Source organism: Crinia signifera, chromosome 11 (assembly GCF_055691185.1).
Source record: "Crinia signifera chromosome 11, ASM5569118v1, whole genome shotgun sequence".
NCBI classification, from domain to species: domain Eukaryota; kingdom Metazoa; phylum Chordata; class Amphibia; order Anura; family Myobatrachidae; genus Crinia; species Crinia signifera.
In genome coordinates, this window is record NC_139227.1 from 48,143,545 (window position 1) to 48,215,633 (window position 72,089).

The 72,089-nt window shown below is 47.2% G+C and overlaps 1 protein-coding gene across 4 annotated transcripts; it reads right to left on the reverse strand.

Moving 5' to 3' along the window:
- Positions 1-5,428: 5,428 nt before the first annotated feature.
- Positions 5,429-43,409, reverse strand: LRP3 (LDL receptor related protein 3). Of its 4 annotated transcripts, none has more exons than XM_083164770.1 (7): positions 42,822-43,409; positions 25,016-25,063; positions 22,240-22,375; positions 21,685-21,893; positions 10,536-11,622; positions 7,644-7,776; positions 5,429-6,267 (listed from the first exon to the last, which is right to left on the reverse strand). In XM_083164770.1, exons 1-7 carry the CDS (start codon positions 42,874-42,876, stop codon positions 5,458-5,460), a joined length of 2,478 nt encoding a protein of 825 aa, XP_083020896.1. In that variant the 5' UTR covers positions 42,877-43,409; the 3' UTR covers positions 5,429-5,457. The 4 variants fall into 4 exon arrangements, with proteins under 4 accessions (XP_083020896.1, XP_083020897.1, XP_083020899.1 ...); XM_083164771.1 differs by lacking the exon at positions 42,822-43,409 and adding an exon at positions 25,310-25,745; XM_083164773.1 differs by lacking the exons at positions 22,240-22,375; positions 25,016-25,063; positions 42,822-43,409 and adding an exon at positions 15,007-15,165 and having other exon boundaries at positions 21,685-21,814.
- Between the last annotated feature and the right edge of the window lie 28,680 nt (positions 43,410-72,089).

A 72,089-nucleotide genomic window follows, 5' to 3' on the forward strand; every position in this document is an offset into this window, starting at 1 on the left:
CCTGCACTTAGTTTAGCATCTGCCAAATCCATTTACATACAGTACATTCATATCTGTACCTATGCATGTCCTACATTATTAGGGCAGCCATAAACAAGTATATATGAATACTAAGCGTCAAAAATCCATTGAGATCCTGCTGTAGAGTTATGTAAAAAACTGTAGTACATGAAACTAATTTATGATGCAATAGCTAACCATCTGCAGATACACAACATATGTACCAGCCCCCTCCCCCCAATCAGTACCGGTGGGGTGCATGGGGGGAGGCACCAAATAAATGACGCACCAGTGAGCGATACTAAAATTCAGCGAGGGGCGGGCTATACCATGCACTACATAACAGAAACGTGACGTGCGGTGGGTGGGGGGACCTACAGATCACCTATCTGAAATAGGGGAGATTCCTCTTTGTGGGGTCATTGTCACCAGCAGACAATACTCCCCACTCTGAATAGTCTATGTACTAAGGGCCTGATTCTGGTTGACTCACCCGTCCCAATGAAACACCGCCCCCCCCCCCCCCCCCCCCCCCCCTGCTGCCGTATACCCTCGAGAGGATGTGTTATGAAAACACATCCCCCGGCATGTGCCCGCAGCAGGAGAAATCATTCGATGGTCGGCGACCATCGAGTGATTTCTCCTAGGTTGGCAAATAGTCAGTGGAGACCAACTTGTATTTGCAGGCGCCAGGACAAAGACACGCCCAGTGTTATCATGGGGACACCCATAAAACGCTGGGCATTCCCATGTCCCATTGCTGCCACCAACCCCCCCCCCCCGCCCTTTCCGATGCGAATGGCCCGTAAACAGTGTAAATCGCCATGGCCGTTCACAGTTGTGTTTGCACATGTAAACAAATGTGCACGGGCACACCCCTATGCGATTTCGGTTCATTGGGAATGAACCAGGATCGGCCCCTAAGTTTGGGAGAGAGACAAAGTTTCAGCAAATCAGCTCCTGTCATCTTACAGGTTGCGTTTGAAAGATGGTAGTCAGGAGCTGGTTGGATGGTACTTTATCTCTCTCTGCCTTCCACCACGGCTTAGTACATAGACCCCTATATCAAATAAAAAAGGGGTTCACGGTGTTGGATGAGATATTATTTCTGCTACATGTATTTCATTCAATATGGGGAAAATGATCTGAAAAGATATATAATGTATTGTAATTTGTGAGCGCAGATTTTATCATGACAATCTATGGGTAGAATCCTGCGGTTTTCTGTAGGTGGAATGATACCAATGCGAGAACCTCAAAGTATTTCATTTTCGGGTAGAACTGAATGGCCAGCTCAGGAGGAATAAGCGGTACTTATGTAGTATCTGGGCGCCCGATTTAGAAATCGGGTCGGATCGGGCACATCGCATCGCATGCGACCAAATCGGATGCGATGCGATGGACTTGATTTTTCCATAGGATTCAATGTTAAAATGGTCTGAGTCCATTTTAACATATAATTCAATGGGAAAAAGGGGTCCTTTTCATACCCCTACTATCCAAGTGGGCATGGAGTTGGATATAAACCTGTGGCGAGCGTAGCGAGCCACCGAGCCCGAAGCGTGGCGAGCGAAGCGACGGTATTCTATGTCCCCTTGTGGGGCTCGCTACGCTCGCCACAGGTTTATATCCAACTCCATGCCCACTTGGATAGTAGGGGTATGAAAAGGACCCCTTTTTCCCATTGAATTCCATGTTAAAATGGACTCAGTCCATTTTAACATTGAATCCTATGGAAAAATCGGGTCATCGCATCGCATCGCATGCGATATGGTCGTATGCGATGCGATATCGCATCGCATCTGATTGTATGCCTTAACTTAAGGCATACAATCAAAAAATCGGGCGCCGAGATACTACATAAGTACCGAATAAGCAAACTAATAGTATTAACTGAAACTTCAATGTCTCCAGAAAACATTGAGGCCGATTCAGACCCGTTTGTACGATGGTGCCCCCTGTGCGAACGTCTATAGGGTGTATCACACTCCATGAGGCGTTCACACAGGCAGGAGAGGGAGGGGTACGTACAGGGGAACACCTAGCATTGTATGGCAATCCCTATGAAAACGCTGGGCACTCCTGGGAATGCAGGCTGGTCGATGCCTGCCGGGGGCGGTGCTGACGTCCCGTCTTCGGCGATCAGTGGTGGAAATTAATGTCAGTTTAGACGGTCTTATTACAGAAGTGGAGTGAAAACATTCTATGGTCGGCGACCACCAAATGATTTCTATCCCCGTATGTCTTCTCGTACACATCCCCTTGCCTGCTAGCGAGGGGATACAGGTGGCTAGGGCAGGCGTTCGGTGGGGCTGTGCTGATTGGCTAGGCTGCGAGTATATGCAGCCTAGCGAACAGGTCTGAATCAGGCACATCGAGAAGCACTGCATAAGTAACTAACAATGCAATAGTCTGACAGTGATCTTATCATTAGTGATTACTAAGGCAGCACAGGGCTCTGCAGTGCAGCACGGGGCTCTGCAGTGCAGCACGGGGCTCTGCAGTGCAGCACGGGGCTCTGCAGTGCTGGACAGGAAGGAGAAGAGGCTTACATATAGCAATGTGCATAGATAGGTGATTCCAATAGTCACGGTGGGAGATGATGTGGGTAAGAGATTTGGTTTGCATCTTGGGTAAGAAAAGGGCGTATTCTGTATAGGTGGCAGGACCGGAGAATTAATATTTCCTTAAATGAAAAGTATCAACGTGAGGGGACATTTTACATGACACAAATAGATGCGAATACCTCACACAAACAAAGTAACCGTGCACCGTGTGATCCTATATAATAAAGGGCTAACTCTGCTTCTCACCTCTATGGGGGGGGGATTCAAGTATTGTGCACACCGGCGGCCACTAGATGTGCCCAACGGAGCACTTTGTGTTGCTGCATTCTGGCATGCACAACCGCCAGCGCTGAGATTACGGACACACAGGCTGGGAACTACTAACATAATAAGATACATTCATACAGTATAGGTGGTGTGTGCAATCATTGTTACCTGTCAGTGCATGCTGGGAGTAGTAGTTCAACAGCAACTCTACAGCCAGACACTGTTCTGGGATGGTTAAAAACGTCACTTTGCAAAATATGAACTTCATATTAAACAACCCCCCCCCCCCCCATTTGTAATTATAGCCCGACATCTGGTTACATGGAGATTACTTATTGCAGATGTAGCAGGGACTACTAAGCTCTTCAGGGGTGATTCGGCATGGCTCGGGAGGCAGCATACTTTCGCTGCTTACCGAGTGGTTAAACGCTGCCCGTCCCCCTGAGCCATGCAGATGGTGGCATCTGCATGCGAATGAATGTGTTCACTGGATGCGGCGGTACCATCAAATGATTATTTTGCCCCCTCTCAGATAACAGTCAGTCTGATTTGACTTTTATCTGTGCCGGAGCTGGCCAAACAGGGGGCGGGCCCTGATGTCATGTGATGTCAGCCACCCGCCCCAAGCAGACATTGTCCCTGCCCCAGCCAGCTCTCTGTCTCCTTCCATCCCCTGCCCGTGCGAACACACGGCAAGGGGTGTGGATCGTATTGTCGACACCACTTGGGTCAACAGTCCTTAGGTCGACAGGTGGCAAGGTCGACATGTGGCAAAGTCGACATGGGACATTGTTGACAACTGTTTAAGTCAACACATCGTTAGGTCGACACGGGTTTGGTCGACATGGACACAGTTGGAAGTCAACCGCAGCCCCTTGCATCGCTCGCTATGCTTCGGCATGGTGCCACGCTGCGCTCGGTGGACTATTTTATTCTCCCACCATGCCTCAGTGGATGGTAGGGCATAAAATACCGCCTGCCAGCACATGTCGGCTTAAAAAAAAAACAGTAAAAAAATACCATATCGACCTTTCGACATAACCCGTGTCGACATATTGCTGTGTCGACCTAAAACCATGTCGACCTTCATCCATGTCAACCTAGACACCTGTCCACCTGTCGACCCAACGGTGTCGACCTAAGTGGTGTCGACAATACCGCTGTATCCCACGGCAAGTGTAATATGGTGATCGCACATCGGGTCTGCACATGCGTATTTTCCCCCATACACATGCACAGACCCGCAACATCAGTCCCCGGACAGAATTTGGCTTTTAGCGAGCCTTGCTGAATCACTACCTTTATGTGCAGTCACTGGTCATAACTTCCTTTGTACAACACCCCGGTCTCAGTGGCCACCATTCTGCCCAGCAGACACTCCGGTGCCCGGTAAGTCTGGATTGTGAGCGATGATTTATGAACGTCATGTACCCCGACTCCCGGTCACTGACTATAGCACAGAAGGGTGTACAGAGCCAACGAAGAGATGCTCCAGGTGTAAGAAAGACGGAAGCTTAAATGTATAGTAATGAGGAAATGCATCAGCATCATAAATAAAGGATCACAGCGAGGACTGGATGCGTTTTACACTTAATGCCACAGAAAGTAAATGTGCAAGAAAACCCCCAGGGTAAGCTAGTAAACCAATTATTCACTTCTAACGAGGTATTCAAGGCTCATATACTGTAGACATGTGCGGAGAGTCTCAATTCTCCACGGCCTACTAGTTTCTTTCATCACCTCCAGTAGAACCAGCTCTTATTAAGGGAGGTGTATCAAGTCTTGGAGACAGATAAAGGACCTTATTCACGTCCGTTCGTACAGGGCCGATGGTTTCTCTTTGCGCATATACATTTCTGCACAAGTGCATGTGCTGGGTGTGTGGGGCCACGACGAACAAGCCGTGCGAACAGGGGGCAGCCGACTAGCATATGGGAATGCCCAGTATTTCACGGGCGTTCTCATACTAATGGGCCGATGGTGTAGGGGGGGTGGGCAGCTCACATCACCGGATGTGCACGCAGATGTAAGGTTGCTCTGGGCAATCTTAAATACACGTTCCACATTATTCGATGGTTGAGACCATCGAGTGATGAGGAGGAACACCCACAGTCTTCAAATGGATGTTTATGTAAAAACGCTGTGTACCACCATTCACAAGACGGGCTTAGGTAAACTGGCAAGAATGCAAATTTGCATCCGAGCGAATCAACCAGCATAACCCCCAAAGTGGAGTTACCCAGAACAAGCAATCAGCTTCTAGGGCAGATGTACTTGTCCTTTGGAGAGCCGTCAATTGAAGGGAAATAAACTACCAATCAGCTTCTGTCATTTTACAAGCACAGCCTGTTACATGGCAGTTAGCAGCTGATTGGCTGCTAGAACATCCACCCCATCATCATGTACGTGTCATAGTCTTTGAAATGACAGATGATTGCTTCAGGAAACTTTATCTCTCCAAGGCCTGACACACCAACTCTTTTGGCCTGACACCCCGCACTCTACATGGAGTGTGGACATGATCATGTCATATAAAAATAGAAGTTGCGTGCCGAGATATGGACTCTTTACAAAAGAATACAAAAAAAAAATGGTACAGTAGTAGTAGTAGTAGGCATCTTCATTAGCAAATCAATAATGAGTCATCATCACTAGTGCTACTCTCTGAGAGGGGGTGAGAGGTCTGTGGCATTGGCCTTACTGATGGGTGGTGATAATTGTCATGTACCCCCAAGGGCTCCTCCTGACAGGAAGATACGCAGCTATGAGGCTGCTCGGTCACCTGAATTTGGACATTCGCTGAGCTGTCTGAGTGGTCAGTGTTTTTCAAAGGCAATCTTAAGGGTTCCTTGTTGAGTCGATGGCTATGGGTTGACCTGCTAGATCCAGCAGCAGTCCTTTCCGATAGAGGCACCATGTAAAATGTGTCCGAGAGATCACCCGGCTTGGGAACTTCCCAAGTCGCTCCTGGATCTTCTCTTATGGCTGGGTTATAAAAACTGCGGCAGGGGCTTTCAGAGTCTGAGTGCGCAGCCGACTGTTCCATCTCTGGCTGCACGTGCAGCTCCGAGCAAGCTTGCCGCACAACGTTTAAAGGGAGCTGCTCCACAGCTTCCAGTTCATGGCGGGCATTGTCAGCGGGCAGGTCAGAGCGGTCTCCTGCTTGGCTGCTGGTTTGCGTGTGCGTGTTGCATCTTTCTGGAGGCGTGGACGGGCTACGCCAGTTCTCTTCGCTCCTGCCGACGTCCGTTTCGCCGCATCGCGTCTGTGACAGCAGGGAAGATGTCAGCAAAGGAATCTGTCCTCTGGCACGTGGGTGGTGAAATAAACGATTCCACAGGCGCCCCAAACGCCTTCTGGAAGAGTTCCTCCGGGAAGAATGCCGTCTCATCTGTCGTCGCATTGCTGTGCGAATGTTCTGTAGCATGGAAACCTGGGGGGGGTGAAGCAGAAATCTCTTGTTTATAAAACATAGGAAATGAGATCAGTAGCACAGTTTAAAACAATTTGTATCATTCTAATTTAGGTGTTAGCCTCACATGACTATAGTACTGCTGGGGGATCCTGATCCTTTTATTATATAACTCCCAGTCTGTGGCTGTTCAATTATACGTACATGCCAATCAGTTTTTTCCTTACATGCTACAGGCTGTGTTTGAAAAAAATGATAGAAGCAGATTAATTGGTACATTATCACTCACATGTTATCTCTTTCCAAGCTTTGCTCCCCCCCCCCCCCCCCCCAAAAAAAAAGTTATATTATAATTAGTGTCATCCCTTAAAAAAAAACTTCTGCTCTCCTTTCTTTAGACCTACATGACCCAGCAGCAGAGCTGTAGGTCACTATATAAACACCATGATCTGTTATCTCACATTCTGAGACTTCAGCCCAAGGGGGTTGCAAAAGGGGTTTGAGTCAGCAGGGACTGCAGTAGATCTCTATGAAATGAGTGGAGAGATCTGTTCTAGTTCAGCAGAAACCCTCTGTATTTCTTTCTTGGTTCCCCTCTGACAGCTGGAGCCCAGCAGCCACTACCTCCAATGTCTCTGGGGCTGGTACACAGCCCCACTCTTAGAAGGCATTTGGGGCATTGTCAGCAAAATTGCAGTGTGCGTTCTGCGCATGAAGAAATCAAACAACATTGAGGATTTGTGTAAATCAGAGAATCATGCCTCATATCAACATTTATCACTTTCCATTTAAGTATTGCTATATACAGGTTAAGTATCCCTTATCCAAAATGCTCGGGACCAGGAGAATTTTGGATAACGGATTATTCCGTATTTCGGAATATTTTAATATTTCAATGATGTATTTTGAAGTATCTTGCATTTATGCTGTATAAACACATAATATACACACAAATATATTTTATTACCACATAAAATACACACAAATATATTTTATTTGTTCAAAAAACAAGGTTTCAAAACGTGAAACAAAATGTGTGTACTATCTCAGCACTGAATTTGAATGCCAAGCAATCATTGTCTTGCACATATATAGTGCCAGTTACATATCATGTCCTCAGTAATGCTGTTACAAATGTCCCCAGTGAGTTTTTTAGCAAAAAAAATAATTTTTTTTCACTTTCTGGAATGTCTGGTTTTCGGAATAATTCGGATAACGGATATTCGGATACGGGATACTCGACCTGTACTAGATAAGTGACAATAAATCCCAGCCTCAGTGCTATCGCCTGTGATAACCCATGCATAATTACCAAGTAAACCTGTTATGTTAATTACTTTTTTAAATTAATTGAACTATTGGGGGAAAACAGGTGAATAAAATGAAAATTTCTTTACCTGTGAGTCACTGACAGCCGGAAAATCCTCCACTGGTGGAATGAGTCCCTGCGCAATGAGCTGCCCATAGGAAGGAGGAGCCTCTCGTCTCACAAACTCCGCCTCCAGGCGTGTCATCTGGGTTTCAAACGCCCTGAACAAGAGAGATGCAAGTGTAACATTACCGGAGGAAGTATGGAAACTTCAGGGGGAGGGGGGATAGAAATACACCCGAGCTCTGATGTCATGCGTATTATCAGCTCCGCTCCCCCTGTAGTGTATTAAAGGGTTGTTCAGACCTGATTGTGAAGTTGCAGAGCCCTGCCAATCAGATTCCCTCGATCATTTTCTACGATCAATTGATAGACAGCATCTGATTAGATGCTAAGAGGATCATCACCTCTTTTCATAGGTGCATAGACCCCAGTAACGCAGTGCAAAGGCCCCCATACATTGGCCCAATTTGTCCTAAGGGCAGCCCCCGGGAGGCTCACATGCGATCTGGCACTCAATGTGCAATTTTTACATGCAATAAATCGCATGTTATTTATTGCATGTAGTTCTCCTGTGGAGCTGTTTCAGTGGCGGGGGAGGGCAACGGGTTCCGGTCAGCTGGTGGCGGGCAGCAGGGTCTGTCCGAGTGTCTGCGGCTGGGAGGCTGGAGCTTGTAGTGGCATTTTGCTAGGGCGACAGGATGCGGCTGCTGAATATTTTGAAGTGACTGGCCGGCCATTGATTGGCGTGTCTGCCTGCCACTACTATGAGCTGCCTGACCCCGCCACCACCACCAGCTGGCCGGACCCCCCTGCCCGCTGCATGAGAAGGAGGTCCCAGGTCGGGTGTTCGGACGGCCAGCAGGTCCGACCACCTGCTCGGGACCGATGTGCACGGGACCGCGCATTGGACCTGAGAGAACATCAAACTGAGCCGATTTGGGCAAATTTGACGGCCTGATTCGTCGCAATGACCCAAAATCGGCTCGTCTATGGGCACCTTAAGAGAAAGGGGCTAGCAGATCTCTCTCCTTCTAAGCCTGGCCGGATGCAGCAGATCTGTAGGGATTGGATGTGCTCTAAGTCCGAGGGATAATATTTAAAGCTTTTTCCCAGAAACCACATGTAACAGATAATACAGCACGGTACAAAAGAGAAACAATCAAAGCACAAATAAAGAGAATCTAGTAACCTAGAAAACTGCATAGTAATAAACAACACAGGGGGTTATTCAGACCTGCTCGCGAGGCTGCATATATTCGCTGCCTAGGGAGCAGGTAAACGCCATTTCGCTGAATGCACGCGCCACCGCCCGAATCCCCACGCTACGATGCAAGCGGATGTATACACTTACACATCGCATGTGTCCATACAGAGGAGAAATCATTCGATGGTTACTCACCATCAAATGATTTATCCTCTCTTCGCACATAAAAGCCTGAACTTACTTTTATGATGGCCGCTCTTGTACAAATTTGGGGCGACAGCTGACGTCATGTGATGTCATCCACACGTCCCAAACAGGCAGGACCAGGACTTCATTCGCAGGTGTCCGGTCAGCATTTCCATCGGCACGACCACTCCAGCCCTCTGCCTGTCAATCATTTTGAGAACACCCCCGCGAGTGTGAAACTCATAGGGTGTGCACAGGCACATGAGCGACTATGAGCATGCGCACTCCCGCACCAGCGGAGACAGGGCCAACTTCACTGCTTAACAAGCAGGTCTGAATCAATCCATTATGTATCACAAGAGGCAGCACAAACTCTCTAAGCAGCACTTGTGTGAGGTTTATTTTAATTATAAATGTGGCGGTTACTCAGATAGCCACCGCCCTGTGCAAGGCTGCGATGTCATCCGCAACTCACTCAACTCACCGAATTTAAAATCAAATGATTTTCTCACTGTTCGCTGTCTGTGCGTAACCCAGAACCTACTCAGCCTGCGCGATAGACTTTCACACGACTTTCCCTAAAAATGCGTCTGCGTTTTCCCCGGCACTCCCAGAAAATGGCGGGGTGTTACCTGTCAATCTACTTGCAAATAATGTGTTGTGATCAGAAAAGTGTCTGAAGGTTTTTGCAGAATGGTCTCTCACACATGTACTATGAGCTGTATGCATGCGTATACATCAATTATTGCCCACCTTCCAATATCGTAGGTCTGAATCGCTGCAGATTTACATTCACTGGCATAATGTGTGTACGCTCCTCCCTCGCACAGGATGTACGGTGTGGATTAGCGGTCAGACAGTCGGGATTCCGGCGGTTAGTATACAGATATCAGAATGGGGTGGTGAGTACATCGAAGCTCCTTTTTGGGCTCGCTGTGCTCCCCAAGCTGGGGGCGCAATGGCTTGGTGGCTGGCCACAGGTTCTATTCTCCCTCTATGGGGGTCGTGAACTCCCACAATTGAAAATGGCCCCTGAAAATCGGATTTTGAGGTCTGTGTACTGACCGTCGGAATCCCGACTGTCAGGAGGTCACCCGGCAACCAGATGTCAAACCTGATCTCTCCCTCTCAGCCCTTCCCCTCCATGTCTCCCGATAGATGCCTCCTCCCTGTCTGTACCGGCTCCTCTACTATGTCCCTACCATGTCCCATTCCAGTTCAGTGGATACAGGGCCTGATTCAGTGGTGGACGCTATTGCTACAGCTGTCGTGTCTTTGGGAGCTATTCTGGTTGATTCGCAAGGATGCCAATTCACAACATTGCGAGTCCACCAAACCATGCCAGGGGGGGGAGAGATAGAGGACCCCAGGTTTATATTGCGCATACTACATATACTACGTATTACACTTTGCAGATAATGGTTAGATTCCTTCGCCCATAGTTACATCTGCCCTTATTGTCTAACGCCCATTAATCTTCCATATTTTACCACCCAGTGTCCATATAAGACGAAGGCCGCATCTCACCTGTACTCTCTGCTGCGTAGCGAATATAGTTTGAATGCGCAGCCCAGAGCGATAACCAGGAGCAGGCCGCACACCAGACTGCCAATAAGAGCTGCCGTGATGACTTTCCGCGGCACAATCACCAGGCAATTCTGCTCATCGCTACCATCCTGGCAATCTTCTTGCCCGTCGCACCGCCACGTCTCAAAGATGCACAGGTTGGTACCGCAGTGGAAGTTCCCAGGCTGGCACGTGAAGCAGTTCTTCTCATCAGAGCCATCCGGGCAATTCTTCTGGTTGTTGCAGCGGTCAAGGTAGGAATAGCAAAGACCGCTCCCTCCCTCACAGGGATACTCGTTGCTTTGGCACGCCGGACAGCTCTCTTCATCTTTGCCATTGGGGCAGTGCCACCAGCCGTCACAACTCTGACTGTCAGAGAAACAAATCTCATCCACTCCGCAGGGATGTTCCCAGGGGAGGCAGTAACCTTTCACCTGATACGTAGCATTGAAACCGTGTCCTATGCTCTTCGGCCGCGCGTGGTAGGACAACGTGAGCTGGCCATTGGCTGACTCCGCACTGACCGTGTGGCGGTTGTTGCGGAACGAGAGGCTCTGCAGGAGTCTGTGGCTCTGCTCGCCGATGCCTTCGTACACTTTGACGTAGTCACTGTAACCCAGCTGCAAATCGAGCTGCAGAATCACGTGGCGATTATCTTGAGTGTCGACGTACCACGTGCACTGGAGATCCGAGCGGGCGCTGTCAATGCGGAAAAAGTCCGGAGAGGCGAAGGAGCCGTAGAAGTTTCCGAGCCTTCCGCCGCATGTGAGGTCCGGGCAGTTCTCTTCATCAGAGCCGCTGATGCAGTCCTTCACGGAGTTGCACCTCAGCTCGTCGGACATGCACTGCGTGGAGTGGGCGGAGTTACAGGGGAACGTTCGTTCTGGACACAGGGTGGTGCGGAGCTCCGTGGATGGGGCTGTACAGTTTCTTTCGTCTGAATTATCCCCACACTCATCCACGGAATTGCATTTCCAGGTGTTGGGAATACACTTCCCGTTCCCACAGAGAAACTCATCAGCTGGACACGAGATCAGTCCCATGTTTCCTGGTGGATCAAGATACAGAATTCCATTAGAACCATAATGATCAGGCAACTGTAACGGGTTATATACGTGGACGGAACGTGAATTATTTAATAAGGGATATTTCACATAAGAGTTACTTATTTGGAACAATATATTTAGTGGAGGTCTACCTAATAAATCATTGTTACTATGGGCCTTATTCTAGTTCACTCTTTCTGACAAAATCCTTCTTAGATGGGCAAAACTATGCGCACTGCAGGTGGGCAGATATAAAATGTGCAGAGACAATTAGATTTGGGTGAGTTATTTTGTTTCTGTGCAGGGTAAATACTGGATACTTCATTTTTACACTGCAAGTGTAGATCTCACTTTGGAGTAAAACCCCACCCAAACCTAATTCTCTCTGCACAAGTCACATCTGCCCCACCTGCAGAGCACATGGTTTTGTCCATCTAATACCCCTTTCAGACAGAAAAAAAGACCTGGGAATTTCCCTGCTCTTGCCGTGTCGACCCGGGTTTTTCTTCTGTCTGAAAGGGTCAACACGGGTCTAAAGTTCCGGGACTTCGACCCAGGTATTTACCTGGGTTTTTCCAGTGTCAGACACGTGTTTGCGGCTGTGTGAAAGGGTCCGACCCGTGTTTTTCTCCCGACTATTGAAAAATCATGCTGATTGGCTGTGCAGCATAGCACTGCGTGATTGGCTGATCTTTACAGCTTCCCTGATTGGCTGAGCGGGAGTGGCAGTGGCGTGCAGCGCAGCACTAAATGGCCATGGCACATTGGAAAGAGGAGGAGATCCGTTTAATGCAATTTTAATGTTTAATGCAATGCAGTGAGCAGACACCTCCCACTTTTCATGATCTCATCTCTGTGTGCCTTTAAAACTGTCCTTTTCTTATGACACACAGAGTTTTGCAGGAAAAATCCGGCTTCTGTGTGAAAGGGGTCGACACGGGAAATACCCGGGTTTTTGCTCCTGTGTGAAAGGGGGTCAGCCCCTTGCTGCCTAGTTCTACCCGGGTTTTTGTATCTGGGAAATACCTGGGTTTTTGGGATTTTTCTGTCTGAAAGGGGTATAAGAAGGATTTTGTCAGAAAGAGTGAACCAAAATAACCCCCTATGTCAGGAACATGTCATTGTCCTTACCCGCTGTAATAAAAAAAACTGGATATTAAACTTGCATTTTGGCCTATTTGCAGAATGAAAGGACCCATTTACGGAGAGGAATACTCAATATTTCTTCCAACTGACATGTTTTCTTGTCAAGTAAATCTCCTGTAAGCGCATGGGAGAGACTGTAAAACATCTCCTCAGCCACCAGGTGTTGCTGCTGCAAAACTGTCATTAAGCAAACACGCTTCAGAGCTCCAGCTGTCCCCACTCCTGAAATAGGTTGTAATCATGGGCGTGCACAGCCCATTTTCTTAGGGGGTGCACATAATGCCATGCACAATAATTCCCATCAAACATGCCACACACAGTAATGCCCATTACATATTATGTCAGGGCTTAAATTTTTTTTGGGTAAAACAGGGACAATAGGGACTGTGCGCATCGAAGGCACGTGCCAAAATGCATATTACACATTACACAGCCATAACATAGTATACCACATTCCATATTGCCCATTACACGTTGCACGTGTAATTCCCATTACACATTACGCCTCACACCGTGATGCCCATTACACGTTACGCCTCACACCGTGATGCCCATTACACGTTACGCCTCACACCGTGATGACCATTACAGATTATGTCGGGTGGGGGGGGGGGGGGGGGGGAGGGGTGTGAAAAGTTTGTTGCCAGGAGTCATATGCTCCTTTCCATGGGTTTCATGCTCCCTGGGAAGGGGGTGGTTACATGATCGTTGACAAGGGGAGTTTCATGCTCATTGCTGGGGGTGCTCCCTGCACACCAGTGCTCCCGTGAATCAGCACTTCCGGGTAGCGCTGGGTGCTCTTCTTATAAGATGCCCACCGGAGCCGCAGCCTCCTTCCCTTTTGAGCCGCTGGCCGGATGCTGCACGTTGCACACTGAAGCTACTTTACTTGTCAGCGGCAGGCAGCATCTGGCCAGCGGCTCAAAAGGGAAGGAGGCTGCGGGGGGCCTGGGACACTTGTACCCCAAATACCCAGGGGCAAAAACCTGCCCACACACATACTATACATATACATAGCCCTCTATGCATGCACACACACACACACACACACACATAAATACATACAGAGCCCCCCACACATAGTATACATATACACAGCCCTCTATGCATGCACATGCACACACACACACACACACACACACACAGAGCCCCCCCCCCCACACATAGTATACATATACACAGCCCTCTATGCATGCACACACACATACATACAGAGCCCCCCCACACATAGTATACATATACACAGCCCTCTATGCATGAACACACACACATACAGAGTCCCCCCACACATAGTATACATATACACAGCCCTCTATGCATGCACACACACACACACACACACACACACACACACATATACATACAGAGTCCCCCCACACATAGTATACATATACACAGCCCTCTATGCATGCGCGCACACACACACACACACACACACATACAGAGCCCCCCACACACACACACATAGCATATATATGCACAGCACCCCTTTGCCCACCCACATACACACACAGCCTGCACACATGCAGATGTAGTATACACATACAGAGCCCCCACACACATAGTATACATATATATAGCCCCCCTACAGTATGCACACAGAATATATACTTGTTATACACACACACACACACACTATACATATACACAGATATACACAGCCCACACATAGTATACATACAGGCACGGCATGCACACACACAATGTACTGTAGTATACACAGAGCCCCCTCCCACACACATAGTATACATATACACATCCCCCTATGCACAAACACAGTATAGTTACAACAAGCTGATAAACACACACCTTTATGACATAATAATCACAATAGGTATAGATTGGGGAAGAACCGCGCTCTTATTGTTGTGGCAGCTCCGCTATTTTATACAAGTAATGAGAAAAGGGGGTATTGGAGCGCTCTATGGTTTGAATATAAATAAAAAATAAAAAATAAATAAAAATACAAATAAAGATAAAAATAATAAAAATAAATAATAATAATAATAAAATAAAAATAAATATAAATAAAAATAAATAAAGAGAAAGTGAAAATAAGTAAAATAAAAATGAAAATAATGTAATGGAAAAATGAATGGTTGGCTAAAAATGATACAAGAATATAACAAATAACGAGTGGACACCTGTGAAGTAAATAATGGGTTAAAAATTGGAATTTCCAATGTTTACACTCTTATTGTGAATTAGTGTGGAGTTGCCCGTTGCCCGTCCTATCTCACCCTAACTACGAGTCGGCGGCGCAGCACGAGTGCTGCGATGTTTGCCGCGGCTGTGAGTACCTTCTCCCGTATGGCAGCGGGGATGCAGCTGTCAGGTCCCGTTGTTCGCCGGCGTCCCGGCACGGCTTCTGATGATGTTCTCGCTGATTGCTGGGTACTCTAAGGGGATGAGGCAGGTGGGTTCTGGGTCTGCTGGGTCACAATGTTTTATACCATCCCCCTCTAAAACAAAGTCATAGCCTGCTCATATAACATACAAAGGGCCAGCTCACCTGTACATACCTTCCAACTTCTGTGTTGGGGAAATAGGGACACTCGTGCGGCTTCCACCCGAAAAGGGGGCGGGACGTATGCAAATGAGGGTGTGGCTTATGCTTATTAGCCACGACCTCATTTTCATACGAGAATAGACGCTGTGCGCATGCGCACAGCGTCTATTCTATTAGATTGGGGGGTCTCCCAACTGCCACCCCCCCCCCCCCCGCAGCGGGACAATGCCTGCCACGGGTGGGACAGGACCCGAAAATCGGGACTGTCCCGCTGTAATCGTGACAGTTGGGAGGTATGCCTGTAGCACATTTCCAACACCAGGAAGTCCCTCACTCCTCACATGGCCACTCGGCGACGGCCAACACTGTTTCAGTTATGCCTGCCTGAGAGGAGCTGTCTGATCACTTCAGCTCCCCCTACAGGCAGCCAGGGCCCTCACTACGATGTAGTGTATTCTGCTGCAGCTGTGACACGTCTGTCACTGCAGCCGGCTCTCGAAACAAATAATGCTATTCTGTGTTGTCGGACCTTGCTGCAATCATGCGGGGGTGCCTGTGCACCCCCGGCACCCCCTGTGCGCACGCCTATGGTTGTAATTGTGTATTGTGCCTCCCTCGGCTGCTTACATCTTGTACTGGCAGTCACTATTTGTACAATAAGGTTGTAAGTGAGCAGCATTGTGCCACAGTACTTAGCATTGCTACCTCATAGTACTGGGGCCAGGAGTGTGATTTTCCTCTGATGTCCTGTATGCCTGGGGATTGTATGTTATCTTCTATGGGTGCATGTCTCTCCTATGGTTGCTCTGGTTTCCTCACTCCTCCTCTAGCCCTGAGTGTGCAGCACGGTGGTGTAATGGTTAGCATTACTGCGTGTTTCAGAATCAGAATATGTGTGCGCTATATAAATAACTGGTGATGTGTCCTCACTGACACATCACTCATCTTCTCATCTGAAATACTCTGTGCTGCTGGGGACCCTGCTCCTCCCACTATATAGGTCCCATTCTGTGGCTTCCTGTTGCCTCCATTCCCCTCCTCACATCAGGTCACTGCCCCTGTCACATACAGCCCTGTCCTCACTGACACATCCCTCATCTCCTGATATACTCTGTGCTGCTTGGGACCCTGCTCCTCCCACTATATAATTCTCAGTCTGTGGCTTCCTACTGTCTCCATTCCCAATGTCATTGCCCCTGTCACATGCAGCCCTGTCTTTACTAACACATCCCTCATCTCCTTATATACTCTGTGCTGCTGGGGACCCTGCTCCTCCCACTATATGATTCTCAGTCTGTGGCTTCCTGCTGTCTCCATTCCCCTCACTCACATCATGTCACTGCCCCTGTCACATGCAACCCTGTCCTCACTAACACATACTTGCCTAGTCTCCTGGAAGTTGAGGTAGACTTTTGGGGTATTTCCCCTGCAACCCAAATCTGCTTTGTGAAACGGGCATAATTGTAAGGTAACACCAAGATTTTGCGACTAATTTTAGAAGAGGCGTGGCTAAATTATGCAAAATTGCATCATATAACCTCACCCCTTTCTCACAGACCCACAAATCACAGCATTTGCTATGGGACGGAGCTCAACAGAATGACAGCCCAACCCTCTGAAGTTTTCTGCAGTGTCTTACAATGCTGACAAGTATGCCTTAACATAATAATCAGTGGGCGGGTCTCTCCAGGGCCGCAGTAACGGCCACATGGGCCTGGAGCGAATACTGTTCAAGGGCCTATTGTGTAATACCCCTTTTACACCGCCGAAAAATCCGGGTCAGCGGCGGTGTAAATCCCTAACGCCGTGTCCCTTTACACGGGACTTCTACCCAGGTCCTGACCTGGGTAGAACACGGCTAGGACCTGGGTAGAGGGCGGTGTAAATGGGAACGCCGGGTCGGATGACCCGGCTCCCATTTACATGAATCGGGAACGTCCAACCTGCGGACCGTAGCGTCCACAGGTTGGACGGATTGTCAGTCTGACACTGACAGCCGGCGCTGCTGTCTGCTATACTCTGCAGACAGCAGCGGCGGCGGGGGAGGGAGGTGAACGGATGCCTGTGTGCGGCATCCATTCACCTCCTGTCCAATGGCGGGGGGTGCGCGCGGGGACTGGGGGCAGCCTAGCAGCTTACCTTAGTGCTGGGCTGCCCCCAGCAGCGTTCCGGGTACGGCGGCGTCGATCGGCGCTTGAAGATGACATCGCGCTGTCATCTTCAAGCGCCGGGAAGGGGCGGGAGGGGGGTGCGGGCGTTTAGCCCGTCCGGTGTAAATGCCCCTAAACGCCGGGTCGCACCCGGCTTCAACCAGGGTCCAAAAAGCCGGGTGCGACCCGGCGTTTTGGTCTAAAAGGGGTATCAGTCAGAGTAGCCCAGACCAGTGATGTGGATGGGACCAGTACTGTGTGGCTGGGGTCAGTGCTTTGTGGGTGTGGCCAGTGACACATGGATGTGAGAATCTTTAACTGACAATAAGGGGGAAATTTACTAATATGGATTCGTAGAAAAAAGGTGTATTCGTAGGGAGAAATACAACTTTTTTTTACGAATTTGTATTTTCTGGATTTTCTATCACCAAAATAAAACAATTCGTAGTCCTAGGGATGGAACATTCGTATTTGTATTTACAAATACGAATGTCTACACCATCGTTAGGATACGACAGAAATCACCATTCAAAAGAATGGTGGTTCCTGATTTACTTAGCAGCCATATAGAAAATACGGCTGCTTTTGTCCATGAAAATACGGCAGAAAAATAGAACACCATTTCCCTGTCGTATTCTCGTTTTAGCCTGCACGGATCAGTCAGATCCGTGCAGGCTGCGGTGTAAAAATAAATTAAATAAAATAAATAAATAAAAAACCAGCGTGGGGTCCCCCCCACAGCCGAAACCAGCACCAGGCTGACAGAGCCTGGAGCTGGTAATTAAAAATCAGGGAACCTGACAAATAGGGGCTCCCTGATTTTTAACAACCAGCCCCAGGCTCCTGCTCTGGGGCTGGTTCCCAAAATACGGGGGACAAAATGAGTAGGGGTAAAGAAATAAGATAAAGAAATAAGCCCTGGAAAAGAAGACAGAAGAAACAAGACCATCCATGGTGGACCTGGTGAGTAGGATTTTCCTTCCACAGGTCCACCATGGATTTTCTTCAGACAGGACGCCGACCCCGGAGCCGCCGACCACGGAGCCGCCGACCTACCGACGGGATCAAGATAGGTAAGTATCAGTGTGTGTGTGATGTGTGTATTAAACTTTTATTTAAAATTTGTGTCAGTGTGTTTTGTGTACTATTTTTTTTAACTGTGGAACTACAAGTGCCAGCGGGCCCTTTAATGCCCAGCAGGCTGGGACTTGTGGTTCTCCAAGTCCCAGCTTGCTGGCACTTGTAGTGCCACAGTAAAAAACAATAGTTTAATCTTTTTTTTACACTTGAATCAGCCCGATGCCCACCGCCCAGAGGCATCGGGGACAGCACCAGGCTTCAGCCTGGTCAGGTAAGTCCTGGAGGGGGGGGACCCCTTCATTGGGGGGGGTCCCCACTCCCCCAGGGCCCCTGGCCAGGCTGACTGTTCGGTAGGGATGAATGCTTTGGCCGGGGGGACTTGTATAAAGTCTCCCCCCAGCTGTGGCATTACCCTGCTGGCTGGTTTTGCCTGGGGCTGGTTCTTAAAATACGGGGGACCCCTACTCATTTTGTCCCCCGTATTTTGGGAACTAGCCCCAGAGCAGGAGCCTGGGGCTGGTTGTTAAAAATCAGGGAACCCCCATTTGTCGGGTTCCCTGATTTTTAATTACCGGCTCCAGGCTCTGTCAGCCTGGTGCTGGTTTCGGCTGTGGGGGGGACCCCACGCCGTTTTTTTTTTATATTTTTTTTTATTATTTTTTTTTTTACACTCTGCAGCCTGCACGGATCTGACTGATCCGTGCAGACTGCTAGAAAAATTCGTATTAGTGACCGTATATATGTGCCAGCTAATACGAATGAATACGACATCGGAGGGTTACAAAGCAGTCGTATATGACTGCTTTGTAAATGACCCTCCGGAACACGACTTTGCATACGACTTAAACAGTCGTATGCAGTCGTAGGGAAAATACCAATACGAAAAACTAGGTTTTTCATATTAGTAAATTTCCCCCTAAATCTCTACAAAATTAGTAAATGCATACCATCTCCTAATGATAGCTACTGTTGGTTGATAGAATATATATATATATATATATATATATATATATATATATATATATATATATACACATATATATATATATATTTTTTTCCATTAGATAGATAGATAGATAGATAGATAGATAGATAGATAGAGAGAGAGAGAGAGAGAGAGACGTGAGATCCCTTTAGTTGAACCCGTAGCACTAGAGTCATTTCTATAAGTACTTGGCTAAATCTTCCCATCTTGAAAGATAATTTCTATCAAGTTCCACTTAAGAGACTCGGCACAGACATATGCTGCAATTTCCAGCACCTCGGCTGTTCTGCCAGCCAGTGCTAGATGGATAATAACAGGAAACGTGAGACATAGAAGGAGATGAGAGAACTGGACCACAGCCCCGAAGAAGACGTGATGGAAAATTAAATGGAAGTAAAGGCTTCTGGGTATACACAGGACAACCTCTCATGGAGAACTAAGTGCATGCTTTTTACAGTAAGTAAGACAATGAGACAACACCAGCAACATCTGCCATAACCTTCTTTGAGATGAAATGTGATTAAACCTGGACAGGACAGTGCCGCCTCAGGACAAGCAATGCTTGATGGAGTAGACAACAGCTGCAGGCTGAGTATTGCACGAGAAGCTAAAGGAACAGTTGTCACAGGTGTAGTTTATTTTTACTGTGCAAGTATATGCTCTTATGGGCCCCATACATCAGCAATTAATTGTGACAATCCTGAGATCTGGAGATGATTGCCACAATTAATTTTAGATGTGTGGGCTCCCCCTTTTGGCAATCCTAATCAAAAATGAATAGGGATCGCCAATCGATTGCTTAATCAGATTTTTAAACATGCTTAATAATCTGGTATTATCTGCGGATCTTTTTTATATGTGTGGGCATTCCCAATTCGTCTTCTCCATCTATTTACATTATGAACAGCTGAAATGACAATCGTTTTGGGCAATTTCCAGATATGAAGATGCAATCTTTAGATGGAAAAATCTGCCGATCACTGAAATAAATCTGTAATGTGTGGGCAAAGTCAGATAGATTGTAAAATCTATTTATCTGGCCAAAAAATCCCTGGATCTGGAAATCCATAAATTGTGATTGCTGATGTATGGGGCCCATTATTCTTTCTTGTGAAAGGGCATTTCCAACCTTGGTCCTCAAGGCACAATAATGTAGGGTACACACCAGAACAATTTGGCCTCAATTCCCCCAATTTCAATCCAAATCCGACCGATGGTATGTTGATTGTAGTTAAATTGGGCATGTTCTTACATTTTAAATCCGATTCTGATCCGATGCGCGTCACCGCTGGTCGTTTTACAGATCCTCCCTGCTGCTGGTAGGATCTGTAAAAGATCCATTCAACTGGATACAGATCCAGATTGGATGCAGATCGTTAGCAGATCATGTGCTTCAACAGATTGTGCGACCATCACATGATCTGCTAACAATCAGGATCGGTCTGGTGTGTACCTAGCATGACAGTGCAGGTTTTAGTGATTTTCAGGTGTCAGCACAGATAGTTAAATCAAAATAATAATTGCGTTACCTGTGCTCAGGTATGAGTATGACTAAAACCTGGGCTGATAGTGTGCCTTGAGGACCCAGGTTGGGAATGCCTGCAACAGAAGGATACAAGCAAAGTTCCAGTTAAATCTTTAACATATGAGTAACTTAACACTGTATTTCAACATCAGTAAAGGTGTGTGTGTGTGTGTGTGTGTGTGTGGGGGGGGGGGGGTTGCTTGTATTGAAGAATACAAGCAATCTTTCAGTGAAATATATCAAGTGTGAGTAACTCAACACTGTATTTCAACAGAAGTAAACAGAAAGAAAATAAGATGATAGTGTGCCTTGAGTACTGAGGTTAGGATTGCCTGCAATCGAAGAATGCAAGCAATCTTCCAGTAAAATCTGTAAAGTGTGAGTAACTCAAGACTGTATTTCAACAGGAGTAAAGAGAAAGGGTAAACCAAATTACACATCTTAAAATAAAGAAGTGCAATAAGTAAATGTGAACACACATCCCTGGGAAGATTTCCACTCCATACACGACAACCAAACCCATAGGGGTAAATCCACTTCCATGAGTGGACGTGTTAAATATCTGCACAAGTTATATCTACCCCACCTGGAGTGAGGAAATGGTTTTGCCCAGTTGAGTGCAACTCTGAATCAGGCCCTATGGTCTCTGCTATACATGATTTGGCATACCTCTAATATAGGACAGCCGGAAACCCTGAGACTGCCCCGAGCTGGAGGCATCAGAATGGAAAAATATCCAGACATGATCCCGTGATGAGGTGAAGGCCGGGGGGAGGGTGGATCCACAAACTTTGTATTCTTCCCGTTTAGAAGACGGACCAATCAGGAGCCAGTCAACAGTACACTTGTGGGAATCTTGTAGGTCAAAATTCTTAAAGCTATTGACAAAAGACAAAATGCAAAGTTTAATGGTGCGTTTAATGGTGCCTTGACTACACAATAAAATGATTGCTGAAATCCACAATAGGTGTATCATACCTGGGGCAGCGGTAGACAGATGGCAGCGCCAAACTGAAATTTGGATGTCACAGCATACAGTGTACGGAGCAGAATTTTATTGAATATTTATGAAGGACATTCATTTAACCAAAAACCATCTGACTGGACACGTACATGGCTACTTCTGCGTATGATGGGTTTAAGAATGAATAAATAAATAAGTGATACTATGCAGAGGGAAGGCCGTTGTGCTTCCATGTCATACAGAGCGCGATAGGTTGTTACCTGATTGTGATGACATCACCGCGGTCTCCCTGGATGTACCAGCTGCAGTTTATGTTCGGTGGGTAGTTGAGCGGCCAGGCCGGACTATAAATGACTCCTCTCCTTTCTGTGTGTTGTTCCAGTTTCCCAGTGCACGCTGTTGGAGGAAAACACGGGAAACCTTCAGATTTTGCACCCGGAACCAAATACACAGTAAATAGCAATGGGGGGGGGGGGGGGGGAGATGTATTAAGCCTTGAAAAGAGATAAATGCGAGGGTGATAAAGAGTGATAAATGCCCAGTCAATCAGCTCCTATGTGTCATTTTTCAAACAGCCTATAACATAACAGTAAGGAGCTGATTGCCTGGATGTTTATCGCTCTTTATCACCCTCCTGTTTATCTCTTTATACAGCTTAGTTAAATAAGTGTTTGACCTACACAAACAGGACTGAGCGGAGTACATGTGTCTTGTATGGTTGTGTGGTGACCTAACGGCAATGTATGTGGTTATCCTGCTCTCCATCTGAGTATGGCTTCCAATGTGAGCCACTAGGGACCATCCCCATGACTCTGAATCACCACCTCCTAGTCACCGTCCAGGAATTCCCAATAAATATACAATACCCTTCTCCATGCGTGTGTCTGAATTGCTACTGCAACTCTGTACTAACACAATAGGTACGCACGCGCGGTGTGACGCACTGGTGCACTGCAGGTTATACAGAGTTGTGCCGATAAAATCCACCACTTCCTGCCCATTCCCCAGAGCACAGCTGTAGGGAACGGGCAACGTATGCAGGCGCCCCATATACATCGCAGCTACTAACAAATAAATTACAAATCCCCTGGAATAAAATCTGCATTGCAGCATCTTGCATACTGATTGCTCTGCTGCTATCGGCGTCTTCTTCCCAGAGTCTTATATGTGAGCATGAATAAAACATAAGTTATAGGGAATATACTGTATGAAAAAGTGTTGTGTGCGTTTTCAGAAAACTGGAGGAAAAAATCATCAAAAAAATCATCACAAACCGAAGTGTGATCGGTACCTCGTGCAGATCCATTGTGAGCAGAACAGATCCGCTGTGTGCAGAGCAGTTCAGATGTGGGCAGAGCAGGGTCCGCTGTGCACAGAGCAGATCTGCAGTGTGCACAGCAGATACGCTGTGAGCAGAGCCGGGTCTGCTGTGCGCAGAGCAGATCCCCTGTTTGCAGAGCAGATACACTGTGAGCAGAGCAGGGTCCGCTGTGAGCAGAGCAGGGTCCGCTGTGAGCAGAGCAGATCCCATGTGTGCAGAGCAGGGTTCACTGTGAGCAGAGCAGGTATGCCGTGTGCAGAGCAGATATGCCGTGTGCAGATCCCATGTGTGCAGAGCTGAAGGAACTGGGAATATAGGTTTCTCCATATTAATGTGCTCTTTGTATGAAACTGTACGAGACACTGGTGACACAGCGTCAGACTGATAGCACGTAACATGATGATTTATTACTCTGGATGGGTTTCATGCTGTATGTAACAAACTTGTTCCTTCATTTGGTAACCGAGCACCTGTGACATGGAGGAAAGCGTTACAACTGAAGGAAATGTAACAGATTTCACAGGTGCTATTGTGGCTCTGCTACATGTGACACCAGTGTAACACGGGCAGGTGGCGTTCGCATGTGAACACTGTGTGTTTCCTGGGCATACACACCAAAACGCTAGGCCAGGACACCAATGGGCGCCCCATACGAACGATGACACAATATGTCAGCCACCCACCCAGTTCTAGAACATGGGACACCGCAAGTCTAAGTCAGCCCAGACTGACATATTTGCGAGCAGGGTAGAAATCATTTAATGGCCTGCGAATGGTTGTTTATGCAAAACATCCATTTGCTGTGCAGCAGGGATATTTGCACAGCGATGGGGGTTGGGCATTCGTACACCTGGCGGGCATCATAAGAAGGCTTCCTAAGCTGCGGACTACCTGTCATTTTTCAGACCCAGCCTGTAACATTAGTTAGGAGCTGATTGGCTGACTGTTTATCACTCCTCACTTTATCACTGTTTGAAGCTTGATACATCTGGCCCGGGATGCAGTCAAAATTCCGACGGTCAAAATCCCGAATGGGTCATATTACCGACAAGGACAAAATCCCGACATTTAAAACCCCGACATTTAAAATCCCGACAAGGACAAAATCCTGACAGTTAAAATCCTGGCGAGGTCGACATGGTTTTTTCACAGATTTTTGACCCGACATGTGCCGATAGGCAGTATTTGATGCCCTACCAGCCACTAGGGCATGGTGGGAGAATAAAATAGTGTGCTGAGCGCAGTGAGGCACCGTACCCGAAGCATTGCGAGCGGCTGCGGTTCACTTCCAACTGTGTCCATGTCGACCGCGTCGACAGTCGGGTCAAAAAACAGTGAAAAAACCCATGTCAACCTCGCGACCTGTCGACACAAAGTCATGTTGACTGTTTCACCTGTACATTCTATATGTCGGTATTTTGACCTGGTCGGGATTTAAAATGTCGGGATTTTGTCCTTGTCGGTATTATGACCCATTCGGAATTTTGACCTTTGGGATTTCATACCGAATCCATCTGGCCCAGAGGGAGACAAAAGTACAGAATGGACCAGATGACTTTCTGATTGCGCCATCTGGAGGTTGGGAGGTATAAAGTGGAATATGCATGCTCGTGTATATCCATAGAAAGAATACTTAACCTCAGTATCCATGTTCGTACCACAAAATCAGGGATATCATAATTTACTGTGAACAAAAGCAGACGTAACTGTCTTACCTGTGAAGGGGGAGGTCGTGTCTACCCATCCAGGGGACAGCGCATTAACTGGCGGGAGACAAAATGGAAAAATATAGCTTCAGTATTTCGTATTTCATATATATATGTGCTCAGCAATGCAAAATAACAACTCAACGGATAGCTAGAAATGAGGCATTGAGAAGTACACTATGTAATGAGAAAAGGAGGACGGAGAACCCTGCTCGTGGAGCGAAAAGCCAAAAGGTAGCAGCCTACACACTCTGGGAAAGTCTTCAAATGCTTATTTTATTAATATCTAAAATTTAAGCTTACAATCCATAGGTCTAAATATGCTCCCCAGAATTCGGCGGGGCAGTACGGATGTTTGAAAGCTGTCCAACGCACCGGCAGCAGAGTTCTGCAGGTGGGGAGGATGTTGGCGGACGCTCTGGCACCCTGCTTTGCTTCCGGTGAGCGGTGCACATGTTCCACTTAGTGCCAGGAGAGACCCCCGTGTGGTAAAAAACCTGCTTGACACACACTCATGCCCCCAGGTATGATGCCACGACGCCAGGAGCTACAGAAGACAACGCCTCTAAGGGCTGGGCGGGGTGTAATTAAGAAACGGTCCCAGGGATGTGAGTGCGGCTCCAGCTGACTTGCAGGATGGGAACTGCAGTTGAAAATCAGGGAAATACAAAACATATTTTACCTTCAGGATTTATGTAATGTGTTATGTATTTAAGCTTTAGTGGGTTTAAATAAATGATTTATAAAGGACCGACTGGGAAGCTCAAAGGTCACATTGATGCCACTAATGTAACAGTCACAGCGTAAACACCATATGTCACCGAAACAAATCTCTGCGTAGGACATGACCGGATTATGATCAGCGACTGAAAGGCTAAAAATATTGTCTACATTCAGTAAATATTGTGCCAATAATATTTAAAAATATATAACTGTGTTTATTGCACATGATCTGTGCGGTCGTTCCAGTGCAGGAGTTTAATGATGACTTAGTGGCTGGGGGCTTCCAGAATAATTTATGTAACTGGTTTGTTACCTGAGGCTTTGAGTAGTTCAATATCCATGTATTAAACTGGCACCCAGGAGCCAGCCGTGCTTCAAGCAGGTACTTGGCAGCCTGTAACACTCCAGGCAATCACTCAGGAAGCCAGTTGCACTCCATGCAGGCACCCGGAAGCCAGGTAGTGAGATACTGAGTAAAGCCCTGACATACGTTTATTTGCCTCTACAGGTGCAAGTCTGTTCTCAGGCTGAAGAACCAAAATGGGCCTAATACAGTGATGGCTAACCTTGACACTCCAGTTGTTGCTGAACTACACATCCCAGCATCCCTGCATGCCCTGCTAAAGTTTTGCTATTTGGCCATGCTAAAACTGTTGCAGGGCATGCTGGGATGTGTAGTTCAACAACAGCTGGAGTGTCAAGGTTAGCCATCACTGGCCTAATAGATGGAGCCCCTTAAACCAGTTTATACTAAAGCCCAAAGACTTACCACAATAGTTTCCCATATACTGTGCAACCTTACAAGTTCTTTTACAAAAGTGGTCACCCTGCAACCAGCCACACTCCAGGCAGGCAACTGGCAGCCTGGCATGCTCCAAGCAGGCACTACGCATCCAGAAACATATATATATGGCTTAGCAGAAAATGATACAAGATCAAAAATCTACAATGTCAGGCCTGACATAAACATCCCATTTAAAAGCTTTACATTTTGAACAGCAATGTCGGCTGCCTAGGTGGGCAAGCTGGCTCTTATCTCACAGCCGAACGCCTTCATCTGGATTGGAATTTAATTAGCCAGCCCTGAAGGCTAATCCGGGGAAGTCATCTCTGCAGATAGTCAGTAAATATTCTGCAATTGCTAATTCTTCCCATCAGTGGGATGATAATCAGGCAGAACTGATTTCTGAGCAGCCGGGGGGACACGAGATGTAAGAGATGGGAGTGAGAGGCTGTCTCAATATTGACTTTAGACTGCTGCCAGCAAGAATACACTTTGCCAAATTGCTGCAGGATTTCAGCGCAAAGCATCGAGCGATTCATTTCAGTTTATTTCTAAAACATCATCTGGGCCCACCTGTAGGAATGGAGGCAGCTGTGAAGATGAAGGGGGGATAGGTTGGGGATTTGAATAATGATAAGTCTGCCAAGCACAAACCTCTTCTTTCAGGATCCAGGTGCTAACATGATAACATCAGTAGAACAGAACTTTTACTTATGCCGTGCCAGAGCTGCTCAGTTCTTTCACACAAAGGGAGGGATTCTGACTGTGATGCAGCAGCGATGTCGAACGCAGTGATGGTTTCACTGCGCAGGCGCCTGAGTCACAACACCTGTATGCCTTCAGTTTGCTGAGAGAGACGCAGATCAAATTTGGAGGCACGGTAGCAGAATTGCAGGGGCGTTCCTGAACGGTTCCTGTAAAGTAACAGGGGGGTGGCTACACACCACTAACACAGATACAGGCGTGGCGCTGAAAGCAGTTGCAAACAAATTTACTAAAAGACAGTTTTTAAAATAGGGTCAGGTTGCTAAGGGCAACATCCCATCTTCAATAGTTAAACAAATCAGCTTCAGATAAGTCTGAATTGAGTCGATTTTTAACAGACTGTTAAGTAAATGAGAGATTTGTATAAGTATCTATTCTATTAAAAAGATTGGCAATGGTTGGTTTAATGGTCTACTTTGGCCTGATGTCTGTTTTGTAGTTGATTTTGAGTAACTGCACCCCTTGACGCACCCAGGGGTATATCATCGTCTAAGAAGGGAATTATTTAGTTAGGATTATGTGGCAGATGCTTTTCATATATTTATTAATGCATGAAAAGCGTAATAAAGGTTTATATAAGCCTTCATAACGACATGTAACAGTCCTTACGGCAAGTGTTGGGGGACGCTGGCCTGTACGGACTGCTCCCCGCCGGCCTCAGCATGAATGCAGGCTCAGTGACCTTTACATAGATAGGCAATCAATATACAAAGGGATCAGTGATGCGATTAATAAATCATATATTTAATTGTCTTAGTGGGGCTACCCAGTAGAAGTGTCACTGCAACCCTATTTCACACATTTTCAGCACTGTCGCACTCCTACAGGGTAATAAGGGGTTACTGCGCCATTGTAATAATACCAGATAATATCGTCCCTTACAGACAGTACAGAACCCTCTATAGACCTCTATATCCTTATTCTGGTGCACACGCAAAGCTGCAAAATTCTCTGGTGTCTTAGAGTTGCCGTTACCTTGTACGTGAAAAGGACGGACAGTTGCCATCCGATGACGTCAGCTGCTCAACCCCGGTACCCGTGTATTCACTGAATTACCATGGGAACGCGTAGCTGTTTCATGGGAACGCCCATGAAACGCTGGGCCTTCCCATGGGTGCAGCCCGTCGCCGCCACCCCCGCCCACACTGCAAGGTGCGAACGGGATGGCATATAAGCCATACGCCATGCCCGCTCGCACCAAGTGGCTGTGCATGGGCAATCGCTAAACATCGCTACCCCGTGCGATCATGTGGGGGGAACGATCAAATCAGAATAACTTCCCATGTAGGTTGCAGAGGGGACAGATGTAACAGGTGCAGAGAGAGTTAGATTTGGGAGAGGTGTGTTCAAACTGAACTCTAAATTGCAGTGTAAAAATAAAGTTGCCAGTATTTACTCTGCACAGAAACAAAATATACAAATGTAACTATTTCTGCACCCGTTACATCTGCCCCACCTGCAGCGCAGCATGATTTGTCCATTAAAGAAGCTGTTTCCTTTTGCAAACCAAACTGAATCACCCCCATTGCTTCTAGGAAGAGCTAAAAAGGGCATCACAATTCTACTATTTGCTTTCAAATTATTTTAAATGACTCCGAAAGTTACATCGCTGGCGTTACCTCTATTTATATTGATTAGTAATTGAATGTGCATTGTATACATCTCATCTTACCTAGAGGCTTCGCGCACCAATAGGCTCCAGTTTACTACTAACCCAACCCCCACCCTCTGGGATCTCCTGGCGGGGACACAGAAAGGTTTGAGAGTAGAATTTAAGAATCAGGTTTTATTTATAAGGCACAACAATCATTTTACAGCTATCTGCAGTGTTGATCCGCACCTCCTGTCCTAGCTACAACCTTACCACTGACCTGCCCATGACGGAACATCTCTGCCACTGAGATATGACACTAACTAGTGTGAGGACATCACTCAGGGGAGATGTTTTACATATTGGAGAGAGACAAAGTGCCAACCAATCAACTTCTGCTATTTTCCTGGCACAGCATGTAAAACATCAGCTAGAAGCTAATTGATTAGTACTTTATCTCTCTCCAAGGATTGATAGATCTCACCAGACTCCTTACTTGTAACTTATTATTTCTGATGCCGGCACAATGCATTGTGCCATTCCACAAACTGCTCGTCTCAGCAATCTAGAGACTTGGATTCTAGATCTATGGGTCAGGTGATATTGGGCAAGATGTGCTAACCACTTGTGGTACATCCCGCCATCATGTACTGATACATATGCAATTAGTAGCACAATGGGCAGCTGCCCTTTGCATTACTCATGAAAAAGGTCAGAATACCAACGCCAGAATACTGACTGCCGGCCTCCCGATCGGGAAGTAAGCGGAGTGGGCTAGCGTGCGACTGGGAAGGTGGGATTTTGACTCAGGCACTAGTGGGGGACTTAGAATTTAGCAGGGGTGGTAGGGTTAGCGTGAGGGGCCAGGTTTAGGCAGCGTGGTAAGGGGGTTAGGTTTAGGCACTAGCGGGAAGAATGAGGGTCAGGCTTCGGGGAGGGCCGGTTATGGTTATACTGAAAACTGGGAGGATTAGTGGGGTAGTTATTATTATTATTATTATTATTATTATCAGTTTCTTATATAGCGCACACATATTCCACAGCGCTTTACAGAGTATAGTTGAACATTCACATCAGTCCCTGCCCCAGTGGAGTTTACAATCTATATTCCCTACCACATGTATACGCACACACAGACATTCTAGGGTTAATTTTGTTTGGAGCCAATTAGCATACCAGTAAATTTTTGGATTGTGGGAGGAAACCGGAGTACCCGGAGTAAACCCACGCAACGGTTAGAATATACAAACTCCGCACAGTTAGAGCCATGGTGGGGATCGAACCCATGACCTCAGCGCTGTGAGGCAGTAATGCTAACCATTACACTGTCCGTACTACTGGGTAGTTGGAGAGGGTTAGCTTACTAACAGACCCCGGCATCTGTATCGGGATGCCAAGTCAGTCTTTGGGCTACCGGAATCCCCACCGCCGGGATAACATATTTATCCAGTATGTACTACACTAGGGCCGGATTACCTAAAACCTCATAGGGGGTGTATAAGTTACAGACTGTACCTATACAGGCACTATTACAGCTGCGGAATAGAAGGATGCAGTAATCAGTACTGTATCTCAGCATCTACAGGTGCTCACAATGCGCGCCATACACATGGATGGACACCTGGGAAAGTCACCCAATAGGAGCCCCCTCCCCCCCCCCCCACCTCTCTGTATGTACTAAGACATCAGTTCTAGCTGCTCCTAGCACATCCCAGCTCTCGGCCACCTAAGCAACTCGCTGAGGTGTATTGGGGGAATACAAGTGACGGTGCCAGGTGGTGATACAATAGCACAGGATGCAGAGCCTGTCCCTGGTACAACAGATACAGACAACCCCACAATCTGAAGTGTTTAGGAGGAAATAATGGTATAATGTGGGGGAAGCAGCTCTGCGATCCTGTACACAACGCAGTATACAGCTGTGTTTCTGCCCACAAACGCCCACAGGGTGTCAATCATCGCAGGTTCCTGTCGGACAAATGGCTCACACATGCAGTTATTCCATAATTGTCCATGCTGCAAAAACGCAGCTGTGCCCCTAGTGCCGATGTGCGCACAATGCCAATATGCTGCGGCACCGCTGGGCGGAACCACAAACACCTACCAGGAGAGCAGAAGGAGTTGGCACCTATGTAATGCCGAAAGTACCTTATATATTGCACTGTATGTGCAGCATTTTCTGATTGTTGCAGAGCTAGAAGACAAATGTCTGGGTCTTCTTTGGGGATGCAGTTTAAATCCCGGCGGTCGGGATCCCGAAATCCCGACACTTTCTCCCCCCGAGGGTGTCCACGACACCCTCGGAGGGAGAATAAATTAGTGTGCCGAGCGTAGCAAGGCACCGGGCCCGCTGCGTGGCGAGCGCAGCGAGCCCGCAAGTGGGGGCGATCCACGTCCCCCCTTGTCAGGATTTCGGCGTTCGGGATTCCGGCGTCGGGATCCCGACCGCCGGCTTTTCATGCCGAATCCCTTCTTTGGTATCATTTCAGGAAAATTAGACAGATGAGATGGGAGGGTCCGGTTGCTTGGAAATCCACCTCCTCTTGGTAAGTGGCTCACATTATTACAACAATAGCAATGGTATATAGGATGTAATTCAGCATGGATCACTAATCATACAGTGGACTGCGAGTAGGAAGACGCCAACCAGATAGAAAGAGAAAAAATGCTCCTTACAAATTTGCTAATGTATCGCAGATCCAAGAGACTCTGCTGTGAGTGGGTCTAAGGCTGCCACTACACTGCGACAGGCTGGATGTGCGCTGACTTCACAGACCCTCCTCAGAAGCGACTTGGCATGCCTGCATTTTTTATGACACACCCAGAAAACAGCCAGTACCACCCCCAAATGCCGACTTCCCATCAGTCAAACTGCGTCTCCATTGCATTTATGATCCATAGGCTTTTGTAATACTCCTCATGCATGCGAAATACATACAGTACACATGCTCATTCATTTGATAATAGCTTGATTTCCAAATTCTGTAATTAGCGATCCAGGCTGAATTTAGCCTATAATATTACTAGCGCTGCCGCCACATCATGCAGTGTAGGGGACAGAGCGGAGCTGTTGCACATGCCCAGTGGTAGCAGCTTCTTCTACCAAGTTTGCTGTAAGTCCTCAATCAGCGCACTGGAGCAGAGAGCAGCTGCCAGGAAGAAGAGACAGGAGCCTTACCATGAGGTGGGAGTATGAGAGCTTAGAAAGTGCAGCACTGGTTCTATTATGTTTGGGTATTTATTATGGTATGTGTAACCTTTTACTGACTACTATAGACCATATATAGTGTTAGATATTAATACTGTATTCCATACAGTATCCAGTGTATAATAATAAGACCATTGCGTACATTAATGTTCAGGGTCGTTACTAGGTTCTTCTACTGCTCCCCCAGACTGTGCACTTGCTCCAATGTCCCACATAGTGGAAGATTGTGGACGGTATTTGGAAACCCCCCCTCTAGGAATCCTGCGTTTGCACTGTATGTACATTATACCTATGTGCATAGTAAGAATAAGTCAGATTGAAATAACAAGATGCGGTTTGCTATAAAATCAATTTAACTTACACTGATTTCCATTCTTCCTTTCCCAGTGTTTTATCACATAATAATCAGCTGTGTAAACAATGTAAATGACAAGTGATTAATGTAAATCAGCTGCGATTCATTCTGTAACTCGTATTAAGATCATATCAGTTATTAGCGCTGGGGGAAAAACTGTCAGGAACAGCTCAGAAAGTATCAGAAGCGCATTAATCCTGCTAAGTGTCCAGCGAGGAAGTGGTGAATTAAACTTGTGACCGTTTCACATTAGACTTCACTTAGAACCACTTCCTAAGCAGCCGCCTGACCTCAAAAGGCTTCTTAATTGTGCCTAATATAGGGGAATGTTAACCCTAGACATAGCTTCATGTTATCTTACTGCACTGGGGGTGGTAGAGCTCATAGACAATGTCTAGGTACAGTCAATTGGTCGACCATGAATAGTTGACATAACCAAGATCAACCCTGTGGTCATACATTACGAGCCTTGTGTCATCATTCATGAAAAATGGTTGTCCTAGTGCAATACAGAAAACATCCTAGTGGCCACCATGAAGACAGGGAGGACCTTAGTGTCTGTCATACAAACAGACAGTATCCCAGTCACCACTATACAATACAGGGAGCATCCAAGTGGCCACCATACAATACAGAAATCACCTCAGTGTCCACCATACAATACAAAAAGTACGCATGGACGCCATGGAATACAAGGAACTTCAAAGTGCCTGCCATACAATTAAGGAAGAATCCAAATGACATCCATACAATACAGAGAGCCTTTTCCTCCTATATCTATTGTTGATCCCCTCCGCTTAGCTCCACCATCTTGGCTATGCTTTCATTTGGCATTCTGTAATTATATTGGCCCTTATTCTGATCGGTGCGGATATTCCCGCATTCTTACGGTGCGGTCCGCACGCCACGGTGTTTTGCCGCGTGCGGCCATCGTCCGTAGAAACGCCCACGGGTCCTCCGCATTCGGACGGACTCACTCTTTAAGAACAGGGCGTGTTTACGGACGACATACAAAGCATGCGTGTGCGGGAGAAACACTCCGATTCGGCACGGTATTACAGAGTATTACAGAGTATGCTCGGGAATACCGCATCCGAACGGGAGCCAAGCGGTGCTACCGCACGTAAGCGGAGTATTTACGCCAAACAACCCACTATGAAGTATCTTCTGCTATACATCACATGACCCACTTATTCAATTACCTATCCTCATAAAAAAATGCTTATTTGGAATTGGAATCAATTAGATTCCAATATATCCTTACAAGCATGCCTAACACATGCATTGCACACATTAACCCTTACAGCAATGTAAGTGCAATGGTTTCAATTAAAGCACTGACAAGCGTCCTATTAGTGAGTAATGAGTAAAGGAGTCGATTCTATTGGGTTCAGGTGTTAATGGTTGTAGTCATTAGGCGTACGTTCGCCTACCGCATGAACGAGTGGTGTCCGCAAAGCAATAGTACACTTGTGGACACCGCACATTTCTGCCCTTTTTGATCGCGTGCATTCGGAGTGGTTTCCGAATGTACGCCCCCCAACATAAGTGTACTCCCCCGTGTCCGCCCATGTTTCCGCCCCGTTTTGCCCACTTTGAAACTACGCCCATGTGTCATTCCGCATGACGCCCATAATACGCCCCTATTTCCCGACTGATAGCGGTGAACAGTTTTGGACGGGATTTGGCCGAACTGGTACCGAGTCAAGGCGTGGCACATGCGCGTAGCGTTCTCCACGCATGCGCAGACGCCATAAAGACGCGATCCGTAAGTACGCGGTAAAGTCCGCGTCAATCAGAATAAGGGCCTTTATATTGTTTAGCCCCATTGTGTCAGTGTTCTGGAACGGCTCGATACAGAACAGTTTCAGAACCGTGGATGCTGGATTATCAGTGGTCTACCTGTATATGGAGACGATCTCCAGACGTAATTTGGTTGAACGCTGGTCAGATGTATAGGACAGGTGTGATAACCAAACCACACCATCTGCAGGGACTGGGAATGACAAATATTCCGGCCATATTTTTACGATTGTAGCGCACAATTACGGTGTATTGTGGGGCACGCTTTAGGCGATAAGTTACCCCTATATATCACAAAAAGAATCCTTAAATTACCTATTTTCCTCCAAAATGAGACATCAAGCCAGGCACACACACTGGAGAGATATTGGCACAACAAATCACGCATCAGTGGCCGATCCCCTGTGCTGCCTGGCCAACCAGGCAATACCACATGTGACCGGAATCGGTACATCTGTCAGAATGAACTTAGGTCTACAGTCATTAGGTCGACCCCACTAGGTCGACTGGCAGGAAGGTCGACCTGATTTAAGGTCGACATGGGCCAAGGTCGACATGACTTAAGGTGGAATTTGCATAAAGGTCGACATGAGGAAGGTCGACTGGTCATAAGGTCGACATGGGTTTTTCACTGTTTTTTTTATCCGAATGTAGACACAGTCGACATGGACACAGTTGGCAATGAGAATCGGACCCTCGCATCGCAATGCTTTGCTCGCAATGCTTCGGGCACGGTGGCTCGCTTCGCTCGCCACAGCTTTAATAACCTCCTCCACGCCCTAGTGGATGGTAGGGCATGAAATACCGCCTGTCGGCACATGTCGGCTAAAAAAACAGTGAAAAACCCCATGTCGACCTTATGACCAGTCGACCTTCCTCATGTCGACCTTTATGCAAATTCCACCTTAAGTCATGTCGACCTTGGCCCATGTTGACCTTAAGTCAGGTCAACCTTCCTGCCAGTCGACCTAGTGGGGTCGACCTAATGACTGTAGACCTAAGTTCATTCTAATAGATGACCGCTTCCCATGTGACCTGGTGTATACTAATCAAGGACAGAATAGTGATTGCCCCGTCCTTCATTAGATCATCCTCACATGTAGCCAGAAGCCGATATTGGCTTGTTGGGAAACGTGGTTATGAATCCTGCGACTGGTGTCCCCAAACCTGATTTTTTTTCAGGACAGATATTTTATTCTTATGGGGAAATGGGGTGGGCATAAAACGTTTAAGATTTTCATTGATCTATCATATATCTAGGAATCTGGATCTCTAGGAGCCCTGAGGATTATAAGAGACTAAACCTAGATCCCTTAATTACATACCTGAATAATAAAATTAAGATCTGGCGGAGGCTACCATTGACAAATTCCGGTAGAGTAAATCTGATTAAAATGATACTGCTTCCCAAATTCTTATATGCGTTACAGCACGCACCACAGTATGTACCTGAGTCCTTCTTTAGGAAAATCAATAGCTTACTGTCTTCCTTTATATGGGGTAATACTCGTCCTAAAATTAGACTCCAGGCTCTAATGAGGAAACGGGAAAAGGGGGGGATGGGTCTGCCTGATTTTAGGCTGTATTACATAGCAAGTCAACTGACATCTCTTTCCGTGTGGGTGGAACCCTCCTCCGCGGATGAAGGGATTAGTGATATGATAGTTGAGGAAGAAAGAGGAAATACCCCACTGCAGAAATTAGTGAAAGGTAATATATGCAGGAAAGATGCACCAATGATCATCCAAGCAGTGAAGATATGGAGAGAAGCCAACAGTATAACGGAATTTACGGCACTGGATATGGAATATCCTCTGAATGACCCCCAGAGAATAAGGGAAACAGAACAGCTCCAAATACACAGGGTTTGGGGGAAATTTGGGGTAACTAAGCTGAGTCAGATATATGATAATAATACTATCAAATCATTTAGTCAGATGCAAGAGGAGTTCCTTTTACCGGCTGGGTATCTCTTTAGATACCTTCAATTAAAAAGCATAGTGGAAGCTCGTTTTGAGGGACAACCACCAGTATTTGGAGACTCCCCAATTAAGAAAATCTTGAAGGGAGGAAAACGTAAACTAACGGCTACATTGTACAACATGATGTTACAATCTAAAATGGGTGACATGGATGAGGTGAGAGTAAAGTGGGAGGGAGACCTAGGCCCTATAGAGATAAGAGAATGGAGAGAGGCGATGGAGGTAGTGCCAAGAGCAACAAACTCAAGTAGAGTACAGCAAATACAATTGTATATATTACATAGGTCATATCTAACCCCAATAAGATTATTCAAATTTGGAGGAAGGTCATCGGATAAGTGCCCAAAATGTAAACTATCTTCTGGTACCTTCTACCATATGATTTGGGAATGCCCAATGGTACAGGACTTTTGGGGTAAAGTCATTCAATCCCTGACGGATTTGGGAATCAATAGAGAGATTCTAACAGTTAAATGCTGCCTGTTGGGTATTTGTGCTAGTCAGAGGTTAAGTAGGTACACTAAGGCCCTTATTGTCAATATATGTGCACTAGCCAAAGTAATAATCGCCAGAACCTGGCTGGCAAATATAGGTCCGGAGATCGAGAAGTGGAAAGCACTAGTAGAATACACAAAATCACATGAAAAATATATATATGTGCACAGAAACACTGTCAGTAAATTTGAGAAGATATGGTGTGTATGGGGCAATAGGGATTAGTGCCCGATAAGTACTTAAGCACTGAATATTTATAAGTAAGGGACATATAATAGAAGTTAGCACATTTGTAATTAGATACTAACACAAGATAAGAAAGCAACACAAGATAATAAAGTAAATTATAAGATATAAAGATAACGAGATATTTATTATGGTAATTAAGGATAATATATTAATAGCACTGTAAAGGATGGGTAGAATATACTTATAGCCTTACCTAGTAGAATAGACATTCCATTCCCCCCCCCCCCCCCCTTTTTTTATTTTCCCACTTCTTTATCAAGAGGGCAAGTAAAGACAGTGTAAATAGGGTTAAGAACGGTGTATCGGTCACTTTTTTTTTTTAAGGCTGTTTAGAGGCAGATGGAGATCTAATGGGTCAGTTTAATATCTATGGCAGCATCCTTTCCTTTCTAAGTCATAATAAGAGTAGGAAGAATTACAAGTAGGGAGAGGTAGGTAGGATAAATACGGATGGTAGGTTAAGCTGGATTTGTGTTTTGGATGTTTTTGTTAAATGTATTGTCATAGCCATGAAAAATGTGAATATGCGATCCTCACGCGATATATAAGCGAGAAATACTGAACTAGGAGCAATTGGGGGTGGGAATGATTAATGTATTGTTTTTGTTTTCTTTTTATGGCTAAGTTATGTAAGTGTGTGTTATGTGAATGTTTGTCTTTTATATGCAATTTAAAAATCTAAAAAAAAAAAGATTTTCATTGATCAACTTAAGCCCAAGTAACACCGGAATCCGGGGAACTGATATTTTTGCAATGCCGATTCCTGCCTGTCTCCCCTAATCAGCACTCTGCGGTCTAACATACTGTAGGTTTATCTGCATGTAGACAACACGTACATGTCACCATCATCTTCACTCAGCTGTAGGGACTGCTGACGGTTGCAGTCTCTGGCTGTGAAGCAGATGATGATGCAAGCAGCCTGCGAGAGGTTGGCATGGGCTGGTAAATAGGTCCCTGTGAGATCAGCCGGAGAAATGAGCTCACTGGAGATGAAAGTGAATCAGCGATGGATTGCAGCATTCACCAGAGACATAATCTCCTGGCATCTCACACACAGAGCGCCAGTGATTACACCCAACTACAAACACAGGTCCGCTGGGTTTTATATTGTAGGCTTGGAGAGAGAAAAAGTACCAACCAAACTGTCATTTTTCAAAAACATCCTGTAACATGGCAGAAAGGAGCTGGTTGGTTTGTACTTTATCTGTATCCAAGGCTTAGTAAATAAGACTACTATATCTGTAATCACCATGTCGACAGCAGAAGATCTACATTGATGATGTTTTTGACATTAATAAAAGTCATGTGATTTATCGCATGTATACAGTGCCCCAAGAGGAGCTGCCGGAGAAGTACAATGTTCAAATGAATGGGCTGCCGCTAATTGGCTGACAGAGCTCTCTCAGCCAATCAGCGGCTGCCAATTAATATGAATGGGAGTTTTGGTAGCGGCGGGTTGGCAGATTTAAAAACTCCCATTCAAATGAGGGGCGGCCGCTGATTGGCTGAGAGATAATTCTAAGCCAATTAGCAGCCACCCATTCATTTGAATGTGAGTTTTGAAATCTCCTGCCTGCCTGCCGCTACCCCCATAGGATGCAGAGCACCTCTCCTGCGCGACGCTTCCCCACAGACTATCAGTGTGTCACCGCTGATCAGATGTGATACATCACAGGTGCTAATAAGTATCGCTGATGTGTCAGATTCCGAGTCCTCTTATGCTCTACCCATCCGACCTCCGATAAAATGTTTTCAGAAAACACCTAAAATAATCTCTAACTGCTCAACTAGGTGTGAGATTAATCACAAAAAAATGCAATTTTATATGATAAAAAAAAACAAGTTTTATTTCCTATCTTCCCTACAAGCCGTGCACAAGCCTATGATAAGCCTACCACTGACATGGATGATGTAATGCCTGTCGAACTATGTAGGACAACATGCCAAGCAGGTCACATACATTTACTGATAACAGTCACATGAGCACTCGATACTGTGGAAATCTCCCAGGAAATGTTCAGTGTCAGCACGTCAACCAGACGTTCCGGAGAATCAGACACAAAGAAGTCGATTCACTAAAGACTGACATGAACCAAGTCTACTGCTAAGACGCTGGTTATTTGTAACCTATTGACTCACTGCTACATTACTGCAGGGAATTACACGCCTGGAATCAGCCTCTGCACCTTCTACCCAACATGTCAGGCAACAGGATTTCTGGTAAATACGGAAACGAACATGAGCCAAACATGGTGCTTGCTTAAGTTAGAGTCAATTTTACACAGATTCCGTACTGTGGGCCTAACTCATGTATGAAAATAAAGCATAAAAACCAAACAAACAAATGGGTAACAACATGCTGCACTGCTGGTGGGCAGATGTAACAGGTGCAGAGAGAGATTTGAAGGGGTTATTTTTTTTTCTGCGAAGGGTACATACTTGCTGCTTTTGCATGTAGCCAGAAGACACCTTTATTTTTACTTTGCAATTTAGATTTCAGTTTGAACACATCCCACCCAACTCGCTCTCCCAGTTACATCTATGTAAAGCTGGGTACACATCTATACAATCCCTGTTTTCTTGCGACTGTTCGACCGTCCGTAGACGCCTCGGACCATCCACAAACAACAGCCGATACGCGCGTACGCACCTGTACAATTTTACTTGCGACGTCCGATGTACTCCCGTCCAAACAGTCGCAAGACAAAGATTGTACCACTGTACACACTCTCTCGATTTGGGCTATTGACACGATAAATATATAAACAAAATGATCATAATGGGCTGGGTTAAGGGCATACCAAAACAAAGATGCCTGAGTACAGAACCTAAACAAAAGTCTGGGTACGCGTCTATAGTCAGCCGGCAGGGTGACTATGGACAGATACGGCAAACTGCTATAATGATGGGGGAAAGCGTCTACAGTCAGCAGTAAGGGTCAGGGGGCGGAACTAGCAACAGTGCTAGGGCATCAGCCAAAATCTTGCCTAGGACATCAAATTAGCTAGGGCCAGCTCGGTGCATCTGCTGATGACAGTGGGCCAATCTCTGGAATACAAAAAGGGAAACATGTACTGTATTTGGGCCATCTTGTCCTAATGCGCGTCAACCTTTTTGATGTGTCGACCAACAGTAGTTGACTTCTTGAAGACACTGTCAACCTAACAACCCTTACCTGAAACCAATGGGCGTAGTGGCGGCCTGCAGGAATGGAGAGATCACAGCAGGTATCAAGTTCCCCCCTACATAGATTCGGGGGATTCCAGTTAACCCACAATAAGCCCATTACACCATATACACTGCTGTACATAGTTAAGTAGGAGAAGCTCTCTCCCAGCTCACCCCAATAGTTAACCCTACTGCCGAGCTGTAAAAATATATTACAAAATCCCTAGATTTGCACTAAATGAATAGGTCGCTAATAACACTAGGTCCCCTACTAGAGGGACACCCACAATCTATTGTGTGTGTGTGTATATATATATATATATATATATATATATATATATATATATATATATAGATAGAGAGAAGGAGAACAGACTGTTGTTTGCACTCTATCGGTCAGCTTCACTTTGCAAAACCTCCCTGTTAGTGGAGGATAGAGTGGGAAAGAAATGGTAGGAAAAATGTGAAGTGCGCTACTTTAACCTCAATGGACAATTGTTTTTATATAAATACAACTGTTGATAAAAAAAATATTTTTTATTAAAATAATTAGAAAATCAGCATCTCAGACACTGTGATTTTCAATCCGTTTAATAAAAACATGGGAACAGACCCAACGCGTTTCGTCACCAAAGTGACTTCATCAGGGGTAATAGTTCCAACACCTTTAAATCGCACGGCGTGGGATTGGACCTTTATTGGCACCTGAAATGTTCAAACTTATGTCACATGAAGAGAGTTTCTATATAACAAACGTCAGCAGGCAAGTCCAACGCGTTTCGTCACTTAGACTTGATCAAGGGGGCCCCTTGATCAAGTCTAAGTGACGAAACGCGTTGGGCCTGCCTGCCTGCTGACTCCTCCAATAGATAAGTTATGTTCTTATATTTTTTAAAGACATATATATTTTTATCTTGTTTTCTCTGTGTAAATTTCAACTGTTTGTTTTATTTAAAATTCTGTGTAGTGCTCGTGTGCACATTTCTAAATAAATATATATTATTTTATACAAAGAACCATGGTTTCTGCACAGGTATATTTAGTCGCTGAAACCTCTAGCCCTTGTTATATATACATATATATATATATATATATATATATATACACACATACACACACACACACACACACAAACACGTACAGCAGGAGCATTACAGGGGCCACACAACAGGCCTGACTCCTCAGTGACACATATACAGTATACACACACACCAACACACACTCTATTATATATAACATACAGCAGGAGCACTGCAGGGGCCACACAACAGGCCTGACTCCTCAGTGACACATACAGTACACACACACACACACACACACACACACACACTGTATTATATATAACATACAATAACATACAGCAGGAGCACTGCAGCCAGGGGTCACACACCAGTCCTGACTTCTCAGTGACACATATAGCAGATGATCTCATAGCAGTAACCCCGCCATTGCTGGACTGGAGGAGATACAGGATGTGTGCAGCTAATAGTTATAGCAATTACACTGGAGGAAGACTGTGCTACCATGCTTGTGTAACACTACAGCACATACACAAGGCTGGCTGGTAGGGTACTACTCACATGTAATGGGGATGGGGGAATCACAGGTACTCACATGTAACAGGGGATCACAGGTACTCACGTGTAACAGGGGATCACAGGTAATCACGTGTAACAGGGGATCACAGGTACTCACGTGTAACGGGATCACAGGTACTCACGTGTAACAGAGGATCACAGGTACTCACATGTAACGGGGAGGGGGGATCACAGGTACTCACATGTAACGGGGAGGGGGGATGGGTGGGATCACAGGTACTCACATGTAAAGATGAGTGGGGGGGTGGAATCACAGGTACTCACATGTAACGGGGAGGGTGGGTGGAATCACAGGTACTCACATGTAACGGGAGGGGGGGGTGGAATCACACGTACTCACATGTAACGGGGAAGGGGGCAGGTGGAATCACAGGTACTCACATGTAACGGGGAGGGGGGGTCACAGGTACACACGTTTAATGAGGAGGGGGAGCACAGGTACACACATGTAATGGGGAGGGGAGGGGGGAGCACAGGTACACACATGTAATGGGGAAGGGGATCACAGGTACTCACATGTTATGGGAAGGGGGGGGAATCACAGGTACTCACATGTTATGGGGAGGGGGAATCACAGGTGCTCACATGTTATGGGGAGGGGGAATCACAGGTGATCACGTGTAATGGGGAGGGGGGATCACAGGTACTCACGTTTAATGGTGAGGGGGGATCACAGGTACTCACGTGTAATGGTGAGGAGTGGATTACAGGTACTCACGTGTAATGGTGAGGAGTGGATTACAGGTACTCATGTGTAATGGTGAGGGGGGATCACAGGTACTCACATGTAATGGTGAGGGGGGATCACAGGTACTCACGTGTAATGGGGAGGGGGGAGCACAGGTACTCACGTGTAATGGGGAGGAGGGGATTACAGGTACTCACATGTAATGGTGAGGGGGGATCACAGGTACTTACATGTAATGGGAAGGGGGGGATCAAAGGTACTCACGTGCAATGGGGAGGGGGGAGCACAGGTACTCAAGTGTAATGGGGAGGAGGGGATTACAGGTACTCACGTGTAATGGTGAGGGGGGATCACAGGTACTTACATGTAATGGGAAGGGGGGAATCACAGGTACTCTCGTACTCACCAAAGCAGATGACAGAGATATGGTGGAGAAAGTCCCAGCTGGCAGCGCTGGTCATGGTGACAGGGGGGGCTGCGGTCCTTTGTCAGCCAGCCAGGGGGGGACAGGCTCCACATCAGATGTGTCTGTGGCAGGCAGCCAGGGGGGTACAGGAGGGGACAGGCTCCACATCAGATGTGTCTCTGTCAGGCAGCAGCCAGGGAGGTACAGGAGGGGACCGGCTGCACACCAGACACATGCCGGCTCAGCCTCTCTGTGTGCGGTACATGGGAGGAGGAGTGCAGGCTGAAGGAGGGGGGGAGACTGGAGCATCCCTTACTGCAAGATGCAGCTGATGGAGGACGACGTGCGAGAGACCCCCCTCCGGTGTCACCAGGACTGGACACCCCCCATTCAGCAGCAGGGTCTCCTCACCTGCTGGCCTCCTGTCCTGTGGGGGGAGGAGGAGAGGGAGGTGGGGGGGAGTGGACACCTTCTTCCAGCAGGAACCCCCACTCTACTGATCTCTCTGCCTCCCCCTCCAGGTGGATAGCGGTACTCCAACCAGCCCCCACTACTCCTGGGTGAGCTCATCTGGGAGGCCCCTGGGGCTGTGTGACGTCACCGGCCTGACCAGAGGCTGCGAATTGCGAACCCAGTTTTTTTGTCTCATTCCCAGCCTAGGGATGGCCATCGGTTCTATCGATAGCAGCATAATATCTAATGGATGACCATCGATGTTTTTTACTATCGGCCAGACCCACATCTGAGACACAGGCTTCCTCATAGTTATATAGTGTTATATATAGTGACCAATATCTTGTAGGGGGATAATACTTAATATTTGGGGGTTTAATGCTTGTGTTCTGTCGCTATTTGGGCTCGCTCATGTGCACTTTAAACCATACACATGCGCAGTTATTCGATAATCGGTCGATCTGCGTATTCAATAATCAGCGATCAACTCTGAATCAGGCCCTGCATACTGACGGAGACTCCCGTGCCATGGGCCTAATTCAGACCTGTCCCATGGGTGCAAATACACAGGCCAGGCTACTATCGATAGACTGCACATGCGTACGACCCCTAATATGCATGTACAAGGCCGTTCTGCGCTAAAATCCTGCTAATTGTTTTTGGGCCGTACATGGGTCGGACATTTTTTGGGTCACATCGGTGGCGTGTCATGTCAAGCAGCCATCGCGGCCCACTCCCAAATGGTGAGGAGCTCACCGTGGGCCTGATTAAGCTTTGTTAGCATAGCAAAAAAGCACACAACTAGGCAGAACCATGCTGCACTGCAGGTGGGGCAGATGTGATTTGGACCTTACTCTGGTTTGTTCACACGAGGCCAATATTTTCGCAATGCACATGCGCTTGGTGCATGCATCCATGCACTCATGCTAGCGAATGGAGGGGGGGTGGCTGGCCATTAGCATATGGGAATGTATTTAATGGACTTACCATGAGAACGCTGAGCATTCTCATGCTAATGGAGCCGTAACGGACATGCGGGGGGGCTGGCAGCTGCCCGCCCACTTCCCCCCAAGCATATACGCATATGTAAGATTGCTCTGAGCAACCTTACATATGCGTATACCTTCCACATCATTCGATGGTCAGCGACCATCGAAAGATGTGGGAGGGTCCCAGTGGCATGCGAATGGATGTTTATGTCAAACATCAATTCGCAGACAGTGCAAATGGTGGGCCGGCGTACCACCATTCACAGGCGGGATCTGGGTCACTGGCAAGGATGCGAATTCGCATCTGAGTGAATGAACCAGAATACTACCCTATGTGCAGAGAGGGTTAAGCCGTGTACACACAGGGCGATTCTTCCAGGCAATTTTGCCTACATCATCAAAATCGACTAGAAGGAGTTTAGGCAGAATTGCCCCTTGTGTACCAGACGGGTTATATGGCTGTGCGGCCCCACAGTGTCGCTATCACCTGGACAAATAGACAGTGCGGGCAGGAATATTTTGACTAGGTGCTGCCTGCACTGGGGATACGGTCGTGTTGTCGACACCACTTAGGTCGAAAGTCCTTAGGTCAACACCGTTGGCTCGACAGGTGTCTAGGTCGACATAGGTGAGGGTCGACAGGTGTCTAGGTCGACATAGGACAAGGTCGACATTGGGTTTAGGTCGACATAGTGTTAGGTTGACATGGGTTAGGTCGACAGGTTGGAAGGTTGTCATGGTTTTTTTTACTGTTTTTTTGAGCCGACAGGCGGTATTTCATGCCCTACCATCCACTAGGGCGTGATGGGAGAATAAAATAGTGGGCCGAGCGCAGCGATGCGAGGGGCTTCGGTTGACTTCCAACTGTGTCCATGTTGACTGTGTTGACATTCGGGTCAAAAAACAGTAAAAAAAAACATGTCGACCTTCTGACACGTCGACCTAACACTATGTCGACCTAAACCCATGTTGACCTTGTCGTATGTCGACCTAGACATCTGTTGACCTTCACCTATGTCGACCAAGAGACCTGTCGCCCTTCCCACCTGTCGACCCAACAGATTAGACCTAATGACTGTCAACCTAAGGGTGGTGAATAAAACGATCCACACCCCTGCACTTTGTATTAACCACAGCTGAGGAAAGCAGGATGTAGATAGCCATCAAATCTTTGACGGCTAACTACATCTTATTTACATGGGGCTCAGTCCAAATCGTGCCGTGTGTACACCCCTTATGATTTGGGTGAGTTGTTTTGTTTCTGTGCAGGGTAAATGACGGCAGATTTGTTTTTACACCGCAATTTAGATTTCAGTTTGAACACAACTCACCCAAATCTAAATATGTCTGCACCTGTTACATCTGCCCTCTTGCAGTGCAGCATGGTTTTGCCTAGTTGTGTGCCGAATCTGCAGCGGCAAGTTACGGGCCTTTGCAGCCAGGATTGAATCGTGTCGGGACGGTATTTCCGCTGGGTGGAAATATCAGTGATTCGCTGTTTATATTTTAGTTTTGTTGTAGTAGTTGTTTAATACTATTATTTTAGATGACTGTTATGAAGTAAATGTATTCGTGTTCCCATATTCTTCTGCAATTTAACCTGATCGCTCATCAAGGTCTTGGCAGATGTCGCACTCCAAGATAAAACTGTCTTTATGTTGACTTGTAGCTGGATTATCTTTATTATTTATTATTAATATAGTGTTTTCCGTCAGAATCTTGCCGGAGCGATAGAATTATTAATAACCATTCAGATGCTGTGCTGTTCCCCAGCGATTGCCCTCATTCTGTCATTATCTCGTCTGGTAACAGAATTAGAGCGTTTTACATTTTTTACATTAGCAAATAGCGAGGCCACATACATGTCACGGTAATGATAAAATAGTGACTTGTGTTCTGTCATCTGTCGTCATCATGAGATGGTTCTGTTGCAATTATAGGTTCTAATTATTTGTATTTGATTTTTCTGTTTTGCAAGATGCTTTTTTGCAGCCCTATTAAAGATTATAGAGAAGGTTTTCCCTGCTTTCTGGAGATAATGAGACATTTTTTTTGATAAATATGATGCACAGAAGACTCATACAACCTATCAGGTACCAGCTTTTGGTAGTACTGTGTAATCAGATTAGCTGATATCTGGTTGCTATTGGTTACAGCGCATAATTGATCTTTGCAACATGTTGTTCACATAAGCAATCTCACAAAGCGTATGTTGAGCGCTATGGGGGATGTCACCAGTTCCAGCTGCTGACTATAGGGGAATACTCAATCCCCAATTGTACAGAAATGGAAACCAAAGGGTTAAGGCAGCGCTTGAAACTGGGTGTTCTATTTAGTATTCAAAACACTTCAAAAAGCGACCAAGTATCAATATCATTTTGAAAATAATATACACATTTTAATTCAATAAATAAATGAATGAGTAAAATACACAGAGTATATACACCGGCCGGTGGTTAGTATAAAAGAAAAGAAAAGAAAAAAGTCCAATATAATGCTTTTTTTTACAAAGGTAGTCCTTTGTCTCCTATTGGGTTAGTACAGTTAGTTACAGTACAGTTACTCTGCTCCACCAAGTTTCCTGACAACAGGTATAATATACTTGCGGTCTCCGCCTGTGGTTTTCAGTCTGTCTGTGGCCACGGTTGATGAACTGACGCAAAACCCTCCTTAGTGCATCGGAGGCTTTCTCAAAGATCCTATACGATTGTGCGTTTCTCTCACTCGCCTGACTGATGGGTGGGATCAGTTAGTGAAGTAATGGATGCCACCTCATGCAGAATCTCTGCAGCTGTTTATACATCACAGCCAGGACTTTGTGGGACCAAAAGCAACATTTTATATGGACCCGTGTCCCATTGCTTCTAGACGACTCTCTGCAGCAGCAGTTGTTAATGTTATGCACTATGCTCTAGTTGATTTTCTGAACCACACTGTAGTAGTGCCCTAGTTCACATTATGTCATATTGCCAGTACACATTAAGCCACACAGAACCCCCAATTACAGTGTCCCCCGTTCATATTATGTCACACTATAGTGTGTCAACTTCATAGTGCCACATTGCAGTGTCCTAGTTCTTATTATGCACACTATAATGCCCCTTCTGCACACTGTGTTACATGTTGCTGCACCCAGTTTATATTATGCCCCACTATAGTGTATCCAGTTCATATTGTGCCACAGTACAATGAGCTGGTCCAGGGACAGTTGGGAGCCCCCCCCCCCCCCAAACTGACAGAATAGACGCTGTGCACATGTGCACAGCGTCTATTCAGCGGCCGAAAACGGGGGAGCGACCTAATTTGCAACAGCGATGCCCCCTCATTTGCATATGCCACGCACCCTTTTCGAAGCCGCGCGAGTGTCCCTGTTCATCAAATGAAAAAGTTGGGAGGTATGCAAATGGTCGTCCTGACATATTAGACTCAGAAGTCCATAATAGTAGAACCAGGATGGGCTAAGCCAGAAACATTAAAATTTTAATTGGGAGCAATGGGAATTGTATCATTGTTATACTGAAGAGCTGTAGGTGTTAATTGTAGAAGCTGGGAGAATGCAGACCAGCTATTCAGGACACCAGAATTGACCAATGAATGCAGGAAGCTGGGAGAATGCAGGCCAGCTACTATTTAGAACACTGGGATTAAACGATGAATGCAGGAAAGCTATCCAGAGACACTGGGATTGACCGATGAATGCAGCTGTACAGCTACACAGGATACAGTGGCATAAGTTTGTCCCAGTTGACTGGCGGCAAGATAAATATTGGTGACCCCCCTCCTCCGTATACATATAAAAAAGAACAATCAAAATATTTCTATAAATTTTGTTACATTGCACAACATTTATTTACATTATCATTTATTTGAAACAAATATTGCTTAACAGTTAAGGTGCGTACCCACGGTAAGATATAGTGCAAAATCTAGCACACTATATAGCTAGTATCGAATAGCATGCTAGATAGTGCACTATATCTTACCGTGTGTACGCACTATCCGACGTACGATGCGCGCTCCCGCTGGTCGTCTGGCAGGGAGCAGGGGCAAACGCAGGATTTTCAGAAGGGGGTTTCCAGGGGGTCGGAGCAAAGCACGGAGATGGACACTTAGGTGACCCAGTATATGCCGGGTCAGTTAAAGTATTATAGATAGAGCAAATGTATATAAGTAATAATATATAAATATATATATATATATATATATATATATACATATATACATACATACATACATACATACAGGGGCGTCAACAGCAGTGTAGACCCCTGGGCATAGCAATGTATTCGGGCCCCTACCGATCCTCTAGCGGTAGGAGAAGCTTTCATGTCCCGTGGGTGGTAGGGGGTATTATATCAACCTCTCAGCATGTAGGGCTTGGATCAGTAAATTCGGTACTTATGTAATATCTGGGCTCCCGTTTTTCTTATGAGAGCGCGTCCGCTCGCCACGCTTCGGGCACGATGGCTCGCTGCGCTCGCCACACTATATAAAATCAACTCCATGCGTAGTTGGATTGTAGGGGTATGAAAAAATGGGGTGCATTTAACATGGGAGTCCAGATAATACATAAGTACCATCAGGGCTATTTTTCAGCAGGCTACAGCAGGAACTGTGGCCCTTATTCTAGTTCACTCATTCTGACAAAATATTTCTTAGATGGACAAAACCATGTGCACTGCAGGTGAGGCAGGTGTAAAACCCCACCCAAATCTAATTATCTCTGCACAAGTAACACCTGCCTCACCGGCAGTGCACATGGTTTTGTCCATCTTAGAAATATTTTGTCAGAAAGAGTGAACTAGAATAAGGGCCTCAGTTCCTGCTGGAGCCTGCTGAAAAATAGTCCTGAGTACCGTAAATTCCACTAATTACCCCTTTACTGCACATATGGTGGGAGATGGAGTGGGAGAAGGGGCATTGGGCTGAATGAAGGGGCCCTGATGCATAACTTCCAGGGTGGTAGGGGATGTTTAATATGCAGAGGAGGGGCGTATAGTGGAGTGGGCTTATTATTCATAATTTTCTGGTGGGAGGACAGCTTGCTTGACTGCAGATATCTCCAATTCCTGGAAATAGATTTCTTAGTTTTTAATGGAATTAACAACTAGAGAATCCCCCCTACCAAATGGTATTGGTGGATCAGAGTTCAGGAGGCAGAGCAATCTGCCAACGAGGATATAAATCTACATACCAGGTGTGTGGAGATGGCGCAGTAACCAGCTGCTGGAAGGCTGATATCTCTGGTTCTGGTAACAGTAGAGACAAGCTACTAGTGTCCATCAAAGGGAGTCCCAGCTTTTGGAATATATCCTCAGAAAAACTCTAAGTCAGAGAGAACCTGAAATATCTGACTGGGAAGAGCAATTAACAGGCTTGGATAGGGACCACTGCTTTGAAGTCAGATATCTCCGGTTCCCAAGGGCCGATTTTTAAAATTCTTATACCCTTGGAAAGAGGGGACCCTCAGTCTAGGGCCCTTAGACTCCTGGGGGGTACTCAGAAACCCTCCTTGCGTGCGCTACTGCTCCTGGCTTCCGGGTTAGGGCTTCGCAGGGACAGGCTCCTATCGGAGCCCTGTCTGTCCCTGCGCCCTTAAAAATGATACATTGCCCTGATATGATCGCATTTTACAATGCGATCCTGGGCGGTAATATTCCGCCCAGATCGCATTGTAAATGCGATCATGATAAATGAGCCCCTTAATCTGCTTGTTCAGTTTCTTTTTTGGGGAGGATCAGGGTAACGGTAATCCCAACCTGTAATACGTAGAGGGATACTTTGGATTAGTTCTCATTTGTCTCACACATCTTTCTTTTTGTGTAAAAAAATCCTAGCAAAAATCTGTTACAGGGTGGGTGGTCCAGGGAAATGTTCTACGGTTTAGCAAGAACCTATACTCGGATCACTAAAGGTTGGGACTGTGAATGGTCCCAACATTTCTAAAAGGGTTCTGCTAGGCTGTCACTCTCACCAAGCCCCAGAATGTGAAGCCTGTTATTAGACAGAGGGCCATATGTACTAAGCATGAAAAGTGATAAAAAGAACAGTGATAAACCGACAGCCAATCAGCTCCTACCTGCCATGTAACATGGCTGGGTTTAAATCATGCATACAGATAGTGATAGATGCTCAATTAGTTCAGTAGCATTTCCCAGGTGCATGAGGGAGGGGTTAATTACTGGGTAAGTAAAACAAGACATTTTTTCCCTCAGCACACTGAGCAATGCTAGTAACCAATCTAGAACACTACATGATAATAGAATTCAGAGATATTGGTTACATATACCTGCGCAGGTGTATGCTATGCCCCCAAGCCGCGTCAAGGCTTCTCTGTATATTGGGGGTCCCTAGCGCTATATCTAGGTGCAGGGTGCGGCACCCCAAAAACCATCATAAGCTGGGAAGCCCAGTGCGGCATGCCAGTGATATACTAAGTGTTAATAATTAGTGATAGGAAGCCGAAGCTATATAAAAGGGAGAGATAAATGAATGTAATTAAAATAGGATAGAGATAGTGTTAGTGAGGGAAAAGTGTTAATAGAATGTAAGAGCATGCCGCACTAAAGCCACCCAGCCCATCCAGTCCAGGAGCACCGCACCCCACACCACCGTTACCCTGAATTGGGTCTACAGTTAACCAGCAAGGAGCCACATGATAATGGCTCCTTACTTGATATATCCAAACTAAGAGCTACCTACCTTGGAGCAACCCCGGACTACTCCATGTGGCATATCAGGACCCACATCTCCTCCTAATATGGGCTCCCTTCTGCCTCTAACAACATACATACAGATAGTGATAGATGCTCAATTAGTTTAGTAGCATTTCCCAGGTGCATGAGGGAGGGGTTAATTACTGGGTAAGTAAAACATGGGTTTAAATCATGACAGGAGCTGATTGGCTGGTGGTTTATCACCCTCCATCACTTTTCTAGGCTTAGTACATCTCGTTGATGTTGATGGTGGCATTGGGTACGATATCCCACGCCCAGGGCCACGGGTAATGCCCAGCCCCCCATCTCCAGGGAATAGATGCTACAGGCATACACAGGACATCTAGTACACTGCTGGTGTGTGTCAGGCTAATCTATATATTACATATTTTAGGGTTTTATTAATAATTATTTGTAAGGCACCACATAAGTGTAAAACCACAGCGGAGAAACAGAGCATGAGTACAATACATAACCGCATACCATGGTGTAGTACAAAGTATAAAGCATGGGGTAGGGGAGTGACAGAGTTGGGGGTAGGGGAGTGACAGAGTTGGGGGTAAGGAAGTGGCAGGATTGGGGGTAGGGGAATGACAGAGTAGCGTAACGATGCAAAGGTTTCCGAATGGCTGATAGCCAATGTCTTGGCACCAATACCAATAAGCTGAACCAAATAAATGTAGGCGTTCTGATCAGAATCTCATGGCATACAGAATAATTTGACATAGGAAATGAAAAACCGACAGATGCAAACAATTTGTGACTAACGTGGAGGGTGGCAATTAGGGGCCCAGGTGCATCTGGTGCGGTGCAGCTGTTAATGCCCCATCATCCATATAATCAGTGTGGCTTAGAACGAGGGCCCCTGTGCTGTGGCAGATTATAGAGGACCCTGGCTGCCTGTAAGAACATGAGCTGTAGAACCCGGGGTAATGTACATCAGTGACAGACGGGACCAGAACCAACTCTGACCAGTTTGTGTGCGTCACAGGTGCTTGTGCAGCCAAGAAGGGGGCGTGGCCGCGTGACAGTGGGTGATTGGAGACGCTGGGGGGGGTGTCATTGTCTCCAGTCATCAAATCTTTGTTTCTCCATGGATGTATATATGATCCCAGCGGTCGGGAATGCCGGCTGATGGAATCCTGACGGGTATGGGTCATACGGTCGACTGTATGAAGGTCGACATACGTTAGGTCGACACATGAAATAGGTCGACATGGCTAGGGTCAGAAGGTTGACCGTCAAAATGTCGTCATGAGTTTTTCACGCTTTTTGTCCAAAATTTCAACGTAAGTCGACATCAGTGTACCGCATCCCCTCGCATGGCTCGCTGCACTCGGCACAGTATTATATTTTCCCTCCACGTCCTGGTGGGCTGTAGGGTATGAAATACCGCCTGTTTTTGGAAAATAAAAAAGTTGAAAATGTCGACCTTTTGACTCTAAGGGGGAAATTTACTAAAGAAAATTTGTAAAAAATAGGTGTATTTGTATCAAGAAATACAGTTATTTTTGACATTTACTATGCTGAAAATACAGCAATTCGTATCGTATTCGTATACGAATACGAATTGCCATATTTTCGGGATAGTAAATGTCAAAAATAAGTGAATTTCTGAATACAAATACACCAATTTTTTACAAATTTCCTTTAGTAAATTTCCCCATAATTGTCAACCTAATGCTTGTGTTGATCTTCTGACCTTGTCATCCTAGCAACCGTATCCCATCCTGACCGCTGCCAGAACTTTGACATGGACAAATATGCTGACGCTTGGATCCCGACAGCCGGCTACTGTAGTATGAGAGGGCGAGGGCACTTACAGAGCCCCATATTGGGCGCCGGTGTATGTATCCCAAATCTCCAGCCATCAAATTGGTCAGAAAAAGGTCAGTAAGGCGGCGCAGTCCCTCTGTGATTACAGGGTGCAGATCTTGGTGGCAGTAAGCTGCGGGATCCCTACTCTTTAGCGCAGCCGCCGGCCCTGCCCATTAGGATACAAGGATACACCAGCCGCAGCCAGCACTAGAGATGGGAGGTGCCATACTCTCCTCTGATTGTCCGGACACCGCTGAGCAGAGCAAAAGGAGCGCAATGTACTTAATAATAAAGGTTTAGAACGGTTCCTCCGGGAAGCAGGCAGGGCTCCTAGTTACGGTCCTGCAAACATGCCCTCTTTGGACAGTGTACCTGGTCACCACCGTTATCCTATATGCCATACGGTGATGATAGCAAATGATTATTATTCTTCCACAGGTGTGGTACAGGATGAGGCATAATACAGGATGTACATGTGGATGAGGGTGGAGCAGAAGAGAACAATGGGGAGAACACCAAAGGTAATTTATGTCCTGGGCACAACAAGGTCCAACCTCTATTGGTCGGCATGAGTTTCTCATAATTTTTAACCGACTTGTTCATACGTTATTATTCTAGTGGGTATAGCAGGACAATATAATATATAATAGTGTGCCAAGCACAACGAGCCATGCCAGGGGACGCACTATACGGTGTCTATGTCAATATAGACTCAAAAAATGTGAAAAACTTATGTTAATTACATTTGGGTGGGGTGGGTTCAAACTGACATCTAAATTGCAGTGTAAGAATAATGCAGCCAGTATTTACCCTGCGCAGAAACAAAATAACTCCCCAAATCTAAAGCCCCGTACACAGAGGGTGATGGGAGAGCCGATGGTGAGCGACGTGCTTAGGCGCGGATCACTCAGCACACATACCAGCCGCAGCCAGCACCCACAATGCCCCCGCGATATGTGCTGAGCAGCGGCTCACCTATGCTCATAGACAAAACGCTGCGATCTTGGCAGGAAAGACAGCGGATGCACTGTATCATTGTGGGCAATGGCGCGTGCGGGGCCACACATCGCGATCACTGGGAGCCTACACATGGAGCGGTCAGTGCTTCATTTCTAGTCAGATCACTTAGAAATGGGGCTGAAATCGCCCCATGTGTAGGCCCCTTAATGCTCTCTACACATGTTACATCTGCCCCACCTGCAGTGCAGCATGGCTTGGTTCATAGAAAAAATTTGTCCTGTGATCAGATCTGAATTAGGCCCAAAGCCCTGGAAGTAGCAGTAACCTTAAATGTGCCGTTACTGAGTCTGACTGACCCTTACACAGGGCTGTGAGGAGAAATCCGGGGAGATATTGGGCCTAAATTCTGCTGTAGGGCCAGAGTACGAGCCTTACACCCCTATATCTGGGGGAACGGCTGTCTCCTCCCTCTGTGCAGTGTGTGACATATTAGGGTGCAGTCTATGTAAATGATCTGATGCAGCATCCAAGTATTATGCTATGCTCACTCCCGGGTGCAGTCACCCCTACATGAGTGAAGGAAGCCACCCTGGAGTGAGTATAACTTATATGTGACTGAAATAGGGAGTAGAGTCAGGTCAGGAACATACAGAATGCTAATATACGTTATGCTCACTCCCGGGTGGAGTCACCCCTACAAGAGTGAAGGGAGCCACCCTGGAGTGAGTATAACTTATATGTGACGGAAATAGGGAGTAGAGTCAGGTCAGAAACGGCCTTTTGGCTAAGATCAAGTGTAGTATCTGTTCTTATCAGTTGGGTCTGGACCGCCCCCTGGCAGAGAATAGAGAAAAGCTGGACCTAATCACCTTGCTACTGAGCTGAGGCGTAGTGTACCTCATGTTCTGGGCGGGTGTAAGGTCTGGCTGAGTATCTTCATCCTGCCGTAGGGGGGGAGCATACCTTCCTACTGGTAGGGAGGGGAGAAGCATCGGGCCTAGTAGATGGGGCTCTTGTTCGGGGGTCCATAGCCTCCGAGGGAGAGTCACTCGAAAAGCCCGGTCTAGTATCCACTCCCAGGAAGAAGGGAAAAGCTGGGACCGAGTAGATTGCTCACTGTCCGGGGGGTACATTGGACCTCGGCCAGTGAGACAGCGAAAAGCCCAGCCCAGTACTCAATCCCTGGGAGAGGTGAAACGTCGGGACTGAGTAGGTGTTTTCTTCTCCTTCGGTTGGTCTATTCGGCCGCTGCGGGGGAGACTCATCGAAAAGCCCGGTGGAGTATCCATTCCCATGCCGGGGGGTCGGAAAGGGCCTGCTGGTAGGGCGGAGAAACACTTGGTCGGACGCTGACTGGCTGGCTGCTTGGAGTCCGAGGCTGCACTGTGCCCCCGGGGAAACTCGGGGGTGCCGAACATGCACGGGTGATCCCAAAATCACCATGCACTAGTATGGCACTAGCACTGCGCACTTTCCCTCTAGGTATGCGCTTCACGTCCTTACCTCGTCCTTTTGGATGGGGTAGGACAATTTTTCACACCCCCACCCTGGCCTTCTGGCTAGGGTCCTATATTATTTATTTCTCTTCCCTCTCTCACGTTTGTCACTTTTCACGTTCCTTGTATTTTTTTTTGTAGTTTGTCACGTTTTTTTGGGTAGTGTGGTCGACCCTTCTGGGCCTTCCATTTCCCCAATGTGCCGAAGCTCTCGCCTTTTGGGGAGAGCTTCGGTCCCCCCCGAGGACGACCCCGAGCCGCAAGGCGGAGGGAAGTCCACTGCGGGTCTCTCCAAAGCATGGGCTGCGGAGGACCCACCGTCCTAACCCTTTCGGGGGTTGAGGAATGAGGGTCTCTCTAAGCTTCGGCGAAGAGGACCCACCGTTCCCTATTTTCCCCTCTTCGGCCTTATGGTTGAGAGGGGTTAGGGGAAAAACGGGGCCCTGTCTCTTCGGAGACGGACCCATTTCGATCGCACGGCCTCCTTTGCACGTGTTTAGGCACAGCACTGGTGGTGGGGAGCACACCTCGGGCTCCTGAGTTTTTTCAAACTCAGAAACATATAGAATGCTAATATACGTTATGCTCACTCCCGGGTGGAGTCACCCCTACAAGAGTGAAGGGAGCCACCCTGGAGTGAGTATAACTTATATGTGACGAAAATAGGGAGTAGAGTCAGGTCAGGAACATACAGAATGCTAATATACGTTATGCTCACTCCCGGGTGGAGTCACCCCTACAAGAGTGAAGGGAGCCACCCTGGAGTGAGTATAACTTATATGTGACGGAAATAGGGAGTAGAGTCAGGTCAGGAACATACAGAATGCTAATATACGTTATGCTCACTCCCGGGTGGAGTCACCCCTACATGAGTGAAGGGAGCCACCCTGGAGTGAGTATAACTTATATGTGGCTGAAATAGGGAGTAGAGTCAGGTCAGAAACATACAGCACGCTAATATACGTTATGCTCACTCCCGGGTGGAGTCACCCCTACCTGTGAGCCACCCTGGGGTGAGTATAACTTGTATGTGGCTGAATCGTTCACAGATATATCACGTTGGAGCATTGTGCTGTGTGTACGGGCGATCCGCCAAACGCCGATACAGCCGTGGGAGCTATCAGTGATTGACAGCTCATGCACCCGCCTATTTGGGATGTCAGTCCTGACGGATCGCGCAGCCTGTATGGAGAACACACATTGCCTGATCCGTCTGTAGATTTACCTACCAGCATGTACCCTGCTTAAGCCTGAGGCTTCTACCAATCTGCGACTGACTATGGCTGGCAGTAGTCAGCGATGTCGTCAGAGACCGACCCCAAAAACATCTGGGCTTGTCTGCATTATATCAATCACACTCAGAAAACGGCAGGTGTACGCCCCTAATCGCTGGCTTCCTGTCAGTCAAACTGCGACAGCACTGTGATTGGCAACCGTTCGGATTTTCATTTGCATATTGATGTCACGCACGCGCAATGTGAATACTGCGCACAGGCAGCCGGGCGATAACCGCTCAATTTGTGTTTTATGCACCCGAAAGAATTGTCTACAGCGCTGTGGGAAGAGAAAAGTGTGTGGTGTACAATCCTGCAGCCACCAAGATGGAGGGTTGCCTGCCCACAAAAACTGGTAAAATTGGAAAATCAAGGGGCGCTTGATTGCACAACAATAGACAATGAAATATAAATAAAAAAAAACAATTTATTATCACAAAAAAAAACTAAATACATAAAATATGAAATGTAACAATCCGGTCTTAGTACTAAACATACATATGTACAAATATGTGTTTACCTCCCAGATGCAGGGACATAGTGATAATCACGTTAAAAGGTATTAGATAATTTACTGGAAAGATGTATAAATCCCAATATATGATTCGCATTTACTAATGTGCCCAAAGGACATAGAGTCCTTAGTTAGTGAATGGCATCCAGGAGATAATATACCAGCTGATAATCAGCATAAAGTCACCGGGAAATCCTTTCATTTATACTTACATTTGAGGGGTATTACTGAGCAGCACATACAATCTATTAGATCCGATGCACTCAGGAGCGCGGATCGGATCGGATCTAATGTCAAACACATGCGATTTCATCCGATATATATCGGCCGATGTAATCGGAATCGGCTGAAATCAGGAGAAATCGCACTAGTTTATGGGCACCTTAAGTTACCTCCAATGTTTGTAGCCGGTAATAGATGATAGCCGCAGGGGTGTCTGTAATTGCTAGAAATGTGCACAGAGTCTCCTGACAGATGAATCTGGCTCGCACGGTTCCTTTTATGCACACGTAGTATTACCAATAGTCCTTAGACCAGAGGTTCCCAAACGCGGTCCTCAAGGCACCCCAACGGTCCAGGTACTAAGTACATCCATTCTTGGCCACAGGTGACTTAATCAGTAACTCAGTCAGTCTGATTTAACCATCTGTGCTGAGCCATGGATATATCTAAAACTTGGACTGTTGGAGTGCCGTGAGGACCGTGTTTGGGAACCTTTGCTTTAGACTGAGACCCCGTATGTGGAGCAGAGACGGCTTGTGAGGACTTCCGCTGCACCACCATGAGTATCGAGTTTTGCATGCCGTTTGGTCTGCCGGTGTCATAGGAGAGTGGGGGGCACAGCCCACTGCTGGGGGTGGGGGGACCCCGCACAAACACTGGCAGGCTGCTGTAGTAGGAAAACATTTTTTCCTGTCAAATGCTGATGGGCCTATTTGGGTAAGGGGCCTGGAGCTGCAGTTCCATCCGCCTCATTGTTTATCCAGACCTGCCCCTACATAGCGTTACATTGTAGCCAGTGTGAGAAAACCTTGTGATATTTTAAGTGTTCTCCCCAAAAACCCAACACCACCCCACCATATTTTGATGCTTTAAAATTTTTTTTTTTTTTTTAGAAATACCTGAATATGCTAATACTGTGCCTCTCATTGGTGCATTTTAACATCAATCACCATAAGGTGCAAATATCATATGAAATATATAATAAGCAAATGACCCCAGTATCAGTTGGAGCCTATTACTATGCTGCAGGCTGGTGAGTAATGATTTGGGACGGAGCAGATGTCAGGAGAATATGTGATGGCAATGGGACAGAGATGATATTTTACCATGAGACATACCAGCCAACTGCCACTATTGCTGCCACACAGTCCCAATCTGTGACCTCGCAGGGGAGGTGCTTATGGGGTAGTGGGTGGGGCTTTATTATAAAATCTGTAGAAATATTGTGTAAACTACTCAATACATTCATGGGAATATATATTCTCTATAGCTGGTATTCTCTCTGCCAGTAACAAATATGGCTGCCGGAGTGCAGTGCTGAGAGCTGATTGGCCATTTTGAATCCTATGGACAGGTATAAAACCCATGCAGACTGGACCATCAGTGGCATTTGATGAGTTGAAGCGGTTGATGCAGTAGATGCGGATGTGCTAAACTCTTGCCTCTGGAAAGCGAACTAGACTGTCTCGGCATCTAGTGTTATACTTCCGGCTTTGGTTCCTGATACACAGCGCACAATAAAATCTGTGCTTTCCCTGGATTTTTTTATTTTGTATTTTCTTTTCTAGCATCTAACATCTGGAGATGAGCAGACGAGAGCTGAGACGGCTTCTCCAGGACCAGAGAAGATGGAGGAGCCGTCATGAAGATCCTGGTAAGGGAGATGTTAGGGGTAGTGATTCTATAATAATAGGGCAATTTGTCAGAGCCTGGGGAGAGATGAAGTACCAAACCACCAGCTCCTAACTGCCACCCAAAATGACAGTAAGGAGCTGACTGGCTGGTGCTTTATCTTTCCCCACTGTACCTTTCTACAAGCTGTGATAAATCTCCCCCTCTGTCCTCTCCCCCTGTGTGGCATGCGGGCGGCAGTTGGAGTTAGCTGCACATTAGTATATGTCCTACCTTATACTCTGGGGGAGATTCATGACAGCTTGGAGAGAGATAAGATGGGGAGAGGTAAAGGAGACCATTTATCAGTGAGTTTTTGTGATTTAAAACCCAATATGTATAATAACTGTTGCTCCAGCCAATCAGCTCCTGTCACGTGTCTGAAAAAATGATTGGCTGGGGAGGATTGGCTGGATCACCATTTATCATACACATTGGGTTTTAAATAGCTAAAACTCATGATATATGCGCCCCCAAAGTGGTGTATGTACTAAAACTTGGAGAGAGATATAGTGGACAGAGAATGACTGCCAACTAACCAGCTCTCAACTGCCATTTTACAAATACATCATGTGACATGCCAGCTAGGAGCTGATTGGCTGATACTTAATCTCTCTCTCTAAGCACTGATACATCTCCCTCCATGTCATTGTACCCTATGTGGCATGCGGGTGACATTTGGAGATGTGGCCCCCATACATCAGCAATGAACTGGGGCAATTTGGCATTTTACAGATGATTGTGTAAATGAAATATACAATGTACGGGGGGTCACAGATGGCAGATTCTGAGCACATAGTGATTGGGATTGGTAACGCAGGTTTTCATACAATCTAATATATAAAAGGAAAAATGTGTCTGTCCTTCTGTCTTTCTATACAAATCCACAATGTACAAGGGAAGATCGTGAAATTATACAAACGAGCGTATTAAAACATGGCCGAGGCAACTAAAAAATTCCAAATTAAAATGAATTGCTGTTAATGTTTTATTAATTAAAAACCACTATTTTTGCTGTACGCTCATATCTCTGTTGAAGCATAACTCCGGAATGACTGCAGCAATTTACACCAGACTTGGTACACATATTACTTACAATCTGGGAACAAACACTGTGGGGTAAGACAGCCCTAGCACCCCTAGGGAGTGAGGCACCAGCACAACATAACTCCGGAATGACTGCAGCCATTTACACAAAACTTCATACACATAAGACTTACGATCTGTGACCAAACACTGTAGCGGTAACGCACCCCTAGCGGGGAGGCACCAGAGTATTCCAGCAGCTACATAACTCTGAAATGGCTGGAGAAATTTACACCAGACTTCTACATATATAAATTACAACGAGTGAACAAATACTGTGGGGGTAATACACCACTAGCACCCCTAGAGGTGAGGCACCAGCACAGAGTATTACAGCAGACAGCATAAATCCGGAATGACTGCAGCAATTTACACCAAACTTGGTACATATATAAATTACAATCTGGGAACAAACACTGTGGGGGTAAGACACCCCTAGAACCCCTAGGGCTGTGGCAGCAGCACAGAGTTTTTCAGCAGACTGCATAACTGGAATGAATGGAGCAAGTAACACCAAACAGTCAGGGCCGGATTTGTGCCTAGGCCCGTGAGGCACCGGCCTCAGGGCGGCACCATTTAAGGGCGGCAGGCAGGCTGACATTCTGTTAAATAGCAGCATGGCACAGCGGATGGGCAGCGGCGAGCGCCGCAGACATGAATTATTATATGTTGGCGGCAGCGCCGCTCGTCACCCGTCACTACCCACCCATTCTGCCATACACATTACATCACCGCTTAGTGGCTGGGTCCTACGGTCCCCCTGTGTATCCGGAAATGGCTCAGGCTCACTGCTGCCGGCGCCCGCCCATTGGCTACTCTACACACACACAGTCTATTGGCTGCATATCCAGCAGCTGAGCGGCGCGCAGATCCTCCCTGCACTCAGTCAGTCACAGTGTTAGAGAGACTGACGGAGACACTGCTAATCACTCTGTACTAATAAGTGCCTCCCTCCGGGTCAGCCTGACCCCTAAATTCGCCCCTGCAAACAGTACGCATATCAATTACAATCTGTGAACAAATACTGTGGGGTTACCACACCCCTAGGGTTCGGGCAGCAGCACAGAGTATATCAGGACATGCATGATATGTCAGTGATGACATGGCTGCATGTGACAGGGACAGTGACATGATGTGCGGAGGGGAATTGAGATAGCATGAAGAGTCTATGGGGGTTGGGGGGGGGGAATCTTGCACTGCACACCCTAATTGTACACACACATCAAGAGGTGCTATTATGCTGGGACTTGTAGTTCTACAAAGAAAGGACACTACATTGCTGATGCCCATGCTATAATAATTATAATAAGCTCTGCTTTCTAATATTGTGCAATAACAAGGTTCTATATACAGTATATTATAGTATAGTAATAATAGTTTGGTATTTATGCAGATTTATGGGTGGCTTTTTGAGGGTAAAAACATAGTATGAGGGATCCACAAGAGACGATGTCATCTTTCAAGAGACAGATCTGACATCACTGATATATATCATAGTTACCTCCCCTCCTGCATTCTGCAGAAGACTCCCTGACATAGCAGCAATCTCCCTCATTAGTCTAGCAATCTCCCTCATGTCACCTAGCCCACATTACACTGTTACATCATAGTTACCTCCCCCTCCTGCATTCTGCAGGAGACTCCCTGACATAGCAGCAATCTCTCTCATTAGTCTAGCAATATTCCTTATGTCACCTAGCCCACATTATACTGTTACATCATAGTTACCTCCCCCTCCTGCATTCTGCAGGAGACTCCCTGACATAGCAGCAATCTCTCTCATTAGTCTAGCAATCTTCCTCACGTCACCTAGCCCACATTACACTGTTACATCATAGTTACCTCCCCCCTGCATTCTGCAGGAGACTCCCTGACATAGCAGCAATCTCTCTCATTAGTCTAGCAATATTCCTTATGTCACCTAGCCCACATTACACTGTTACATCATAGTTACCTCCCCCTCCTGCATTCTGCAGAAGACTCCCTGACATAGCAGCAATCTCCCTCATTAGTCTAGCAATCTTCCTCACGTCACCTAGCCCACATTACACTGTTACATCATAGTTACCTCCCCCCTGCATTCTGCAGGAGACTCCCTGAAATAGCAGCAATCTCCCTCTCTCCCTCATTAGTCTAGCAATCTCCCTCACGTCACCTAACCCACATTACACTGTTACATCATAGTTACCTCCCCTCCTGCATTCTGCAGGAGACTCCCTGAAATAGCAGCATTCTCCCTTTGTCCCTCATTAGTCTAGCAATCTCCCTCATGTCACCTAACCCACATTACACTGTTACATCATAGTTACCTCCCCCCTGCATTCTGCAGGAGACTCCCTGAAATAGCAGCAATCTCCCTCTCTCCCTCATTAGTCTAGCAATCTCCCTCATGTCACCTAACCCACATTACATTGTTAATTTTTGGGGGGAAAAAGGAATGAGAGATAGATACATTTACATTGAATCATTTCCCAGCACTTTACCAAGTATAGTAGCTCTTACTAACTGCTTTGGCCTCATCTACATTTGGATATAAGTCATTATAAAAGATTCCTCTCAGATGTAGCAGAACACACCCACGCTTCTAGGAGCCACGTTCACAATCTCTTTTCACAATTTCTCCATATATGGAACTAGACACACCCTTTTAGTGGAGCATGACACACCCCCTCAATGGGGCGCTGTGCAAAATTCTACTACCAAATATAATCTCCCATTTTCAAAAGTAGGCAAGTATGATATATATCTGTAATGTATGGGCGCAGATTGAGGAATCTCTAAATTGGGGAAGGGATCTCTATATTGGGGGGGGGGGGGGGATGATGACAGAATTTGTGAAAAAAAAATTTTTGTTGAGTCTGTGAATCATTTCTTTGTGGTTACTAGTGATGTATGGGGGCCACAGTGGTACATGGGGGCCACAGCGATGCATGGGGGCCACAGCGGTACATGGGGCCTGATTCGGGTTCAGTTGTAGTTTTCCAAACAATTGCAGAACTGTAACTGCTGACTCCAGCATTCGGAGGAGCGACCAGCACAGGACAAGGCCGCCCACTGGCTGGGTCCCTCCATGTGATGAGATTGCAAACTATAAAAACAAAAAGACAACCAGTAAAAATGTATTTTAATTTGAATTTAATATTTAACTTTGTTAAAATGTACAAATAACATATTGTATACATATATTGCTGAACTGGATTATTGTGCTATTCTATCTTAGGAGCTGGGTTTTCATGTTTGGAAATTGCCTAGTTAGCAAATGGATAAATACATATAAAAAAATAAATCAAAACACCTAAATTTTATTGGTGTAATTACTTTGGCTACTATATAATGTATATATTTTCAGATGACGCTTCGGAGACCGTGTTTGAGGAGCGGCTGCGGTCCGAGCGCAGAAGAGGAAGAAGTCACCAGCAACATCATGAGCAGCCGTCATCAGGAGAAGCATCTGCTCGTCTGCAGCGACCACAACGAGAGGACAGAAGCCGTTCTCCTCCACCTGCTTCTGCTTCAGCATCGGACAGACCAGGCCCAGATCATCCTCCCGGGCCAAGCCATTTTCACCAACCCTGTCAGCAACCAGCAGAGAATGGGCCGAATCTCCCAGCCATCGTTTCAGAGATCAACTTCATCATCACGTCGGCCATGGTGCTGGAGATCAGCGGGCGGAACCTCCCAGCCTTCATGCTATTTTTCGGCGGACAAGGTGAGGATTTCCAGGTCATGGAGGCGGAGATCACCAGCAACAATCTTCCGGCCAGGTTGGTGGAGATCAGCGATCTGAACAACCCTCCCATGGTGGCAGACATCTGCGGATTCCCAGCTCACCATGCTACGGAGGAGGAAGCCGCAGAATCCTGTGTCATCTGTCTGATGGACTTCGTGCCGGGAGAGCTGGTCGCCGTCCTGCCCTGCAGCCACATTTTCCACGCAAGCTGCATCTACGAGTGGACGGACACAAACCCCAGCTGCCCCGTGTGCCGAGGACCGTGCATCCCATCGCCGGTCATGTTTCGGATCTCCTGAGTACGGCAGGAGGATAAAGATCTACATCACCATACAATCAGGTAATTCCTCCTATATCTCTCTGCTGTTATCCTGTTTCCTTCTCTCTTCCCTCTTTTTCTCACTCTTTCCATATTTCTCTGTTTCTTTTCCTTCTCTTCTCTCCTTTCCATACTATCCCATCTCTCTGTGCAATTCCATCAGCACTCTGCCATCTTCTATCTCCCCTGCTCTCCCCGCCCTCCTGCGGCGTGGAGCAGATGTATTTGCAGACACAGGGGGAGATTCTCTAAACTAAAAATGAGGTAAAAACCCCGTTATCGGGGTTTTTACCACATTTTGGGATGCTCCAAGCATCTCCCGCCGGGTTACCGCGACGGGTGGCATCGCCAGAAAAATCTGTCGATGCCCCATAGAAGCCAATGGGCTTCTAACGCAAACCCACCGCTACCTCGCACCGATTCCGGGTGCAGGGAGGAGGGGAGCCCGGTGCAGCAGCAGCAGTGCCGGGTAACAGAGGGAGGAGGGAACCGCCGGGACCTGCTGGGACCCGCTGGCTCACCACTAATGACAGCTCTTAACGCAAGAGCTGTCCTTTGCCATTATTATCGCATATGTTACAGCATATGCAATAATTATGTATGCGATGGGCGGCGAAGGGGGGCGGAGCTGGGCTGCGGATGTAAGAACATCCCGCCCCATAGTCAGCATACTGGGCCTGATTCTTGCCCTGCGCTGTAGTGATGCACCGGCGAGAGTAGGGGGGAGCGGGTACTAATTACCCGGGCCTGGGCTTGCTGGAGGGGCCCGCCGCTGACCCTGGTCCGACCACCCTCTGCCCCTCCTCTTCCCCCTCTGTCCCTCCTGGGCAGCAGCACACACCTACAGCATGTGCTGTGCTGACAGCAGGCTCAGCTTGAGCATCTCACTAACAGCATGAGAGCTCATGCCGAGCCTGCTGCCAGCACAGCACATGCTGTAGGTGTGTGCTGCTGAGGGGGGACAAAAACACTCCGTCCTCGACTTGTTTTTTAACTCCCCTGAATCATTTTGAAGGCATGGCCTAATCGTGGGAGGTGGCCACGCCTCCCACTATTAGGCCACGCCCTAAAATGTTACCGGGGCCCGGCATACCTGTGATGCAGACTACGGCATCCCATTGTCAGCGATTGACAGTCTGATGCTGTTTGCAGGTGGCAGAGGTGACACCTCCTGCTGCATTACCGTATGAGTATTAAAATCAGTATCAGCTTTATTGGCCAGGTATATATGCGTGTACTAGGAATTTGTTTCGGTGTACAATACAGCAACCGAGAGGTAACAAGTAAACAGGTGGTGGGGGTGGTGGGGTGAGGGGGGACACACGTACAGACTTCAGATAGGATTACAGTAAGGGGACGCAGTGAAGATTGCATACAGATGATATAAACAACTAGTCAATCTGTTCAGGAGTTAGGCAGGTGGACCGCTCGAGGAAGAAGCTTCGGCAGCTTCTGTTGGACCTGGGGGGGGGGGGGGGGGAAACAGCTCTGTATCATCTGCCCGTTGGCAGCAGGCTGAGCGTGCCGTGTCCAGGATGTTGCTTATCTGCTGCGTTCCTTATGATGGTATCAGCGTTGGATCCCCACTTGAGGTCCCGGGTGATTGTGGTCCCCAGGAACTTGAAGGAGTCCACTAGCGAGTCACCGTCTGTAAGCCAATGCATCCCTGTCCTTGATGAGGCCAATGACTGTTGTGTCATCGGTAAATTTATTGATATGAACTGATTGGGATTCAGAGGTACAGTTTCTGGTATACAGAGAGGAGAGCAGGGGTGAGAGCACACAGCCCTGCGGGGCACCAGTGCTGGCTAACAAAGGTGGTGGGGTGAATTCCCCGCTTTAACCACCTGCTCTGTCAGGAAGTCCACAATTCAGGAACAGGTGGCTTCCTGGACCGCTTGGCAGATTAGTTTTGGGAAGGGGATGCTGGGGATGATTGTAGTGAACAACACGACCTTTGCATAGGTGCTGGGTATGTCCACATGCTGGTGACTGTAGTGTAGGCCCAGGTTGCCTGCATCCTTAACACACCGATTCGCTTGATAGGTGAACTGAAGGGGGTCTAGCTGGGGGTCATGTATCTTTGGGTGCGGATGTTCCTGGGTCATGGCTCGTGCATATGGACTGGACTCCGCTCACAAGGTATCAGTTTGGGTGTTTATTTAAGCATTGGGTGTAGCGTGTCGACCACTCATCTAGGGATGTCAGAGCGCACGCATTGCGGATTGGTGTGGCTACTTCAGCAGCAGCAGGTTTTACGGTTCCAGAAATTTGCGGTAAATTTAGATGGTAATTCTATTGAAGATGGGATGTTGCCCATAGCAACCAATCAGATTCTACTTTTTATTTAGTTTGTACCATCTAGAACAGCGGTGGCCAACCCGCGGCTCGCGAGCCGCATGCGGCTCGCCACGCTGAAATTTGTGGCTCCCATCGGGGTTTTGAATTTGGCGCCAATTCGGCTGCCAATTCAAAACGCTGCATCGGCAGCCAATAGGAAACGGCCGCGGCGAGCCAATCAGCGCTCGCCGCGCCGTTTCCGCCCCGCCCCCGGCGTCTGACATCAGACGCCAGCGGGAGGGCGAGATGTCTCCATGCCGGCGGAGCGCAGGAGCGCTCCTGAAGAGGCGTGAAGCCGCCGGAGGACGGCGCAGAAGACGGCGGCGGGGAGAACAGTTCCGGCGCCGCTGAAGAGGCCAGAAGACGCCGGGATCAAGACAGAAGATCTCCGGCGCCTTCTGGAAGAACAAAGAAGATGGCTCCCGGAGAGGCCAGCGGGGGTGTGAAGCAAAAAAGCTAACGAACCTCCCCCCAGCGGCCTCTCCCAACACCAGGTAGGGGCCTTTGGTCTCCTACCCCCCATCCACCCTAGACCACCGGGTGTCAGGCACTAGGCCCGTGGGCACATTCAGGCCCTTCCGGCCTGTGGGCGCATGTCGGGCCTTCTTGGCCAGTGGCTCATTTTTTTGTTGGGCCCTCCTGGCCCTCTAGGTGGGGCTTTTAGTTAGGAAGCTGGGCCCTCCAGCATAGGTGTTGCACTGTGGGCAACACCTGTGCTGGAGGGCCCAGCTTCCTAACTGTGGGGGCATATGATGTTTGGCACTGTGGGGGGCATATAATGTTTGGCACTGTGGGGGGCATATGATGTTTGGCACTGTGGGGGGCATATGATGTTTGGCACTGTGGGGGGCATATAATGTTTGGCACTGTGGGGGGCATATAATGTTTGGCACTGTGGGGGGCATATAATGTTTGGCACTGTGGGGGGCATATAATGTTTGGCACTGTGGGGGGCATATAATGTTTGGCACTGTGGGGGGCATATGATGTTTGGCACTGTGGGGGGCATATGATGTTTGGCACTGTGGGGGGCATATGATGTTTGGCATTGTGGGGGGCATATGATGTTTGGCATTGTGGGGGGCATATGATGTTTGTCATTGTGGGGGCATATGATGTTTGGCACTGTGGGGGGCATATGATTGGCACTGTGGGGGCATATGTTTGGCATTGTGGGGGGCATATGATGTTTGTCATTGTGGGGGCATATGATGTTTGGCACTGTGGGGGGCATATGATGTTTGGCACTATGGGGGGCATATCTGGCACTAGGGGCATAAAGTTTTGTCATGTGGCCACTCCCCTTGTGTCATATGACCACGTCCCTGGCCACTCCCCCGATCACACCCCTTTTTGGCACGCGCATGATGTTGGCTCTTTGGCTTGACCAACGATATTTTTCGGCTCTTTGCCTCTGACCGGTTGGCCACCCCTGATCTAGAAGATAATAGATAGAATCTGATTGGTTGCTACGGGCAACATCCCATCTTCAATAGAACTCCCATCTTAGTAAATGACCCCCTAAGGCCTTGGGCTGATAGAGATCGGCCAGTTACACACGTTATATTAGGCCGTTGCTGTAACTAGTAGTTAGTTTTGTGTTCATCTTTCAGTCTGTTACTGGGGTGTTATGTCCAGAGGCAGCTCCGTGCTGGATGGGGGCTGCCACTGGCCGTGATGTCGGCCCCCCTCCACTGCCCCTGCTGATGCCTGCTGTGGTCACGGGACTGGCGCATGCGCAGTCATGTCCTTGGTATTACACATGCACATACCCCGGATTTCATGGGCTGCAACCAAAGCAGCCAATAGAGGCATCCCGGAGGGAGGGAACCCCTCCCAATGGGACTGCCTTGGGTGACTGGCAGGTGGGACTTCCAATAGGAAGTCACTACCAGTCACAGTGCAGCCAGTACAGTCTCACAGGCTGCACCTGGCTCCACTTGTCAGTAGGGATGGCCATCGTTGCCATTGCCATCGATGGCAATTCTGCAACTGGCCATCGATAGTGCTAAACTATGCAATGGATGACCATCAATATTTTTACATATCGATGGTCATCCATTGTGTTTGATTGATTGGCCTTCAGGCCAATCAAAACACGGGGAGTGGGGCTTCGCTGGTGTCAGGGGCGGAGCTATGCTCCGTGTACCGGCACTTTGAAAAAAAAAACCCAGCAAAACCTTGTTTTGCTGTTCCATCGACGGAGGGAAACCATCTGGTTCTCCCCCATCGATGCCAAAAGTATTCGACATCGGCCATGAACCATTGATGATTTAGAAACATCGATGGTCGATGGCCATCCCTACTTGTCAGAGCACAGTGGTGGATTTTAGCTGGGGGGGCTGCAGTCCTGCAACCCATAGGTAAAATCCATCACTGGTCATGTCCAATGTCGTTTGTCTTGTGTTTGTCTTGTCTGTTCCCCTGTCCATCCTACTCGGAGATTAGCTACTCGCCATTGTTGGCAATGGGAGTCTTGAGGGATTTATAATTTTTGCCTGTACTGACGGACTAATTCGGCTATTTACAATTACACTATTTGGTTTTAGGTCTGTCCCTCAGCAGGTTTTTATTTTACCTCTTGCCGAGTTCACTTGTGTTTCCCTAACCCCCCCCCACCCCCATTTTCCCCTCTGTGTCTTCATGTGTGTTGAGGCCACTTTAGCTGAGTTGCCAATACAATTAGTAGCATTTTTTCTTTTGGCAGATCCTCCGATATATCAATAATCATTTGTATATTAATAAACAGCTGACGCTTCTCTGCCAAATCTACGTCTCAGTGTCTTTATTCCATTACAATATAAGGGTAAGTGACCTGCACCCATGACACCCCTCATCCGATAGAAGGTTTAGGGACCAGAAAACCTCCATAGGTCTTATGCACAACTTTACATTATGGACAACCTGTGTTTCCACAGCAATTCTAGAACTACAAATCCCAGCATGCTACAGAACATAAAAAAATAAATCTGCTTCCTGATGCACAAAGTCACGGTTATCGGTGCTTTGCGCATGTTTAGGACCCGTTCCTGTGGGTCCTGTGGTGTAGGGTGCACTGACAGGGGCCTGATTCAGACCTGCTCGCTAAGCAGCGTTCTTTCGATGGTCGCCGACATGTGACATCAGCCACCCACCTCGAACAGGCATTGGCCCATCTGTGTTCCCAGCATTTTCATGGGGGTGCCCATAAAATGATGGGTGTTCCCCTGCCCGAGGCCACTCTCTGCCCCTTCCCTCCCTTCTGTGTTTGACGCCTGGTATTCGCACTTCGGGTCTGCATATGGGTATTCTCGCCCATACGTATGTGCAGACCCACAACATTGAGCCGGCCTGAATCACCCCCATAATGCAATTTTCACGATGTGCACGTGAGGTGATGGGGGTGAGGGGTAGGGGAAAGGGGTCTCCGTATATAAAGACATGTCATGTCAATGCTTAATAGGTGGGGGGAAGAGGCCGGGATGTAAAGGTGTCCATACACTTAGGCGGCATCTCTGACGGGAGGTACCCGGGTGGCAGAACTGCATATGATACACATTATGCCGTCCTTTATGCAATCCCAGCCAAGCCTGCTGAGATGTGATAAATCTATCGTGCATCAGGTGCGATCTTCAGGCTCCGATGCAATGCACACAGGACAGCGCATCGCTGAGGATTTGCCCTGGTGTATGGACACCTTTAGTCACATGGGTGCCGCAAGTCGGCCAATGGTGTGTCAGGGATCCGATGCTGCGTCCTAGGGCACAGCTCAGATCACTACTGCAGCAGGAGCCGTCTACTGGTAACCATTCAGTGTTTACAGAGCGGATCACTTGTTTCTCAGCACCGCTGGTATCGTTATATTGGCACTGCCACATATCATATAGTGCATACGGGGCATTACAAAATGTGTTCTCAGTTAGGCCTCGTATCTCCAGCATTCGCTCACCTTGTGCACTGAAGGCCGGGGAGAGACAGGTGGCCCTGTAGGATGGGCACTTTCTTCCAATCAGCGGGCAAGGAAAGCTACTGCCAATACACTGGGCACATATCAGGCTGAGCGCTGGGGGAGAGGAACGGAGACAGTGCAGGATTACAGCGTTATACAGGAGGACAGACAATGATGGTTATATAAGGGCATCACTGGTATTCATGGGAACCTTTATTTATATGGTGCCACAGGGTGTACACAAAGTTATACAGTAATACATAGGATTCCATAAGCCATAATAAAGCCAGGGCTGGTGCAAGGTTTCATGGCACCCTATGCAAAATTCTGCCTTCTGCGCCCCTCCCCGCCACCTGCCCTAACCACCCTTATTCAAAAGTGTGAATGTGGCAAAGTGAAAGACAGTTCTGCCCGCCCACTGAGCTGTCAATCACCGGCAGCTCTAGTGCACGCGTATGGGTGGTTGGTGGATCACTCGTGTATACAGTATGGTGCGCCGATATATCGGCTATCGGTGATACTGTACAGGCAACGCAATAGGTCTGCCAACTACACCATTGACAGACATATTGATGGTACACACTGACTGATGGTCCAATATATAGGCCAGTACATATGAATATATACTGGCCGATATATCGATGGACCATTAGGACTGAGACTCATACAAAGAACCTGGCACACACACATGTATGTATGTGATATATATATATATATATACTAGGTGATTCATCGCGCCCTACGGGCGCTCTTCACACTGGCGTAAGGGGCTGCACCCCCTTAATTTGTGAACGTTTGTATTGTGAGAAATATGGTTAGAATTGTATGAAAGATGCCCTTTATTCAGGGCCGGTGCAAGGGTTCTAGGCATCCTAGGCAAAACTTCTGCCTACTCTCCCCCCAAACACTGCCAATTACCCACTTTCCCAGTCAGTCAGGTGGGGGAGGTTAGAATTAAGCACAGGGGGAGGGGTAGGCTGTGGGAGGATACAATTAGGCACAGGGGGAGGGGTAGGTTGTGGGAGGGGAGGTTAGGATTAGGCACAGGGGAGGTTAGGCTGCAGAAGGGGAGGTTAGGATTAGGCACAGGGGAGGTTAGGCACGCGGGAGGGTAGGTTAGGATTAGGCACAGGGGAGGTTAGGCTGCGGGAGGGGAGGTTAGCATTAGGCTCAGGGGAGGTTAGGCTGTGGGAGGGGAGGTTAGGATTAGGCACAGGGGAGGTTAGGCTGCGGGAGGGGAGGTTAGGATTAGGCACAGGGGAGGTTAGGCTGCGGGAGGGGAGATTAGGCTCAGGGGAGTGGGTTAGGCTGCAGAAGGGGAGGTTAGGATTAGGCACAGGGGAGGTTAGGCTGCGGGAGGGGAGGTTAGGATTAGGCACAGGGGAGGTTAGGCTGCAGGAGGGGAGGTTAGGTGCAGAAGGGGAGGTTAGGATTAGGCACAGGGGAGGTTAGGCTGCGGGAGGGGAGATTTAAAAATGTGTGAGTGAAGAAGAGGAGGAATTAGGATAATTAAATCCCCCCTTCACCTAATGGAATGGTCTAGATCCACCCCTGCTATAAAGATAAGAGCCAGCCACAGGGAATGCCTTCTAGCAGAACAGCTAGCCTGCTGCACCCTCAACCTCCCGCATCCATGGCCCCACACCCTCTCCTTCTCCCCGGATCTCCGCTCCATGTTCGGTCACTCCCCCACCACATCACGGTTGTTTCCTGGCGCCATTGTCGAAGTACCCTGGAGCCGCTGCTTCTCCG

Coding starts and splice junctions, on each gene's coding strand:
- LRP3 (XM_083164770.1), bottom strand. CDS start 42,876: ATGACCAGCGCTGCCAGCTGGGACTTTCTCCACCATATCTCTGTCATC. Junction 21,894..22,239: donor GGTGATGTCATCACAATCAG/GTAACAACCTAT, acceptor TTTTGTCAATAG/CTTTAAGAATTTTGACCTAC. Junction 6,268..7,643: donor CGGCTGTCAGTGACTCACAG/GTAAAGAAATTT, acceptor CACCCCCCCCAG/GTTTCCATGCTACAGAACAT.